At 55.1% G+C, this 51,400-nt stretch overlaps 1 protein-coding gene across 1 annotated transcript; it reads right to left on the bottom strand.

Moving 5' to 3' along the window:
* Positions 1 to 28,118: 28,118 nt before the first annotated feature.
* On the bottom strand, positions 28,119 to 47,170 carry LOC139243280 (mannose-1-phosphate guanylyltransferase regulatory subunit alpha-A-like; the record flags this gene model as incomplete). The annotated part of the gene is made up of 7 exons (XM_070870749.1): positions 28,119 to 28,377; positions 28,980 to 29,148; positions 29,557 to 29,649; positions 30,910 to 30,956; positions 32,712 to 32,809; positions 33,194 to 33,328; positions 46,947 to 47,170. Coding segments are annotated over 7 exons (867 nt in total), but the record flags the coding sequence as incomplete, so codon positions are not given.
* Between the last annotated feature and the right edge of the window lie 4,230 nt (positions 47,171 to 51,400).

Below are 51,400 nucleotides of genomic sequence, written 5' to 3'. Positions count from 1 at the left end.
CGCTGCCCCTGTCGCCCCCCGCTGCCCTGTCGCCCCCGCTGCCCTGGCCCCCGCTGCCCCTGTCGCCCCCCGCTGCCCCTGTCGCCCCCCGCTGCCCCTGTCGCCCCCCGCTGCCCCTGTCGCCCCCCGCTGCCCTCGCCCCGCTGCCCCTGTCGCCCCCCGCTGCCCCTGTCGCCCCCCGCTGCCCCTGTCGCCCCCCGCTGCCCCTGTCGCCCCCCGCTGCCCCTGTCGCCCCCCGCTGCCCCTGTCGCCCCCCGCTGCCCCTGTCGCCCCCCGCTGCCCCTGTCGCCCCCCGCTGCCCCTGTCGCCCCCCGCTGCCCCTGTCGCCCCCCGCTGCCCCTGTCGCCCCCCGCTGCCCCTGTCGCCCCCCGCTGCCCCTGTCGCCCCCCGCTGCCCCTGTCGCCCCCCGCTGCCCCTGTCGCCCCCCGCTGCCCCTGTCGCCCCCCGCTGCCCCTGTCGCCCCCCGCTGCCCCTGTCGCCCCCCGCTGCCCCTGTCGCCCCCCGCTGCCCTGTCGCCCCCCGCTGCCCCTGTCGCCCCCCGCTGCCCCTGTCGCCCCCCGCTGCCCCTGTCGCCCCCCGCTGCCCCTGTCGCCCCCCGCTGCCCCTGTCGCCCCCCGCTGCCCCTGTCGCCCCCCGCTGCCCCTGTCGCCCCCCGCTGCCCCTGTCGCCCCCCGCTGCCCCTGTCGCCCCCCGCTGCCCCTGTCGCCCCCCGCTGCCCCTGTCGCCCCCCGCTGCCCCTGTCGCCCCCCGCTGCCCCTGTCGCCCCCCGCTGCCCCTGTCGCCCCCCGCTGCCCCTGTCGCCCCCCGCTGCCCCTGTCGCCCCCCGCTGCCCCTGTCGCCCCCCGCTGCCCCTGTCGCCCCCCGCTGCCCCTGTCGCCCCCCGCTGCCCCTGTCGCCCCCCGCTGCCCCTGTCGCCCCCCGCTGCCCCTGTCGCCCCCCGCTGCCCCTGTCGCCCCCCGCTGCCCCTGTCGCCCCCCGCTGCCCCTGTCGCCCCCCGCTGCCCCTGTCGCCCCCCGCTGCCCCTGTCGCCCCCCGCTGCCCCTGTCGCCCCCCGCTGCCCCTGTCGCCCCCCGCTGCCCCTGTCGCCCCCCGCTGCCCCTGTCGCCCCCCGCTGCCCCTGTCGCCCCCCGCTGCCCCTGTCGCCCCCCGCTGCCCCTGTCGCCCCCCGCTGCCCCTGTCGCCCCCCGCTGCCCCTGTCGCCCCCCGCTGCCCCTGTCGCCCCCCGCTGCCCCTGTCGCCCCCCGCTGCCCCTGTCGCCCCCCGCTGCCCCTGTCGCCCCCCGCTGCCCCTGTCGCCCCCCGCTGCCCCTGTCGCCCCCCGCTGCCCCTGTCGCCCCCCGCTGCCCCTGTCGCCCCCCGCTGCCCCTGTCGCCCCCCGCTGCCCCTGTCGCCCCCCGCTGCCCCTGTCGCCCCCCGCTGCCCCTGTCGCCCCCCGCTGCCCCTGTCGCCCCCCGCTGCCCCTGTCGCCCCCCGCTGCCCCTGTCGCCCCCCGCTGCCCCTGTCGCCCCCCGCTGCCCCTGTCGCCCCCCGCTGCCCCTGTCGCCCCCCGCTGCCCCTGTCGCCCCCCGCTGCCCCTGTCGCCCCCCGCTGCCCCTGTCGCCCCCCGCTGCCCCTGTCGCCCCCCGCTGCCCCTGTCGCCCCCCGCTGCCCCTGTCGCCCCCCGCTGCCCCTGTCGCCCCCCGCTGCCCCTGTCGCCCCCCGCTGCCCCTGTCGCCCCCCGCTGCCCCTGTCGCCCCCCGCTGCCCCTGTCGCCCCCCGCTGCCCCTGTCGCCCCCCGCTGCCCCTGTCGCCCCCCGCTGCCCCTGTCGCCCCCCGCTGCCCCTGTCGCCCCCCGCTGCCCCTGTCGCCCCCCGCTGCCCCTGTCGCCCCCCGCTGCCCCTGTCGCCCCCCGCTGCCCCTGTCGCCCCCCGCTGCCCCTGTCGCCCCCCGCTGCCCCTGTCGCCCCCCGCTGCCCCTGTCGCCCCCCGCTGCCCCTGTCGCCCCCCGCTGCCCCTGTCGCCCCCCGCTGCCCCTGTCGCCCCCCGCTGCCCCTGTCGCCCCCCGCTGCCCCTGTCGCCCCCCGCTGCCCCTGTCGCCCCCCGCTGCCCCTGTCGCCCCCCGCTGCCCCTGTCGCCCCCCGCTGCCCCTGTCGCCCCCCGCTGCCCCTGTCGCCCCCCGCTGCCCCTGTCGCCCCCCGCTGCCCCTGTCGCCCCCCGCTGCCCCTGTCGCCCCCCGCTGCCCCTGTCGCCCCCCGCTGCCCCTGTCGCCCCCCGCTGCCCCTGTCGCCCCCCGCTGCCCCTGTCGCCCCCCGCTGCCCCTGTCGCCCCCCGCTGCCCCTGTCGCCCCCCGCTGCCCCTGTCGCCCCCCGCTGCCCCTGTCGCCCCCCGCTGCCCCTGTCGCCCCCCGCTGCCCCTGTCGCCCCCCGCTGCCCCTGTCGCCCCCCGCTGCCCCTGTCGCCCCCCGCTGCCCCTGTCGCCCCCCGCTGCCCCTGTCGCCCCCCGCTGCCCCTGTCGCCCCCCGCTGCCCCTGTCGCCCCCCGCTGCCCCTGTCGCCCCCCGCTGCCCCTGTCGCCCCCCGCTGCCCCTGTCGCCCCCCGCTGCCCCTGTCGCCCCCCGCTGCCCCTGTCGCCCCCCGCTGCCCCTGTCGCCCCCCGCTGCCCCTGTCGCCCCCCGCTGCCCCTGTCGCCCCCCGCTGCCCCTGTCGCCCCCCGCTGCCCCTGTCGCCCCCCGCTGCCCCTGTCGCCCCCCGCTGCCCCTGTCGCCCCCCGCTGCCCCTGTCGCCCCCCGCTGCCCCTGTCGCCCCCCGCTGCCCCTGTCGCCCCCCGCTGCCCCTGTCGCCCCCCGCTGCCCCTGTCGCCCCCCGCTGCCCCTGTCGCCCCCCGCTGCCCCTGTCGCCCCCCGCTGCCCCTGTCGCCCCCCGCTGCCCCTGTCGCCCCCCGCTGCCCCTGTCGCCCCCCGCTGCCCCTGTCGCCCCCCGCTGCCCCTGTCGCCCCCCGCTGCCCCTGTCGCCCCCCGCTGCCCCTGTCGCCCCCCGCTGCCCCTGTCGCCCCCCGCTGCCCCTGTCGCCCCCCGCTGCCCCTGTCGCCCCCCGCTGCCCCTGTCGCCCCCCGCTGCCCCTGTCGCCCCCCGCTGCCCCTGTCGCCCCCCGCTGCCCCGTCGCCCCCCGCTGCCCCGTCGCCCCCCGCTGCCCCGTCGCCCCCCGCTGCCCCGTCGCCCCCCGCTGCCCCGTCGCCCCCCGCTGCCCCGTCGCCCCCCGCTGCCCCGTCGCCCCCCGCTGCCCCGTCGCCCCCCGCTGCCCCGTCGCCCCCCGCTGCCCCGTCGCCCCCCGCTGCCCCGTCGCCCCCCGCTGCCCCGTCGCCCCCCGCTGCCCCGTCGCCCCCCGCTGCCCCGTCGCCCCCCCGCTGCCCCGTCGCCCCCCGCTGCCCCGTCGCCCCCCGCTGCCCCGTCGCCCCCCGCTGCCCCTGTCGCCCCCCGCTGCCCCCCGTCGCCCCTCTCGCCTGTGTCCCTCCAGCCCCTGTGGGATGTATTTGAGGTGAATGCGTCATGCCCCGAGGCTGCAGTGGGCAGTGAGGGGGGTTGAATCGCTGGGTCTCGGTACCAATGTACCGATGCCCAGATTGGGCGTTGCCGGTGTTTGAGGCCGTGTCCTGCGGTGACGGTGTGCACAGTTACACGTGTTGGGGGAAGCTCGCTATTGACTTGTCCCTTTGTGTTCCAGAGCCGATTGCTGCTCAGTTCGGCGGTGTGGGGAACCAGCGGGCCCTACTGTCAGCCCCGGCACCTCCAGCAACACCCACACCAAGGCCCCCGTCTCCAGACCCCTTCACCACACCCCGGGACCCGGGACCCACCAGGCCACACGTCTTCGTCTCCAAAACGGTGAGATATCGTCCGACCCTGCTCGGGGTCACGGGGTCAGATAGGGAGCGAACCCTGCTCGGGGTCACGGGGTCAGATAGGGAGTGAACCCTGCTCGGGGTCACTGGGTCAGATAGGGAGTGAACCCTGCTCGGGGTCACTGGATCAGACACCGTGTGAGCCCTGCTCGGGGTCACGGGGTCAGACACCGCGTGAGCCCTGCTCGGGGTCACGGGGTCAGATAGGGAGCGAACCCTGCTCGAGGTCACGGGGTCAGATAGGGAGTGAACCCTGCTCGGGGTCACTGGGTCAGATACAGTGTGAACCCTGCCCGAGGTCACGGGGTCAGATAGGTAGTGAACCCTACTCGGGGTCACGGGGTCAGACACCGTGTGAGCCCTGCTCGGGGTCAGACACCGTGTGAGCCCTGCTCGGGGTCACGGGGTCAGACACCGTGTGAGCCCTGCTCGGGGTCACGGGGTCAGACACCGTGCGAGCCCTGCTCGGGGTCACGGGGTCAGACACCGTGTGAGCCCTGCTCGGGGTCACGGGGTCACATGCAGTGAAAGATGAGCTTGAGAAATGTTTGAAGTTGGATTTTCTTTCCCTTGTCCCTCAGATCATTCGGCCGGAGTCTTGTGTTCCCTGCGGGAAGCGGATCCGCTTCGGGAAGTTGGCCTTGAAGTGTCGCGGCTGCAGCTTGGTGTCCCACCCGGATTGTCGGGCGCGATGCCCCGCCCTCTGTGCCCCCAACTTCGCCACCGCCTCGGTGAGAAACGGAGAGGTACGGGCACAGTCAGTGGGTCAGGTCCCCTCGTCGACCCACCCAACCCTTACACCCAACAACCAGCTGTGTTTATCTAGCGCCTTTAACGTAGCGAGGCGTCCCAAGGCGCTTCACAGGAGCATTATCATCAACATTCGTCACCGAGCAACATGAGATATTGGATCAGGTGACCAAAAGCTTGGGCAAAGAGGGAGGTTTGAAGGAGCATCTTAAAGGGAGAATGGTGGCAAAGTTTAGGGAGGGAGTTCCAGAGCTTGGGGCCCAGGCAGCTGAAGGCACGGCCACCGATGGTTGAGGCATTACAATCAGGGATGGTCAGGAGGGCAGAGTTAGAGGAGAGCAGACAGCTTGGGGAGTTAGGACACAGGTCAGTGAGCACAGGGGGTGATGGGTGAGCAGGACTCGGTGCGAGTTAGGACACGGGGCAGCGAGCACAGGGGGTGATGGGTGAGCGGGACTCGGTGTGAGTTAGGACACGGGGCAGCGAGCACAAGGGGTGATGGGTGAGCGGGACTCGGTGTGAGTTAGGACACGGGGCAGCGAGCACAGGGGGTGATGGGTGAGCGGGACTCGGTGCGAGTTAGGACACGGGGCAGCGAGCACAGGGGGTGATGGGTGAGCGGGACTCGGTGCGAGTTAGGACACGGGGCAGCGAGCACAGGGGGTGATGGGTGAGCGGGACTCGGTGTGAGTTAGGACACGGGGCAGCGAGCACAGGGGGTGATGGGTGAGCGGGACTCGGTGCGTGTTAGGACACAGGGCAGCGAGCACAGGGGGTGATGGGTGAGCGGGACTCGGTGCGAGTTAGGACACGGGGCAGTGAGCACAGGGGGTGATGGGTGAGCGGGACTCGGTGCGAGTTAGGACACGGGGCACAGGGGGTGATGGGTGAGCGGGACTCGGACGAGTTAGGACACAGGGGGCAGCCGAGTTTTGGATCACCTCGAGTTTACGTAGGGTAGAATGTGGGAACCAGCCAGGAGTGCATTGGAATAGTCAAGTCTGGAGGTAACAAAGGCACGGATGAGGGTTTCAGCAGCGGATGAGCTGAGGCAGGGGTGGAGATTGCCGATGTTACGGAGGTGGAAATAGGCGGTCTTGGTGAGCGAGCAGACATGTGGTGGGACAAGATGGCGACGGGCTCCTGTCGCTCCAGTCCGTGCTGTAACTGATCGGGCTCGGGTCAGGAGTTGGAACACGAGCTGGGCGCTGTGCCTATGGAGGTTGGGGGGAGGGGAGGGAGGATTCCTGCTCTGCCCCTGATCCTGTCCTGTTACTCTGGGTGGATGGGGTGTCATTGTGATGCTCCCATGGCTGAATTTCCCTTGCCCTTGGGTCACCAGAGGGTCAGCTGGTGCCCGGGGGTCATGACCCTCCAGCGTGAAGGGAAGACGATGAGAAAGGCCAACTGAGCAACATGGAGTCTGAGGTCAGCAAAGGTCACGGCCACAGTACTGCCGGTCAGTGTGTCTCTCTCTAACCCTGCTTTTCCTCATACAGGGAACGCTGGCAGATTTCGCCCCACGGACTGCTCCCAGGATCCCATCTCTCCTCATCCATTGTATCCACGCAATTGAACAAAGAGGGTTACAGGAGGTAAAGGTCCTCGTGGAATCCAAATTACAGGCTAGAATCTAATCGAGGGGTTTGGGGGGTTTATATATCGAAAAACGGATACCCGGGCGTGAGTTACGGGCTGGAATCTTATCGCAGGTTACAGAGGGTTTATATATAGAATAACAGATACCCGGGAGTGAGTTACAGGCTGGAATCTAATCGAGGGGTTCGGGGGTTTATATATAGAAAAGCAGATACCCGGGAGTGAGTTACAGGCTGGAATTTAATCGAGGGGTTCGGGGGTTTATATATAGAATAACGGATATCCGGGACTGAGTTACAAGCTGGAATCCAATCGAGGGGTTCAGGGGGTTTATATATAGGATAACAGATACCCAGGAGTGAGTTACAGGCTGGAATCTAATTGAGGGGTTCGGAGGGTTTATATATAGAATAACAGATACTCGGGAGTGAGTTACAGGCTGGAATCTAATCGAGGGGTTCAGGGGGTTTATATATAGGATAACAGATACCCAGGAGTGAGTTACAGGCTGGAATCTAATTGAGGGGTTCAGGGAGTTTATATATAGGATAACAGATACCCAGGAGTGAGTTACAGACTGGAATCTAATCGAGAGGTTCGGGGGGTTTATATATAGAATAACAGATACCCAGGAGTGAGTTACAGGCTGGAATCTAATCGAGGGGTTTGGGGGGTTTATATATAGGATAACAGATACCCAGGAGTGAGTTACAGGCTGGAATCTAATTGAGGGGGTGTTATTTGTGGGATTATTTGCTTCTGTGCTGATGAGGCAGGGGGAGTGGGGGTGATTCGAGGGGTATTTATACACCCTAACCTGCCCTCTGTCCCTGTCCCTCCAGCCTGGAATATACAGGGTGCCCGGCTGTGACAGGGCAGTGCGGGAGCTGAGGGAGATGTACGTGAGAGGGAAGGGCCTCCCCGTGCTGAGCCGAGTCTCCAACATCCACGTGGTGTGTGGGCTGCTGAAAGCCTTTCTCCGTAATCTGACCGAGCCCATGCTGACCTTCCGACTCCAGCCCACCTTCCTGGCCGTGGCAGGTACAGCGAGATCTCCCGGCCCCCTCAGTCGCCCGCGCCCTCCTCTAATTCTGCCCTCCTGAGCAAACTGATTATAATCGCTCCACCATTAGCGACCGTGCCTTCAGCTGCCTGGGCCCCAAGCTTTGATACTCCCTCCCTAAACCTCTCCGCCTCTCTACCGCTCTCTCTCCTCCTGCAAAATGCTCCTTAAAACCGACCTCTTTGACCAAGCTTTTGGTCACCTGCCGTAATTTCTCCTTATTCGGCTCGGTGTCTAATTTTTTATCTTGTAACACTCCTGTGAAGCACCTCGAGACGATTCACTGTTAAAGGCGCTATATAAATCCAGGTTGTTGGAGCGAGTTCCACATTCCCAACACTCTCTGGGTAAAGTTTCTCCAGAATACCAGATTGGATTTATTACTATCGTTTATTTATGGCTCCTAGTTCTGGCCTCGCCCACAGATAGAATCACAGAACGATTAGAAACATAGAAAATAGGTGCAGGAGTAGGCCATTCGGTCCTTCGAGCCTGCACCGCCATTCAATAAGATCATGGCTGATCATTCACCTTAGTACCCTTTTCCTGCTTTCTCTCCATACCCCTTGATCCCTTTAGCCGTAAGGGCCATATCTAACTCCCTCTTGAATATATCCAATGAACTGGCATCAACAACTCTCTGTGGTAGGGAATTCCACAGGTTAACAACTCTGAGTGAAGAAGTTTCTCCTCATCTCAGTCCTAAATGGCCTGCCCCTTATCCTAAGACTGTGTCCCCTGGTTCTGGACTTCCCCAACATCGGGAACATTCTTCCCACATCTAACTTGTCCAGTCCCGTCAGAATCTTATATGTTCCTATGAGATCCCCTCTCATCCTTCTAAACTCCAGTGTATAAAGGCCCAGTTGTTCCAGTCTCTCCTCATATATCAGTCCTGCCATCCCTGGAATCAGCCTGGTGAACCTTCGCTGCACTCCCTCAATAGCAAGAACATCCTTCCTCAGATTAGGAGACCAAAGCTGAACACAATATTCCAGGTGGGGCCTCACCAAGGCCCTGTACAACTGCAGTAAGACTTCCCTGCTCCTATACTCAAATCCCCTAGCTATGAAGGCCAATATACCATTTGCCGCCTTCCCCGCCTGCTGTACCTGCGTGCCAACTTTCAATGACTGATGAACCAGAACACCCAGGTCTCGCTGCATCTCCCCTTTTCCTAATCTGCTGCCATTCAGATAATCTACTTTTGTGTTTTTGCCCCCAAAGTGGATAACCTCACATTTATCCACATTATCCTGCATCTGCCATGTCTTTGCCCACTCGCCTAACCTGTCCAAGTTACCCTGAAGCCTCTTAGCGTCCTCCTCACAGCTCACACCACCACCCAGTTTAGTGTCATCTGCAAACTTGGAGATATTACACTCAATTCCTTCATCTAAATCATTAATATATATTGTAAAGAGCTGGGGTCCCAGCACTGAGCCCTGTGGCACTCCACTAGTCACTGCCTGCCATTCTGAAAAGGACCCGTTTATCCCGACTCTCTGCTTCCTGTCTGCCTACCAGTTCTCTGTCCATGTCAGTACATTACCCCCAATACCATGTGCTTTGATTTTGCACACCAATCTTTTGTGTGGGACCTTGTCAAAAGCCTTTTGAAAGTCCAAATACACCACATTCACAGGTTCTCACTGCTCCACTCTACTAGTTACATCAAGAAATTCCAGAATATTTGTCAAGCATGATTTCCCTTTCATAAATCCATGCTGACTTAGACCAATCCTATCACTGCTTTCCAAATGCGTTACTATTTCATCCTTAATGATTGATTCCAACATTTTCCCCACGACTGATGTCAGGCTAACCGGTCTATAATTACACGTTTTCTCTCCCTCCTTTTTAAAAAAGTGGTGTTACATTAGGAACTGATCCAGAGTCGATAAACTGTTGGAAAATTATCACCAATGCATCCACTATTTCTAGGGCCACTTCCTTAAGTACACTGGGATGTAAACTGGGATGGCCCTGGGGATTTATCGGCCTTCAATCCTGTCAATTTCCTGAACACAATTTCCCACCTAATAAGGATATCCTTCAGTTCCTCCTTCTCACTGGACCCTTGGTCCCCTAGTACATCCGGAAGGTTATTTGTGTCTTCCTTTGTGAAGACAGAACCAAAGTATTTGTTTAATAGGTCTGCCATTTCTTTGTTCCCCATTATAAATTCACCCGAATCTGACTGCAAGGGACCTACGTTTGTTTTCACTAATCTATTTCTCTTCACATATTTATAGAAGCTTTTGCAGTCAGTGTTTATGTTTCTGGCAAGCTTCCTCTCGTACTCTATTTTCCCACTCTTAATTAAACCCTTTGTCCTCCTCTGCTGTATTCTAAATTTCTCCAGTTCTCAGGTTTGCTGCTTTTTCTGGCTAATTTGTATGCCTCTTCCTTGGATTTAACACTATCCTTAATTTCCCTTGTTAGCCACGGTTGAGCCACCTTCCCCGTTTTATTTTTACTCCAGACAGGGATGTACAATTGTTGAAGTTCGTCCAAATGATCTTTAAATGTTTGCCATTGCCTATCCACCATCAACCCTTTAAGTATCATTTGTCAGTCTAATCTAGCCAATTCGCGCCTCATACCATCAAAGTTACTTTTCCTTAAGTTGAGGACCCTAGTTTCTCAATTAACTTCGTCACTCTCCATCTTAATAAAGAATTCTACCATATTATGGTTACTCTTCCCCAAGGGGCCTCGCACAACAAGATTGCATTACACATCACCCAGTCTAGGATGGCCAGCTCTCTGGTTGGTTCCTCGATATATTGGTCTAGAAAACCATCCCTCATACACTCCAGGAAATCCTCCTCCACCGCATTGCTACCAGTTAGGTTTGCCCAATCAATATGTAGATTAAAGTTGCCCATGATAACTGCTGTACCTTTATTGCACACATCCCTTATTTCTTGTTTGATGCTGTCCCCAACCTCACTACTACTGTTTGGTGGTCTGTACACAACTCACACTAACGTTTTCTGCCCTTTGGTATTCCGCAGCTCCACCCATACCGATTCCACATCATCCAAGCTTTCCTTACAATTGCATTAATTTTCTCTTTAACCAGCAACGCCACCCTGCCTCCTTTTCCTTTCTGTCTATCCTTCCTAAATGCTGAATACCCCTGGATGTTGAGTTCCCAGCCTTGGTCACCCTGGAGCCATGTCTCTGTGATGCCAATCACATCATATCCGTTAACTGCTATCTGCGCGGTTAATTCGTCCACCTTATTCTGAATACTCCTCGCATTGAGGCACAGAGCCTTCAGACTTGTCTTTTTAACACACTTTGACCCTTTAGAATTTTGCTGTAAAGTGGCCCTTTTTGTTTTTTGCCTTGGGTTTCTCTGCCCTCCACGTTTACTATTCTCCTTTCCATCTTTTGTTTCTGTCCCCATTTTATTTCCCTGTCTCCCTGCATAGGTTCCCATCCCCCTGCCATATTAGTTTAACTCCTCCCCAACAGCACTAGCAAACACTCCCCCTCGGACATTGGTTCCGGTCCTGCCCAGGTGCAGACCGTCCGGTTTGTACTGGTCCCACCTCCCCCAGAAGCGGTTCCCTCCGTGCTGCACCACTGCTCAAGCCACATATTCATCTGAGCTATCCTGCGATTCCTACTCTGACTAGCACGTGGCACTGGTAGCAAACCTGAGATTACTACTTTTGTGCTCCTATTTTTTAATTTAGCTCCTAGCTCGCTGAATTCGTCTCGCAGGACCTCATCCTGTTTTTTTTTTTTTACCTATATCGTTGGTATCGTTTACCTATATGCACCACGGCAATTGGCTCTTCACCCTCCCTTTTTAGAATGTCCTGCACCTGCTCCAAGACATCCTTGACCCTTGCACTAGGGAGGCAACATACCATCCTGGAGGCCGCAGAAATGTCTATCTATTCCCCTTACAATTGAATCCCTTATCACTACAGCTCTCCCACTTATTCCTGCCCTCCTGTGCAGCAGAGCCACCCATGGTGCCATCGACTTAGAAACATAAAAAATAGATGCAGAAGTAGGCCATTCGGCCCTTCTAGCCTGCACCGCCATTCAATGAGTTCATGGCTGAACATGCAACTTCAGTACCCTATTCCTGCTTTCTCACCATACCCCTTAATCCCCCGAGTAGTAAGGACTACATCTAACTCTTTTTTGAATATATTTAGTGAATTGGCCTCAACAACTTTCTGTGGTAGAGAATTCCACAGGTTCACCACTCTCTGGATGAAGAAGTTTCTCCTCATCTCGGTCCTAAATGGCTTACCCCTTATCCTTAAACTGTGACCCCTGGTTCTGGACTTCCCCAACATTGGGAACATTCTTCCTGCATCTAACCTGTCTAAATCCGTCAGAATTTTAAACGTTTATGAGATCCCTCTCATTCTTCTGAACTCCAGTGAATACAAGCCCAGTTGATCCAGTCTTTCTTGACATGTCAGTTCCGCCATCCCAGGAATCAGTCTAGTGAACCTTTGCTGCACTCCCTCAATAGCAAGAATGTCCTTCCTCAGGTTAGGAGACCAAAACTGTACACAATACTCCAGGTGTGGCCTCACCAAGGCCCTGTACAACTGTAGCAACACCTCCCTGCCCCTGTACTCAAATCCCCTCGCTAAGAAGGCCAACATGCCATTTGCTTTCTTAACTGCTTGCTGTACCTGCATGCCAACCTTCAATGACTGATGTACCATGACACCCAGGTCTCGTTGCACCTCCCCTTTTCCTAATCTGTCACCATTCAGATAATAGTCTGTCTCTCTGTTTTTACCACCAAAGTCGATAACCTCACATTTATCCACATTATACTTCATCTGCCACGCATTTGCCCACTCGCCTAACCTATCCAAGTCACTGCAGCCTCATAGCATCCTCCTCGCAGCTCACACTGCCACTCAACTTAGTGTCATCTGCATATTTGGAGATACTACATGTAATCCCCTCGTCTAAATCATTAATGTACAATGTAAACAGCTGGGGCCCCAGCACAGAACCTTGCGGTACCCCACTAGAAACTGCCTGCCATTCTGAAAAGTCCCCATTTACTCCTACTCTTTGCTTCCTGTCTGACAACCAGTTCTCAATCCATGTCAGCACACTACCCCCAATCCCATGTGCTTTAACTTTGCACGTTAATTTCTTGCGTGGGACCTTGTCGAAAGCCTTCTGAAAGTCCAAATATACCACTTCAACTGGTTCTCCCTTGTCCACTCTACTGGAAACATCCTCAAAAAATTCCAGAAGATTTGCCAAGCATGATTTCCCTTTCACAAATCCATGCTGACTTGGACCTATCATGTCACCTCTTTCCAAATGTGCTGCAATGACATCCTTAATAATTGATTCCATCATTTTACCCACTACTGATGTCAGGCTGACCTGTTTTCTCTCTCCCTCCTTTTTTTAAAAGTGGGGTTACATTGGCTACCCTCCACTCCATAGGAACTGATCCAGTGTCTGTGGAATGTTGGAAAATGACTGTCAATGCATCCGCTATTTCCAAGGCCACCTCCTTAAGTACTCTGGGATGCAGTCCATCAGGCCCTGGGGATTTATCAGCCTACATTCCCATCAATTTCCCCAACACAATTTCCTGACTAATAAGGATTTCCTTCAGTTCCTCCTTCTTACTAGACCCTTTGACCCCTTTTATATCCAAAAAGTTATTTGTGTCCTCCTTAGTGAATACCGAATCAAAGTACTTGTTCAATTGGTCTGCCATTTCTTTGTTCCTAGTTATGACTTCCCCTGATTCTGACTGCAGGGGACCTACGTTTGTCTTTACGAACCTTTTTCTCTTTACATATCTATAGAAGCTTTTGCAGTCCGTCTTAATGTTCCCTGCAAGCTTCCTCTCGTACTCTATTTTCCCTGCCCTAATCAAACCCTTTGCTCTCCTCTGCTGAGTTCTAAATTTCTCCCAGTCCCTGGGTTCGCTGCTATTTCTGGCCAATTTGTATGCCACTTCCTTGGTTTTAATACTATCCCTGATTTCCCTTGATAGCCACGGTTGAGCCACCTTCCCTTTTTTATGTTTACACCAGACAGGGATGTACAATTGTTGTAGTTCATCTATGCGGTCTCTAAATATCTGCCATTGCCCATCCACAGTCAAACCCTTAAGTATCATTCGCCAATCTATCCCAGCCAATTAACGCCTCATACCTTCAAAGTTACCCTTCTTTAAGTTCTGGACCATGGTCTTTGAATTAAATGTTTCATTCTCCATCCTAATGCAGAATTCCACCATATTATGGTCACTCTTCCCCAAGGGGCCTCGCACAACGAGATTGCTAATTAATCCTCTCTCATTACACAACACCCAGTCTAAGATGGCCTCCCCCCTAGTTGGTTCCTCGACCTATTGGTCTGGAAAACCATCCCTTATGCACTCCAGGAAATCCTCCTCCACCGTATTGCTTCCAGTTTGGTTAGCCCAATCTATGTGCATATTAAAGTCACCCATGATAACTGCTGCACCTTTATTGCATGCACCCCTAATTTCTTGTTTGATGCCCTCTCCAACATCACTACTACTGTTTGGAGGTCTGCTCGCACTAACGTTTTTTGCCCTTTGGTGTTCTGCAGCTCTACCCATATAGATTCCACATCATCCGAGCTGATGTCCTTCCTAACTATTGCATTAATCTCCTCTTTAACCAGCAATGCTACCCCACCTCCTTTTCCTTTTATTCTATCCTTCCTGAATGTTGAATACCCCTGGATGTTGCGTTCCCAGCCCTGATCATCCTGGAGCCACGTCTCTTTAATCCCAATCACATCATATCTGTTAACATCTATTGGCTGCTGCTGCTCTCCCCTGATGAGTCATCCCGCTCAACAGTACCCAAATCAGTGTATCTGTTTTGCAGGTGGATGACCGCAGGGGACCCCTGCACTACCTACCTTGCACTGCTCTTCCTGTTGGTCTTCCATTCTCTATCTGGCACAGCACAGAAGGAGGCCATTTGGCCCATCGAGCCCGTGCCGACTCTCTGCAAGAGCAGCTCAGCCAGTCCCACTCCTGCCCTTTCCCCGGAGTCCTGCAATTGTTTCCTTCAGGAACTTATCCAATTCCCTTTTGAAAGCCACGGTTGACTCTGCCTCCACCACCCTCTCAGGCAGCGCATTCCAGATCCTAACCACTTGCTGCGTAAAAACGTTTCTCCTCATGTCGCCTTTGGTTCTTCTGCCAATCACCTTAAATCTGTGTCCTCTGGTTCGTGACCCTTCCACCAATGGGAACAGTTTCTCTCTGTCCAGACCCCTCGTGATTTTGAACACCTCGATCAAATCTTCTCTGCTCCAAGAACAACCCCGGCTGCAGGGTCACTTGGACAGATTAGGTGAGTGGGCAAATGCATGGCAGATGCAGTATAATGTGGATAAATGTGAGGTTATCCACTTAGGTGGCAAAACACGAAGGCAGAATATTATCTGAATGGCGGCAGATTAAGAAAAGGGGAGGTGCAACGAGACCTGGGTGTCATGGTACATCAGTCAATGAAAGTTGGCATGCAGGTACAGCAGGTGGTGAAGAAGGCAAATGGTATGTTGGCCTTCATAGCTAGGGGATTTGAGTACAGGAGCAGGGAGGTCTTACTGCACTTGTACAGGGTATTGGTGAGGCCTCACCTGGAATATTGTGTTCAGTTTTGGTCTCCTAATCTGAGGAAGGACATTCTTGCTATTGAGGGAGTGCAGCGAAGGTTCACCAGACTGATTCCCGGGATGGCAGGATAGACATATGAGGAGAGACTGGATCGACTGGGCCTGTATTCACTGGAGTTTAGCAGGATGAGAGGAGATCTCATAGAAACATATAAAATTCTGACAGGACTGGACAGGTTAGAGGCAGGAGGTATGTTCCCGATGTTGGGGAAGTCCAGAACCGGGGACACAATCTAAGGATTTAGGACTGAGATGAGGAGAAACTTCTTCAGAGTTGTTAACCTGTGGAATTCCCTACCGCAGAGAGTTGTTGATGCCAGTTCATTGGATATACTCAAGAGGGAGTTAGATATGGTCCTTATGGCTAAAGGGATCAAGGGGTATGGAGAGAAAGCAGGAGAGGGGTACTGAGGTGAATGATCAGCCATGATCTTATTGAATGGTGGTGCAGGCTCGAAGGGCCGAATGGCCTACTCCTGCATCTATTTTCTATGTTTCTCCAGTCTATCCACGGAACGGAAGTCCCTCATCCCTGGAACCATTCTCGTAAATCTTTTTTGCGCCCTCTCTAAGGCCTTCACATCCTTCCTAAAGTATGGTGCCCAGAATTGTACATAATACTTCAGCTGGGTCTGAACCCATGTTTTAAAAAGGTTCATCATAACTTCATTGCTTTTGTACTCTATACCTCTATTTATGAAGCCCAGGATTCTGTAAGCTTTTTTTAAACCGCTTTCTCAACCTGCCCTGCCACCTTCAATGATTTGTGCCCATATACCCCCAGGTCTCTGTTCAGAAAAGATTTGTAAATGCCGTGTTCTTCTGTTGTTCAACTCTGGTTTTTCTATGCTTAAAAAAACATGTAATTATCATTTTATTAAACACAGTGAATAAAAGCAAAGTGGGAGTTCTCAAGTTTAAAATCCAACTTTCAAGTAATGTGATTGGAGCCACTTTGCGTTGAGCAGGCTGTGACCCAGTGACCAGTCTCCCACCGGTGCTGGAGTCGATGTGATCGAGTACGCTTCGTGTTGTGTGTCTGTGCAAGAGGCTCAAGCTGATTGGCCCAGACTCAACCAGCGGCAGTGTAAGGGTTCAATGCAATCCCTCATGTTCCAGTCTGTGTTTCTTCTATTCGTTCCTGGGATGTGGGCGTCGCTGGCCAGGCCGGCATTTATTGCCCATCCCTAACTGCCCCTTGAGAAGGTGGTGGTGAGCCGCTGCAGTCCGTGTGGTGAAGGTGCTCCCACAGTGCTGTTAGGGAGGGAGTTCCAGGATTGGTGCGTGGGATCCCGATGGATCTGTGCAGTTCCGCTCGCTCTGTGAAGCCCCGTTCCATGTATGCGTACACTCTCTCTCTCTCTCTCTCTCTCTCTCTCGGGCTTTGTGTAGATCTCCCAGATGACGAGAGCAAGGGAGACCTGTGTCGAGCTGTGTACACCCTGCCTCAGGCTAACCGAGAGACCCTGGCCTTTCTGATCATCCATCTCCAGAGGTAAGGTTAGCGGCCCTGACATCGCCCGAGTCCCCGGGATGTCCTGGGACCTCGGAGTGCCCTCGGCCTTGACCCAACCACACACTCGTACCCCACACAGGCCTTTCTACATCACCTTCTGACGTCTGAGAAACATCTCTGTCCAAACACCGTCAACAGCACAGCAAGATCCCAGACTCAGCGGTGTGACAAACAACCATTTGAGCCAATCGTGCTGTGGGATCCATAACATACCCCCAAACAGGGCCTCTGTTCAACCTCCCATCTGAGACAGTGCGGTGCTCCCTCGGTACTGCCCCTCCGACAGTGCGGCGCTCCCTCGGTGCCGCCCCTCCGACAGTGCGCCGCTCCCTCGGTACTGCCCCTCCGACAGTGCGGCGCTCCCTCGGTGCCGCCCCTCCGACAGTGCGGCGCTCCCTCGGTATCGCCCCTCCGACAGTGCGGCGCTCCCTCGGTGCCGCCCCTCCGACAGTGCGGCGCTCCCTCAGTACCGCCCCTCCGACAGTGCGGCGCTCCCTCAGTACCGCCCCTCCGACAGTGCGGCGCTCCCTCGGTACTGCCCCTCCGACAGTGCGGCGCTCCCTCGGTACTGCCCCTCCGACAGTGCGGCGCTCCCTCAGTACCGCCCCTCCGACAGTGCGGCGCTGAAGTGACAGCCTACACGTGCGATGGCAACACGCCCGGGGTCTGCGGTTCGGGGCGGGTTTGGGGGTGGAGGATAGTCGGTCCCCCTCGCGGGCCTAGTCCAAAGGATGGAGCCAGAGCCTGGATTTGTGTTTGAACCCATGAGGCGAGGGAGCTGCTGGGGTCCCAGGGTGTCGATCGGATGTGTTATTGAGTGAGGTGGGGAGGCTGTGGTGCGCGGTGTGTGGGGGAACGGTCGGTGACCATTTCTGTCTCCTGCCCAGGGTCATGGGGAGCCCGGAATGTCGAATGGATAAATGCAACCTTGCCCGAGTGTTTGGGCCAACAATGGTGGGACACTCCGACCCAAACCCTCACCCACTGCAGGTGTTGGAGGACACGAAACGTCAGCCCCAGGTCAGTGCCTGATCCCCGGGACTCTGTCTGTCAGTAAGGTGTGTGTGCACGGGCCCTGGGTACAAGGCCGATGTGATACGGATCGGTGCAGGGGCCTGCTCTCGGGTTTAGGAGCCTGGGCACCATCCTGCAGGGTCATTCGCAGGTTCAGGATCGATCGAGGCCTTGGAGGGAGCATGGAGTAACCAAGAAACGTTCCAGCAACTGAACTTTGTCTCACTGCCGAGGGGAGGGGTGAGGGCGGGGTCATCGGCCGATACAACACAGAATGGGGCCATTGGGCCCATCGAGCCCGTGCTGTACTGGCTCTGTGACAGAGCGATCCAATCAGTCCCACTCCCCCAGCTCTTCCCCCACATCCCGGCACGTTCCCCCTTCCAGTATTGATCCAATTCCCGTTTGAAAGTTACTATTGAATCTGCTCCCACCGCCCTTTCAGGCAGCGCGTTCCCGATCACAACAACTCGCTGCGTAAACACATTCTCCCCATCTCCCCCTCTGGTTCCATCGCCAATTATCATCAATCCGTGTCCCTGGGGTTACCCACCCTCCTGCCCCTGGGGGACCGTTTCTCCGTATTTACTCTGTCAAAACACTAACACCTTTTATTAAATCTCCCCCTTAACCTTCTCTGCTCCTGGAAGACCAATCCCAGCTTCTCCAGTCTCCCTGTAACTGAAGTCCCTCACCCCCCCGGGACCATTCTGGCCAATCCCCCCCCCCCCCCACACCCTCTCAGACGCTGGGGATGTAATCCCGGTCTGTGAGTGACGGGAGGCCCCAGGCAAGGCGAGGTGTAACCAGTTATTGAACTGGGACAGCGAGGCCACAATATAACATTGGGCATTACGATAAACCTCCCTCCCCAGGGTAGTGTGTGGTACAGGCCGAGATGGGAATTCCAGGACCACTGGGAGCTTCCAACACTGCCTGAGGGGTGTTCGCACCCCTTCGAGAGGGAGTGTAGAGGGGGTGGCGGTTTAGTCCACATGGGGTTCGGGACAGAGCACACCGGATCGGGGGGGTGGGGTAGGAACACAGGGAGGGAGCTGGTTAATCTCCTTTGACCGCTGGTTGTTTTTGAACAGTTGGTATTTTTCTATCCAATCCGGTGGCTGTATTGGCAGATACAGAATTACATATAAAATGATCAGGGGCTTGGATAGAGTGGATAGGAAGGGCCTATTCCCTTAGCAGAGGGGTCGACAACCAGGGGGCATAGATTTAAAGTAATTGGGGGGAGGTTTAGAGGGGATTTGAGGGGAAATATCTTCACCCAGAGGGTGGTGGGGGTCTGGAACTCACGGCCTGAAAGGGTGGTAGAGGCAGAAACCCTCACCACATTTAAAAAGTACTTGGATGTGCTCCTGAAGTGTAACCTACAGGGCTACGGACCCAGAGCGGGAAAGTGGGATTAGGCTGGGTAGTTCTTGGTCGGCCGGTGCAGACACGATGGGCCGAATGGCCTCCTCCCGCGCTGTAAATTTCTGAGATTCTGTGATATTTACAGCCCAGAAACAGGCCATTCGGCCCATCGGGTCCCTGCCGGTGTTTATGCTCCACACCACCCCTCTCCATCTCCCTCCATTCCTTTCTCCCCCATGTCTTTATCCAGCGCCCCCTGAAATGCCGCTCCGTGATTCGCTCCCACTGTGCTGGGTCTGCAGTTCCACTGGGAACCTGCAGGGGGCACCAGACATTGTGAAATGGCTCTCCGCTGCCCCCAGGAGTAAAGTGGTGGGACTGCAGCGCCTAGTAAATCTGGGATTTGATCAATAATCTCACGGCACTGTCCACATTTACAATGGAGATTGGCTCCGTAAACCGTGTAATTCATCCTTCCTCTCATTGATGGTGCTGCCATCGACTGACAGGGACGGTATTGGACTATTCAGCCACCTAAGGACTCATTCTAAGAGTGGAAGCAAGTCTTCCTCGATTCTGAGGGACTGCCTCTGATGATGGTGCCAGTGTGTAATGACTGCGTGACATGTTGACATAGACCATTTCCATTATAAATGTGGATACAGGAATTTGTTAATGGAACTATAAAACTAATGATGGAATGTATGATGTAAACACAGGGGTTGAGTTAAACCCACCTGCTGTACTGCAATGATTGCCAGCCCTCTAACCCCATTCACCTGAACGCTGCTCCTGGCCTTCACAATGACCCGCAACGCCTCTTTATAAAATCTCCTTTTCAAATCCCTCCATGGCCCTCGCCCCTCCCTATCTCTGTAACCCCCTCCAGCCCCACAACCCCCCGAGATCTCTGCGCTCCCCCAATTCAGGCCTCTACTGCATCCCCCGATTTCCATCGTCCCACCATCGGTGGCCGTGCCTTCAGCTGCCTGGGCCCCAAGCTCTGGAACTCCCTCCCTAAACCTCTCTGCGCCTCTCTCCTCTTATGCTGCTCCTCTCTCTCTCCGAGCTTTTGGTCACCTGTCCCAATATCGGTCCCCTTATGCGGCTCGGTGTCAAACTGTGTTTGATCGCTCCTGTGAATCGCCTTGGGGTGTTTTACTACATTAAAAACGCTATATAAATGCAAGTTCTTGTTGTGTATAACACCTTGAGACTGACCTACGTTGTAAATATGAAGATATAAAAGTCTCTGAGCGCCCACAGAGCAAGTGTACGGACTGAACTTGCAGGGACCAGGACTGAGCTCGCTGGATGTTGGCAGAAAGTTGGTGCCGTGTGCCACCTGGTGGGTGAGAGCAGGAACTGCAGGAGGCTCAGTGTAGAGGGAGCTTTACTCTGTATCTAACCCCTTGCTGTACCTGCCCTGGGAGTGTTTGATGGGACAGTGTAGAGGGAGCTTTACTCTGTATCTAACCCCGTGCTGTACCTGCCCTGGGAGTGTTTGATGGGACAGTGTAGAGGGAGCTTTACTCTATCTAACCCCCTGTACCCGCCCTGAGTGTTTGATGGGACAGTGTAGAGGCAGCTTTACTCTAATGCAGATTGAGGGTGAGGATGCAGTGTCTCAAATGAGCGTACTATGCTTAAACAAAGGGGACTACAGTGGGATGAGGGCAGAGTTGGCTAAAGTAGATTGGGAACACAGACTAAACGGTGGCACAATTGAGGAACAGTGGAGGACTTTTAAGGAGCTCTTTCATAGTGCTCAACAAAAATATATTCCAGTGAAAAAGAAGGGCGGTAAGAGAAGGGATAACCAGCCGTGGATAACCAAGGAAATAAAGGAGAGTATCAAATTAAAAACCAATGCATATAAGGTGGCCAAGGTTAGTGGGAAACTAGAAGATTGGAAAAATTTTAAACGACAGCAAAGAATGACTAAGAAAGCAATTAAAGGAAAGATAGATTACAAAAGTAAACTTGCGCAAAACATAAAAACAGATAGTAAAAGCTTTTACAGATATAAAACGGAAGATAGTGACTAAAGTAAATGTTGGTCCTTTAGAAGATGAGAAGGGGGATTTAGTAATGGGAAATGTGGAAATGGCTGAGACCTTAAACGATTATTTTGCTTCGGTCTTCAGTGGAAGACACAAAAACCATGCCAGAAATTGCTGATCACGGGAATGTGAGAAGGGAGGACCTTGAGACAATCACTATCACTCGGGAGGTAGTGCTGGACAGGCGAATGGGACTCGAGATAGACAAGTCCCCTGGTCCTGATGAAATGCATCCCAGGGTATTAAAAGAAATGGCGGAAGTTATAGCAGATGCATTCGTTATAATCTACCAAAATTATTTGGACTCTGGGGTGGTACCAGCGGATTAGAAAGCAGCTAATGTAACGCCTCTGTTTAAAAAAGGGGGCAGACAAAAGGCAGGTAACTATAGGCCGGTTAGTTTAACATCTGTAGTGGGGAAAATGCTTGAAACTATCATTAAGGAAGAAATAGTGGGACATCTAGATAGGAATAGTGCAATCAAGCAGACGCATCATGGATTCATGAAGGGGAAATCATGTTTAACTAATTTACTGGAATTCTTGAAGGATATAACGAGCATGGTAGATAGAGGTGTACCGATGGATGTGGTGTATTTAGATTTCCAAAAGGCATTCGATAAGGTGCCACACAAAAGGTTACTGCAGAAGATAAAGGTTTGCAGAGTCAGAGGAAATGTATTAGCATGGATAGAGAATTGGCTGGTGAACAGAAAGAGAGTCGGGATAAATGGGTCCTTTTCGGGTTGGAAATCGGTGGTTAGTGGTGTGCCACAGGGATCGGTGCTGGGACCACAACTGTTTACAATATACATAGATAACCTGGAAGAGGGGACAGAGTGTATTGTAACAAAATTTGCAGATGACACAAAGATTAGTGGGAAAGCGGGTTGTGTAGAGGACATAGAGAGGCTGCAAAGAGATTTAGATAGGTTAAGCGAATGGGCTAAGGTTTGACAGATGGAATACAATGTCGGAAAATGTGAGGTCATCCATCTTGGGGGAAAAAAAACAGTAAAAGGGAATATTATTTGAATGGGGAGAAATTACAACATGCTGCGATGCAGAGGGATCTGGGGGTCCTTGTGCATGAATCCCAAAAAGTTAGTTTGCAGGTGCAGCAGGTAATCAGGAAGGCGAATGGAATGTTGGTCTTCATTGCGAGAGGGATGGAGTACAAAAGCAGGGAGGTCCTGCTGCAAATGTATAGGGTATTGGTGAGGCCGCACCTGGAGTACTGCGTGCAGTTTTGCTCACCTTACTTAAGGAAGGATATACTAGCTTTGGAGGGGGTACAGAGACGATTCACTCGGCTGATTCTGGAGATGAGGGGGTTACCTTATGATGATAGATTGAGTAGACTGGGTCTTTACTCGTTGGAGTTCAGAAGGATGAGGGGTGATCTTATAGAAACATTTAAAATCATGAAAGGGATAGACAAGATAGAGGCAGAGAGGTTGTTTCCACTGGTCGGGAAGACTAGAACTAGGGGGCACAGCCTCAAAATACGGGGGAGCCAATTTAAAACCGAGTTGAGAAGGAATTTCTTCTCCCAGAGGGTTGTGAATCTGTGGAATTCTCTGCCCAAGGAAGCAGTTAAGGCTAGCTCATTGAATGTATTCAAATCACAGATGGATAGATTTTTAACCAATAAGGGAATTAAGGGTTATGGGGAGCGGGCGGGTAAGTGGAGCTGAGTCCACGGCCAGATCAGCCATGATCTTGTTGAATGGCAGAGCAGGCTCGAGGGGCTAGATGGCCTACTCCTGTTCCTAATTCTTCTGTTATGTTCTTATGTATCTAACCCGTGCTGTACCTGCCCTGGGAATATTTGATGGGACAGTGTAGAGAGAGCTTTACTCTGTATCTAACTCTACACAACTGAAGCATCACTTTGTCACTTTGATATTCCAGCCCCTGAGATAAAGAACACTGTTTTGATGTGTTTTCTTTAACTGTCTCCAAGCTTTGAGATTTCTGTCTTGGGCACTCAATATTTCTGCCCCTCCCCAGTCCCGAGCTTCTCTCCTGTCAGAAGATGCTCTGATGGATGTGTCTTAGGTCCAATGTAGGTGACCTTACACTTGCCCATCAAACTGTTTTTGCCACAGCTCTGCCCGCTCTCTCAATCTGTCCATGCTCCTTTGCAACTTCCTGCTGCGACCCCGCGATTTCCTGGTCCCCGGATTGGGTGTAAATGTGATATTGAGGAGCAGTGTGACTAGATTGGGCCCTGAACCCTCCCCGTGTCCCTGCTCCCAATCCCGGTGCTGCTGTAGCCTGTTCTTCGCTCCTTCAGGTTGTGCAAAGGCTCCTGTCGTTGCCCCGTGACTATTGGACGCAGATTGTGCCGGTGGGACAGGACCCGGCCCAGCCAGGACCCAGCATCAGCCCAGGGACCGGCACATCTGGTGAGAAGCTGCTGCCGGTTTATGTCGGGGGGAAATCTGGGGCGGGGGGGGCCGAGGCCCTGGGGTAGGGGTGTGGAGGGAATGGGGGATAGAGTGGCTGGGACTCCCAGCTAGTGGTTTGTCGAGCATCGGGGAAGGGGCTGGGGGCTGTGTACAGGTTAGTCATATAGGGGAGGGAGGACCATAGAGACTGGGAGGGTAGGTGAGGGGAGCAATGAGTGTTTGTGAGAGTGCAAAGGGACCTCCCCAGTTACAGGGGTGTTAGATGGTCCTCCCCAGGTACAGAAGTGAGATAAATTACCAGACAATAAGAACATAAGATCTAGGAGCAGGAGTAGGCCATTCGGCCCCTCAAGCCTGCTCCACCATTCAATAAGACCTGGCAGATCTTTGAGCTCAATTCCACTTTCCTGCCCTGAGAGGGGCCTCCCCAGATACAGGAGTGTGATGGAGGGGTCAGAGGGACCTCCCCAGATACAGCAGTGTGATGGAGGGGTCAGAGGGACCTCCCCAGATACAGCAGTGTGATGGAGGGGTCAGAGGGACCTCCCCAGATACAGCAGTGTGATGGAGGGGTCAGAGGGACCTCCCCAGATACAGCAGTGTGATGAAGGGGTCAGGGGAACTCCCCAGATACAGCAGTGTGATGAAGGGGTCAGGGGAACTCCCCAGATACAGGAGTGTGATAGAGATCGGGAACGTCACCCTAACCCCTCCATCTCCCTTGCTTTCTCTTGAGTCCAACAATGTATCTACCTTCACCTTAAATATACACAATAACTCAGCATCCACAGCCCTTTAGGTTAGAGGATTGAGTGAAGAAATTCCTCCTCTCGGTCTGAGTGAAGTATCGGATGTGTCTCCATTGGCAGCTTCTGATTGGTCACATTTCCGACTCGAGGAGCAGCGTTTGGTTTGAAGCGAGATGTTCCCATTGGTCGATCCAAGTCCGCGCAACTTCCCCGAGCTCGGTGTCTGACGCTGGGCGCCATGATGGGGGGGGGGGGGCGTGATACGGGGGGGCCCGGACCGCGGGAGGGTTGCTCAGGGACCTCTCGATGGGGGGTGTCGCTGGGCTCTAACCCCCTCCTCCCTGCTCCCCCTCAGGCCGCATATTTAAGCCGCTGACGTCTCCCGATGTGACCGCGATGAACCGATCGCCCACCTGCTGCCTCCCGCCCGGCATGCTGGGAATGTGAGTACCGTGGGGGGGGGGGGGGGCAGGGGGATGATGGGGCGGGGGATCCGTTACTAACCTCCCTCCCCTTGTATTCCCGCAGGTCTGGGAACGTTCAGTCCGGGAAGATTTTCCCGTTGCCGACACTGAATTAAACCAAAAGCAACTGGGAGAGAAACCCGGCAGAACCTCCATCGGGAACGATCACCACCCCGCCCCGGTGGAAAATCATCAGCCCGGAGACAAACTGGTCGCACCCCCTGGGGCCCCCAGGGGTGGGGGGGGGGGCAAGTGTCTGATGGGCTGAAGCGGTACTGAGCCTAGGGTGGGGGGGCATTGGATACTGGAGAGACGGGAGTTGCTGTTTAGGGAAATGGACAATGTGGGGGGGAGACTGAAGTTGCACAGCACGAGTCCATGTCATGTACAATAAAATATCTGCATTCACCCAATGACTGTTCCTGTTTTCAAATCCCTGGGCGCTCTGGTCTGGGCGGGGAGAGGGAGACTGGTTTGTGGAGGGGGGAGGGGGGTTGAACTCTGGTTTACGAGAGGGGAGGCCCTCTGGTTTACAAGGGGGTGGGGGCAGAGTTTGGGTCTCGGAGAACACTGCCCCTCGATAACTAACACTGATGTTTCTGGGATCGCTGATGGTCCGAGTGGGTCACAGACTCACCCGGTAAGGGGCTGAGCCCCAGACACGGGCAGGACAGGCCCAGGCTCCATCCCCGGCCTGTACCCGGGGAGCCCCAGTGCCAATTCCACACCCGCTCACTGGTCTGGGATTGATGGCCTGCATCGTAGGGTCTTAAAAGAAGTGGATGCATTGGTTATAATTTACCAGAATTCCCTGGATTGTTGGGAGGTCCCAGAAAAATAGGAAAACCGCAAATGTAACATCCCTATTTTAAAAAAAGGAGGCAGACAGAAAGCAGGAAACTATAGACCAGTTAGCCTAACATCTGCGGTTGGGAAAATGCTGGAGTCAATTATTAAGGAAGCAGTAGTGGGACATTTGGAAAAGCATGATTCAACCAAGCAGAGTCAGCATGGTTTTATGAAAGGGAAATCATGTTTGACAAATTTGCTGGAGTTCTTTGAGGATGTAACGAGCAGGGTGGATAAGGGGGAACCAGTGGATGTGGTGTATTTGGATTTCCAGCACGCATTCGATAAGGTGCCACATAAAAGGTTACTGCACAAGATAAAAGTTCACAATTTGGGGGTAATATATTAGCATGGATAGAGGATTGGCTAACTAACAGGAAACAGAGAGTTGGGATAAATTTTCTGGTTGGCAAACAGTGACTTGGGGGTGCCACAGGGATCGGTGCTGGGGCCTCAACTATTTACAATCTATATTAATGACTTGGATGAAGGGACCAAGTGTAATGTAGTCAAATTTGCTGATTGGGAAAGCAAATTGTGAGGAAAATGCAAAAAATCTGCCAAGAGATATAGACGGGATAAGTGAGTGGGCAAAAATTTGGCAGATGGAATAAAATGTGAGGTTATCCACTTTGGTTGGAAATTTTTTTTAAAATTATTTAAATGGAGAGAAATTACAAAATGCTGCGGTACAGAGGGATCTGGGGGTCCTTGTACATGAAACAGTTAGTATGCAGGTACAGCAAGTGATCAGGAAGGCAAATGGAATATTGGCCTTTACTGCAAGAGGGATTGAGTATAAAAGCAGAGGAGTCCTGCTACAACTGTACAGGGTATTGGTGAGGCCACACCTGGAATACCGTGCATAGTTTTGGTCTCTGTATTTAAGTAAGGATATACTTGCATTGGAGGCTGTTCAGGGAAGGTTCACTCGGTTGATTCTGGAGATAAGGGGGTTGTCATATGAAGAAAGGTTGGGCCTGTACTCATTGGAGTTTAGAAGAATGAGAGGTGATCTTAGACGTTGCAATAAGATACTGAGAGGGCTCAACAAGGTAGATGCAGAGAGGATATTTCCCCTCGTGGGGTAATCTAGAACTAGGGGGCATAGTTTCAGAATAAGGGGTCGCCCATTTAAGATGGAGATAAAGAATTTCTTCTCCGAGGGTTGTGAATCTGTGGATGTGCTCCACCAATCTGCAACAAGCTTATATTTCTGCATCCCACTGAACTCCCTCCTCTCTTTCTCTCCCTCCTTCCCCCCTTGCCCCACCAAACCACGGGGACCTGACAACTGGGTAGAGCTCTTGTAGAAGGAGGTGGGTGGGTTGGGTCCGTGGTAGGGGAGTGTGTCCATGGGTTGTGGAAGGGGATTAAATGGGTGGGTTGAGTCTGCGATGCTCCACGACGACATGCAGGCTGTAATCCTTACCAACGGATCCATCACAGATGCAGTTCATGTCCAGTCTGGGGTCAAACAGGGCTGTGTCATCGCCCCCAACCCTCTCAATCTTCCTCGCTGCTATGCTTCACCTCACAGTCAACAAGCTTCCCCACTGGAGTGGAGCTAAACTACAGAACCAGTCGGAAGCTGTTCAACCTTCACCATCTCCAGGCCAGGTCCAAGACCACCCCAACCTCTGTCGTCGAGGTACAGTACGCGGATGACGCCTGCATCTGCGCACACACAGAGGCTGAACTCCAGGATATAGTCGACGTATTTACCGAGCGTATGAAAGCATCAGCCTTACGTTATAAACATTATTAAGACAGAGGTCCTACACCAGCCTGTCCTCTCCACACAGCACTGCCCCCCCCAAACATCAAGATCCATGGCATAGCCCTGGACAACGTGGACCACTTCCCCTATCTTGGGAGCCTCTTTTCAACAAGAGCAGGCATTGATGATGACATCCAACACCGCCTCCAGTGCGGCCTATGGCCGTCTGAGGAAAAGAATATTTGAAGACCAGGCCCTCAAAACTGTCCCCAAGCTCATGGTCTACAGGGCTGTAGTAATACCCACCCTCCTGTGCAGCTCAGAGATATGGACCATGTACAGTAGACACCTCAAGTCGCTGGAGAAATACCGCCAGCAATGTCTTCATAAGATCCTGCAAATCCCCTGGGAGGACAGACGCACAAACATTAGCGTCGTCGTCCAGGCCAACATCCCCAGCATCGAAGCACTGACCACACTCGACCAGCTCTGCTGGGCAGGCCACATTGTCCGCATGCCAGACACGAGACTCCCAAAGCAAGCGCTCTACTCAGAACTCCTTCACGGCAAACGAGCCAAAGGTGGGCAGCGGAAACGTTACAGGGACACCCTCAAAGCCTCCCTGATAAAGTGCAACATCCCCACCGACAGCTGGGAGTCCCTGGCCAAAGACCAGTCCGCCCTAAGTGGAGGAAGTGCATCCGGGAGGGCGCTGAGCACCTCGAGTCTCGTCGCCGAGAGCGTGCAGAAACCAAGCGCAGGCAGCGGAAGGAGCGTGCGGCAAACCTGTCCCACCCACCCCTTCCCTCAACCACTGTCTGTCCCACCTGTGACAGGCACTGTGGCTCTCGTATTGGACTGTTCAGCCACCTAAGAACTTATGCTAAGAGTGGAAGCAAGTCTTCCTCGGTTCCGAGGGACTTCCTATGATGATGATGAGGGTCTGTGATAGGGGAGAGTGTACATGGGCTGATTGTCCCAAAAACCATTTCCAGTCGTTGTACTTTAATATCCTGTGAATAGATTTATAGATATCTCGAAAATAGCGCAATGAAAATAAAGAACTTAATCTCCGTGGTGAGGAAAGACCTGAGAAGGAGAGCGGCCCTCGGCCAGCAGGGTGAGCGATGAGCCAGGACTCCAGGACTACAGGATGATCTGGTTCTTGAAGCTCCGGTTCAGCTCCTTGTGAGGAAGGACGATGGAGTTGAGGATGATGACCTCGGCAGGAATACTAACGTTGCAGCCTGCAGAGAGGACACAGCGTCACAACTGGAATGTATTTGCTTCAGAGTTTATTGCAACACTTTGCTATTAAGAACTAGTTGGTTTATTATCAAAGGTTTAACAATCACATGACGTATTACCGGTTCGCCCACCAGACTCTCAACCACCCGCCCCATCGTGGATCCCCCGAACCCAACTGGCTGCGGATTGATTGAGTCTTGTGAGCATCACGTGACTGGCTAAGCCACTCCCATCTCAGCACCTCGACCAACCGGTGAGCTGCTCACAGGTGCCTACATTACTGTCTTAAACTCTGTTCCACTGCGAGCCGAGGCACAGAGTAGTGTCAGCCCTGGGCTCGGGGGGGGGGAGGGACAGCACTCATCCCCGAGGACAAAGGTCATGGATTTCAAGGCCCACTCCAGAGACCGAGGCTGTAATCCAGGCCGACACTCCAGGGGGCAGTGCTGAGGGAGTGTGTGAGGAAACCCTCCGTTGCTGTCGCCCTCACCCTCCGTCGCCCTCGCTCTCGCCCACACTCCCCCCCCCCCCCCCTCCGTTTCACACATTTGCCCTCGCCCTCTTCCCCCTCCGATCTCTCACTCACACGGCCCGGTCTTACCGAGGATGGTTATGGAGGGATTGAGTTTCCCGTCACTGAAGAGTGTTTCGCTGTCGATCTTGGCGTGCGGGTCGTTGGGATTGGGGTCACTGGGAGTTCCCTCGACTCGCGACCATTTCCCGATGGAGCTGTCCCAGCCCACAATGCAGTTCAGCACACAGCTGTGATCCTGTAAACAAGGGAAGGTGAGTGAATGCGCCAGGGCCGGGACCCGGCGACACCCGCCCCCAAGCCGTGTCCCCACCGCCCCTCTCCCCCACCCCCAGCACCCCCTCCCCCCGCTTCATGCCCACCTCCCCCTCCCCCGTGCCCCCCCTCCCCTCCTCCAACTCCCCGCGGACCATGCACCCCCCCCTCCCTCAGAGACCCCCTCGCAGTGTGGCCCTCCCCCCTCTCTCCCCAGACTGTGCCCCCCCCCCCCTTCCACTCCTTCATCACCGTGCCTCCGCCCCCTCCCTCCGAGACCCCCTCGCAGCGTGCCCCTCCCCCTCTCTCCCCGCACCATGCCCCCCCTCCCCACCGATGTGGCCGGTGGAACGCGTGCTCGGTGCTGCCGACGTTTTGAGCTCGGCGCTACCTGCAGTGAGGCTCCGTGTAAGATGATGGACTCTCGGACGCGGACTCCAGCTCCGATTGTCACCCCCATACTGATGGTGACGTTGGGACCCAGCTGTGGACAGATGTGAGAAACTTGGGTGTAATGTATTTGCTTCATAGGTTCTTTACTTAATAGCAATGTGTTGCTGTGAATTCTTAAGAACTTGTTGGTTTGTTAGCAAAAGGTTTAACAATCACACGACACATTACCAGTTCATCCACCAGGCTCACAACCACCTGCCCCATCGTGGATCCCCTGAACCCAACTGGCCGGGGTTTTATTGAGTCTAGTGAACATCACGTGACTGGCTCAGCCACTCCCAACTCTACAACTATTTTTTTTTGCAAAACTTTTAAATCAAGTTCTCCTTTTTTGAGGACACACTGAAACCTGACAATTAACTGACAAAATTAACTGTTGACCAACAATTTAAATCAAATTAAAATTTGGTTGCCGGGGGTGATGATGCACTCCAGTCCCTCCGGCGCCCACCTCTCGCGGAAGGCCGCGAGCGTACCGGTGGACACCGCGTGCTCCATCTCCAGAGAGGCAGGCAGTCGGGCTGAACGACCCCCTCGACCGCCCGCTGCCTGGACCGGCTGACGGCCCCCTTGGCCGTGCCCAGGAGCAGTCCCACGAGGAGGCCTTCCGACCTGCCCGCTCCCCTCCGCACAGGGTGCCCAAAGATCAGGAGTGTGGGACTAAAGTGCGGGCAGAAATTAAGGAGCAGCCCCTTCAAATAATGGAAAAGGGGCTGCAACCTCGCACACTCTACGTAAACACGGATTCCTCCAGACCGCAGAAATTACAGGCGGCCTGTGAGTCCGTGAACCAACTTAAAAACCTATTGCACGGGACTGCTCCGTGCAACACCCTCCAGGCCAAGTCCCCAATAAATGGAGGGAGGACTCCGGCGTAGAGAGCACTCACAGGTGCATACGTTACAACAGGCAACATCAGCCTGGACAACAGGGGCCTGAGATGGAGGGACTGTGGCGGGGGGAGGGGGGGTGGTAACCAGAGGGACACAGATTGACGATAATCGGCGATGGAACCAGAGGGGGAGATGGGGAGAATGTGTTTACGCAGCGAGTTGTTGTGATCGGGAACGTGCTGCCTGAAAGGGCGGTGGGAGCAGATTCAATAGTAACTTTCAAACGGGAATTGGATCAGTACTGGAAGGGGAAATGTGCCGGGCTGTGGGGGAAGGGTGGGGGGAGTGGGACTGATTGGATCGCTCTGTCACAGAGCCGGCACAGCACTGGCCCCCCCGCCTTGCCCTGGGCTGTATCGTTCCGTGATCGCCAAACATGTCTGTCGAAGAATACTCACCACGGCTGTGGGGTCGATGGTTGCTGTTGGGTGGATATAAACATTACCTGTTCACAAAGGGACCAGAGACGGAATTACAATCAAGTATCACGCTCCCGAGCACCCCCCACACCCTGTCCCAGCCCCCCCCACCCCACACACCCCCCCCCCCCCACACCCTGTCCCAGCCCAACCCCCCACACCCTGTCCCAGCCCACCCCCCCCACACCCTGTCCCAGCCCAACCCCCCACACCCTGTCCCAGCCCAACCCCCCACACACCCTGTCCCAGCCCCCCCCCCCACACCCTGTCCCAGCCCAACCCCCCACACCTGTCCCAGCCCCCCCCCACACACCCTGTCCCAGCCCCCCCACACCCTGTCCCAGCCCAACCCCCCACACCCTGTCCCAGCCCAACCCCCCACACCCTGTCCCAGCCCAACCCCCCACACCCTGTCCCAGCCCCCCCCCACCCTGTCCCAGCCCAACCCCCCACACCCTGTCCCAGCCCAACCCCCCACACCCTGTCCCAGCCCAACCCCCCCCCACCCTGTCCCAGCCCAACCCCCCACACCCTGTCCCAGCCCAACCCCCCACACCCTGTCCCAGCCCCCCCACACCCTGTCCCAGCCCAACCCCCCACACACCCTGTCCCAGCCCCCACACACCCTGTCCCAGCCCAACCCCCCACACACCCTGTCCCAGCCCCCCCACACCCTGTCCCAGCCCCCCCACACCCTGTCCCAGCCCAACCCCCCACACACCCTGTCCCAGCCCCCCCACACACCCTGTCCCAGCCCCCCCACACACCCTGTCCCAGCCCCCCCACACCCTGTCCCAGCCCAACCCCCCACACACCCTGTCCCAGCTCACCCCCCCCCACACCATGTCCCAGCACCCCCCCACCCTGTCCCAGCTCACCCCCCCCCCCACACCATGTCCCAGCTCCCCACACCCTGTCCAAGACGCCTCCCTCACACACCCTGTCCCAGCTCCCCCCCCTCCATACCACACCCTGTCCCAGCTACCCCCCACACACCCTGTCCCAGCTCCCCCTCCCCCCTTCCCACACACCCTGTCCAAGACCCCCCCCCCTCACACACCCTGTCCCAGGCCCTGAGCCCCCCCCCCCACACACCCTGTCCCAGCTCCCCCCCCACACACCCTGTCCAAACCCCCCCCCCCCCCCCACACACCCTGTCCCAGCACACCCCCCCACACACCCTGTCCCAGCTGTCCCCCCCACACACCCTGTCCCAGCACACCCCCCCACACACCCTGTCCCAGGCCCTGAGCCCCCCCCCCCCCACACACCCTGTCCCAGCTCCCCCCCCCACACACCCTGTCCAAGCCCCCCCCCCCCCACACACCCTGTCCCAGCTCCCCCCCCCACACACCCTGTCCAAGCCCCCCTCCCCACACACACCCTGTCCCAGCCTCCACATTATTTCTCATAGGCATCGATTCATGTTGTCCTTGTGTTCAAATCCCTCCACAGCCTCACCCCTCCCTCTCTCTGTAACCCCCACCGCCCTGCCGAGATCTCTGCACTCCCCCAATTCTGGCCTCTTGTGCATCCCTGATTTCCATCACTCCACCATTGGCTGGGCCCTATGTCCTGGAAATCCCCCCTAAACCTCTCCGCCTCTCGAACTCTCCTCCTTTAAGGTGCTCCTTAAAACCGACGTTTGACCAACCCTTTTGATCAACTGTCCTAATATGGCAGGTGGCTCGGTGATAATCACTCTAGTGGAGCGCCCTGGGACCTTTCACTACGTTAAGGGTGTTATATGAAGGCAAGTTGCCGTTGCTGAAGACACATACCTAGGATTCTGGGCCCCCCTTGCCCATCAATGGCTAGCCTGTCTGGGTGGGTCGTTCGGTATTGGTTCAGGTACAATCGGTTGGCATAGATGGCAGACCTGCGGACCGAGAAAGCTTTACTGTGACATGAGCTTCTGTGACTCTTCCTGCTTACCGGCCCGGCTGTCCAGGAGCGGCGCTCCCCCTCACCCCACCCCACCCCCCCACCCCCCGAACCCTCTCCACCTCACCCCCTGATCGACTCCACCCCACCCCACCCCCACCGACCCCCCTCCCCCGCTGCCCAGCGTCCCCCGCCCCCCCAACATTCCCTCCCCCCCCAGCGCCCCCTCCCCCCGCGCGTCCCCTCCCTCCTCCCCCAGCACCCCCTCCCCCCAGCGCCCCCTTCCCCCCAGCACCCCCTCCCCCCAGCGCCCCCTTCCCTCCCCCCAGCGCCCCCTTCCCCCCCCCCAGCGCCCCCTTCCCCCCCAGCCCCTGCTCACCCAGCTGACTTGATCTGACTCCAGAAGCCGTCGGTTCTGTAGATGTAGAGGGAGCCGTGCCCAGCCAGGGTGGTGAAGATGTCTTGCTCCAGGCGGATAACCTCGGCCCGCTGCCAGCCATTGGAGCTCTCCTCTCTGCAAGAGCAGGAATCTGTCAAGACGCCACACCCTCTCCTGGGGTCACACTTGTGCAGCCAGGCCTCAGAGATACGACTCTCTGACCAGTTGCACTGACTTGTGATTGGAAACCACAATAGGGCCTTCACCCCCTCCTGGCACTCCCCTTCCCCGCCCACCCCTCCCGAGCCAGCCTTCGGTGGCCTTGCATTGCTCACATACCCCCGATTACGAGTCGGGGTAAGGGAGGTGGAGGATGTGGATCGCCTGTATCGGGAGAGCACCACAGTCCCGCAGTACGGAGGGCCCCTGGCCCGAACGCTGACCTCTGACCCGGGTCAAGGACATTACATGCACGAGGCACTGAGCTCCCGCAGACTGTGTGGGGAGGGAGGGGATGTCCGTTTCATGAACCTGGGGGGCTTAGGTCACCCAAAAGCGACGATGCAGAGCGACCCAGAGTCTGAAACTCCGGGCTTCCAGCCACCCTGCGGGAGGGATCAGAGGTGACTAGGGAAAAGAACGAGGGTGAGCGAGAGGCAAATGAAGAACCGGTGACCCTCTCACACGCACTCATAGCAAGATGCACTGGGGGCACAAGCGTGGTAACATCGACAGCAACAAACACGGGCGTGAGCCCCAGTGTAGGGACCCCAGTAACAATCTGCCCCCCCCACACTGGGCCCAGTATCACTCACCAGGTCACCCCCCCCTCCCCCTCAGTATCTCCCTCCCTCCCTCCCCCCCCCGCCCCCACACTGGGCCCAGTTATCTCAGCCCCGCTCACACTGCTGCCGTCAGCTCTCAGACACAAAGCTTGGATCGAATTACAGGTGCCCTCGGACGATGTAATGATGTTACTGATCTTGGGCTTTGCCCACATTTGTTGGTATTCTGTTCCCGGATTTCAATATCCCGCCTACTTGCTGCAAGGCATTGCATGCCAAACTACAACTATTCCATTCAACCAGGCAGAGCATGCAACAACTACAGGTCTCAACAGCTTCCCATCCAGGCACGGCCACGGGGCAGGTAGTCACACATAGGCGGGAAAGGGAATGATAGCGAGAGAGAAAGGGGCGCAGAGAGAGAGAGACAGACAGCGAGAGAGAGACAGACTGAGAGACAGAGAGAGAGAGAGACAGACTATGTGAGAGAGAGAGAGAGAGAGAGAGACAGAGAGAGGGAGACATACAGCGAGGGGGGAGACATAGAGAGAGACAGACTTAGATAGACAGACAGACAGAGACAGACACACAGAGAGAGGCAGAGACAGAAATAGACAGAGAGAGAGAGAGAGAGAGAGAGAGAGACAGAGACAGAGAGAGAGAGACAGAGACAGAGAGAGAGAGAGAGAGACAGACAGGCAGATCGAGAGAGACAGACAGACTGAGAGAGAAAGAGACAGAGAGAGAGGAGAGAGAGAGAGAGAGAGAGAGAGAGAGAGGAGAGAGAGAGAGAGAGACAGAGAGAGAGGACAGAGAGAGGAGAGACAGAGAGAGACAGAGAGAGGAAGACAGAACATACTCATTTACTGCAGTAAAACATCCCGAGGCACTTCAGACAGAGCTCAACATCGAGCCACTTAAGAAGATATTAAGACAGATGAAGTAGGTTTTAACGAGCATCTTAAAGGAGGAGAGGTTTACGGGGGGAATTCTAGAGATTAGGGCCCAGGCCGCCGATGGTGGAGCGAAGGAAGAGATACAGTCAGAGAGAGGTAGAGTCAGAGAGAAATGAAAACATTGAGAATCAGAACAAAGGTGAGAGAAAACAACAAGACTGAATGAGAGAGAAAGCCCCGCCCAACCTATATTAACGACTTGGAAGAAGGGACTGAGTGTAATGTAGCCAAGTTTGCTGACGATACAAAGATGGGAGGAAGCACAAAAAATCTGCAAAAGGATATAGACAGACTAAGTGAGTGGGCAAAAATTTGGCAGAAAAAAATCAAAGAGCAAGTTATTATTTAAATGGAGAAAGATTGCAAAGTGCCGCAGTACAGCGGGACCTGGGGGTACTTGTACATGAAACACAAAAGGTTAGTATGCAGGTACAGCAAGTGATCAGGAAGGCCAATGGTATCTTGGCCTTTATTGCAAAGGGGATGGAGTATAAAAGCAGGGAAGTCTTGCTACAGTTACACGGGGTATTGGTGAGGCCACACCTGGAATACTGTGTGCAGTTTTGGTTTCCATATTTACGATCGGATATACATTTTTGGAGGCAGTTCAAAGAAAATTCACTCGGTTGATTCCAGAGATGAGGGAGTTGACTTATGAGGAAAGGTTGAGTAGGTTGGGCTTCTTCTCATTGGAATTCAGAGAATGAGCGGTGATCTTATCGAAACATATAAGATTATGAGGGGGCTTGACAAGGTGGATGCAGAGAGGATGTTTCCACTGATAGGGGAGACTAGAACTAGGGGGCATGGTCTTAGAATAAAGGGGCCGCCCATTTAAAACTGAGATGAGGAGGAATTTTTTCTCTGAGGGTTGTAAATCTGTGGAATTCGCTGCCTCAGAGAGCTGTGGAATCAGGGACATTGAATAAATTTAAGACAGAAATAGACAGTTTCTTAAACGATAAGGGGATAAGGGGTTATGAGGAGTGGGCGGGGAAGTGGAGCCGAGTCCATGATCAGATCAGCCATGATCGTATTAAATGGTGGAGCAGACTCGAGGGGCCGTATGGCCGACTCCTGCTCCTACTTCTTATGTTCTTTTGAAAACAGGATGGAGTAAGCAATAGAGAGAGACTGACATACACACACATAAAAGAAAAATACACATACAGTTCAGAGAGACAGACACACAGAGCAAGGGAGTCAGAAAAGGAGACAGGTTAGCTGAGGAGACGGGTGAGTACGGTGGGCAGACAAGGATCTCGGAGGAACAGAGACTGGATGCGAGTGTCATCAGGTCCATGATCTGCCCCTGGGACAGCAGAACAGCTAGCCTGAAGGACTAAGGCCTGCTGCTTGATGGAACACGGGAGGCCATTCTGCCCCTCAAGCCAGTTCCGTCATTTAATCAGATCGTGGCTGATCGATATCTTAACTCCATCTACCCGCCTTGGTTCCATATTCCAGATTCCCACTGCCCTTTGTGTGAAGAAGTGCTTTGTGATTTCACCCCTGAACGGCCTGGCTCTAATTTTAAGGTTCTGCCCCCACACTGTCCTGGGGGCAATGGCTTTTATCTACCCTATCAATCAAATCCTTTAATCATCCTATACACCTCGATTAGATCACTCCCTAATCTTCCACACTCGAGGGAATACAAGCCCAGTCTGTGCAGCCTGGCCTCGGAATCGAAGAACCGAAATGGGAGCAGGAGTAGGCCATTTGGATCCAAAGCAAGTTGCAATCAATATTGGCTCAGAGGCAGGAAGCAAAGGGTAATGGTTGATGGGTGTCTTTGTGACTGGAAGGCTGTATCCAGTGGGGTTCCGCAGGGCTCAGTGCTGGGTCCCTTGTTTTTTGTGGTATAGATCAATGACTTGGACTTGAATGTCGGGGGTATGATTAAGAAGTTTGCAGATGAAACTAAAATAGGCCGAGTGGTTGATATTGAAGAAGAAAGCTGCGGACTGCAGGAAGATATCGATGTACTGGTCAGGTGGGCAGAACAGTGGCAAATAGAATTCAATCCGGATAAGTGTGAGGTAATGCATTTGGGGAGGTCTAACAAGGCAAGGGAATACACATTAAACGGTAGGGCACTGAAGTGTAGATGAACAAAGGGACCTTGGAGTGCAGGTCCACAGATCCCTGAAAGTAGCAGGCCAGGTAGATAAGGTGGTTAAGAAGGCATATGGAACACTTGCCTTCATTGGTCGACGCATAGAATACAAGAGCAGGGGGGTTATGCTTGAACTGTATAAAACACTGGTTAGGCCACAGCTGGAGTACTGCGTGCAGTTCTGGTCACCACATTACAGGAAAGATGTGATTGCACCGGAGAGAGTAAAGAGGAGATTTACAAGAATGTTGCCTGGACTGGAGAATTTTGGCTGTGAGGAAAGATTGGAGATGCTGGGTCTGTTTTCTTTGGAACAGAGGAGGCTGAGGGGAGACCTGATTGAGATGTATAAAATTATAAGGGGCCTGGATAGAGTGGATAGGAAGGACCTGTTTCCTTTGGCAGAAGGGTCAACAACCAGGGGGCATAGGGGAGGTTTAGAGGGGATTTGAGGGGAAATATCTTCACCAGGGGTCACAGTCTGAGGATAAGGGGGAAGCCATTTAGGACCGAGATGAGGAGAAACTTCTTCACCCAGAGAGTGGTGAACCTGTGGAATTCTCTACCACAGAAAGTTGTTGAGGCCAATTCACTAAATATATTCAAAAAGGAGTTAGATGAAGTCCTTACTACTCGGGGAATCAAGGGGTATGGTGAGAAAGCAGGAATGGGGTACTGAAGTTGCATGTTCAGCCATGAACTTATTGAATGGCGGTGCAGGCTCGAAGGGCCGAATGGCCTACTCCTGCACCTATTTTCTATGTTTCTATGTTTCACCCAGAGGTTGGTGGGGGTCTGGAACTCACTGCCTGAAAGGGTGGTAGAGGCAGAAACCCTCACCACATTTAAAAAGTACTTGGATTTGCACCTGAAGTGCCGTAACCCACAAGGCTACGGACCCAGAGCTGGAAAGTGGGATTAGGTTGGATAGCTCTTGGTCGGCCGGCGCGGACACAATGGGCTGAAATGGCCTCCTTCCGTGCTGTAAATTTCTATGATTCTATGATACAGCCCCTCGAGCCTGCTCCGCCATTTAATAAGATCATGGCTGATCTGATCATGGACTCAGCTCCACTTCCCTGCCCGCTCCCCATAACCCTTGACTCCCTTATCACTCAAAAATCTGTCTATCTCCACCTTAAATATATTCAATGCCCCAGCCTCCACAGCTCTCTGGGGCAGAGAATTCCACGGCTTTACAACCCTCAGGGAAGAAATTTCTCCTCATCTCAGTTTTAAATCGGCGACCCCTTATTCTGAAACAATGAGTGGAAATATCCTCTCTGCATCCACCTTGTCAAGCCCCCTTATTGTCTTATATATTTCAGTAAGATCACCTCTCATTCTTCTGAACTCCAATGAGTAGAGGCCCAACCTGCTCAACCTTTCCTCATAAGTCAACCCCCTCATCCCCGGAATCAACCGAGTGAACCTTCTCTGAACAGCCTCCAATGTAAGTATATCCTTCCTTAAGTACGGAGACCAAAACTGTACGCAGTACTCCAGGTGTGGCCTCACCAATACCCTGTACTGGACTTCTCTGCTTTTATACTCCATCCCCCTTGCAATAAAGGCCAACATTCCATTGGCCTTCCTGATCACTTGCTGTGCCTGCGTACTAACGTTTCATGCACAAGGACCCCCAGGTCCCTCTGTACTGCAGCACTTTGCAATTTTTCTCCATTAAAATTATAATTTGCTTTTCTATTTTTTCTGCCAAAGGGGATAACCTCACACTTTCCCACATTATACTCCATCTGCCAAATTTTTGCCCACTCACTTAGCCTGTCTATATCCCTTTGCAGATTTTTTGTGTCGTCCTCATAAATTGCTTTCCCATCTTTGTAAGAGCAAACTTGGGATATTTATCCCGACGCTGTTTTCTGTTCGTTAGCCAATCCTCTATCCATGCTAATATATTACCCCCGACCCCGTGAACTTTTATCTTGTACAGTAACCTTTTATGTGGCACCTTATCGAATGCCTTCTGGAAATCCAAATACACCACATCCACTGGTTCCCCTGTATCCACCCTGCTCATTACATCCTCAAAGAACTCCAGAAAATTTTTCAAACATGATTTCCCTTTCATAAATCCATGCGGACTCTGCTTGATTGAATTATGCTTTTCCAAATGTCCCACTACTGCTTCCTTAATAATGGACTCCAACATTTTCCCAACCACAGATATTAGGCTAACTGGTCTATAGTTTCCTGCTTTTTGTCTGCCTCCTTTTTTAAATAGGGGCGTTACATTTGCCTATCTGCTGGGACCACTCCAGAATCCAGGGAATTTTGGTAGATTACAACCAATGCATCCACTATCTCTGCAGCCAGTTCTTTTAAGACCCTAGGATGCAAGCCATCAGCTCCAGGGGACTTGTCCACCTTTAGTCCCATTATTTTACCAAGTACTACTTCATTAGTGATAGTGATTGTATTAAGTTCCTCCCTCCCTATAGCCCCTTGATTATCCACTATTGGGATGCTTTTAGTGTCTTCTACAGTGGAGATCGATACAAAATATTTGTTCAACGTCTCTGCCATTTCCCTGTTCCCCATTATTAAATCCCCAGTCTCATCCTCTAAGGGACCAACATTTACTTTAGCCACTCTTTTCCTTTTTATATACCTGTAGAAGCTGTCTGTTTCTATATTTCTTGCCTTTTAGGCCCGGGTATCAGTCTGGTGAATCTGTCCCCCCACCCCTCCGAGGCTGATACACCCTCCCCGAGGGGCGGGGGCCAGAACTGGAAGCAGTGACCCCAGATGGGGTCTGACCCGAGCTCGGTATAAGCTGTAACATCACTTCCACCTCTTTGTATTTCAGCCCTCTTGTGATAAAGGCCAACATCCCATTAGCCTTTTTAATTATTTTTTGTACCCATCCACTAGTTTGTACTTGGACCCTTAAATCTATCTGCTCTTCCAAAGCCAAGATATCTTTCCACCGAATCCCACTCACCCATCACCCCGTGCTCACTGCCTCGTGTCCTAACTCGCACGAAATCCCACTCACCCATCACCCCGTGCTCACTGCCCCGTGTCCTAACTCGCACCAAATCCCACTCACCCATCACCCCGTGCTCACTGCCTCGTGTCCTAACTCGCACGAAATCCCACTCACCTATCACCCCGTACTCACTGCCCCGTATCCTAACTCGCACCGAGTCCCACTCACCCATTACCCCGTACTCACTGCCCCGTGTCCTAACTCGCCCCGAGTCCCGCTCACTGATCATCCCCTGTGCTCACTGACGCGTGTCCTAACTCGCACCAAGTCCCGCTCACCCATCACCAACTGTGCCCCGTGTCCTAACGCGCACCAAGTCCCGCTCACCCATCACCAACTGTGCCCCGTGTCCTAACTCACACCGAGTCTCGCTCACTGATCATCCCCTGTGCTCACTGACGCGTGTCCTAACTTGTACCAAGTCCCACTCACCCATCAACCCCTGTGCCCCGTGTCCTAACTTGCACCAAGTCCCTCTCACCCATCACCAACTGTGCCCCGTGTCCTAACGCGCACCAAGTCCCGCTCACCCATCACCAACTGTGCCCCGTGTCCTAACTCGCACCAAGTCCCGTTCACCCATCGCCCCGTGATCGCTGACCTACATTGGCTCCCGGTTAAGCAACGCCTCGATCTCAAAATTCTCATCCTTGTTTACAAATCCCTTCATGGCCCTCGCCCCTCCCTATCTCTGTAATCTCCTCCAGCCCCACAAGCCCCCGAGATATCTGCGCTCCTCTAATTCTGCCCCTCTGAACATCCCTGATTATAATCGCTCCACCATCGGTGGCTGTGCCTTCAGCTGCCTGGGTTCCAAGCTCTGGAACTCCCTCCCTAAACCTCTCCACCTCTCTTTCCTCCTTCAAGACGCTCCTTAAAACCGACTTCTTTGACCAAGCTTTTGGTCACCTGCCCTAATTGCTACTCATACGCCTCGGGTGTCAAATTTTTATCACATAATACTTCTTTGAAGCGCCTTGGGACGTTTCACTACGTTAAAGGCGCTATATAAATCAAAGTTCTCGTTGTTGTTAATGGGAGTTCTGATGAATGATGTACATTCTTTCAGTTACGCAGTAAAAGGGAGGCTTGTCCTGGATGGGAAGGTATTCGGATTAGCAAGACCTAAAGAGCACACTACACTACCACAGTCAAACTTACCCAACATAGGAATACCTGAGAGTGGGGCAGACGGAAGTAAAGAAGGCACAACCGGGAAAGAAAGAAAAGAGATGAGTAACGAGAGATAGCCATGGTAAAATACAGACATGCCTCCTGTACACAGATGTCGGGGGGGAAGGCGGGAGTGATGATCAGAGCTGCTGATGCACGGAGCAGGCATAACAAACTGGGGCAAGGGGAGGTGATTGTTTCTGTAGCTTCCCTCTGCCCTTGGGGAACAGCAGTGGAAGGATGGGCTGACAGTCGGACAGGCAGCGATGTGAACTCTCCTTCCGTGAACGTAACCTGCTTTCTCCCAGTTCGTAGAGGCGGGGGGGGGGGGGGTTAGTCCCATTCGGGGGGCTCCATTTTATGGGCTCACACAACCCGTACGATGCGGGATGGGAGTGTGGAAGGTGGCAGACATGCCCACCGGACACGAGGATCCCGCCGGACGTCACCACGGAATTCTGCATCGAAGTTGCAGTTTCCACCAGTGCTGTGCTCATGGTACTGGACTAGTGATCCACCGGCCTGGACCGGTGATCCACCGGCCACGGACCGGTGATCCACAGACCCCGGACTAGTGATCCACCGGCCACGGACCGGTGATCCACAGACCCCGGACCGGTGATCCACAGACCCCGGACTGGTGATCCACAGACCCTGGACTGGTGATCCACAGACCCTGGACCGGTGATCCACAGACCCTGGACCGGTGATCCACAGACCCCGGACCGGTGATCCACAGACCCCGGACCGGTGATCCACAGACCCTGGACCGGTGATCCACAGACCCCGGACTGGTGATCCACAGACCCCGGACTGGTGATCCACAGACCCTGGACCGGTGATCCACAGACCCCGGACCGGTGATCCACAGGCCCCGGACTGGTGATCCACCGGCCCCGGACCGGTGATCCACAGACCCCGGACCGGTGATCCACAGACCCCGGACTGGTGATCCACAGGCCCCGGACCGGTGATCCACAGACCCCGGACCGGTGATCCACAGACCCCGGACTGGTGATCCACAGACCCCGGACCGGTGATCCACCGGCCACGGACCGGTGATCCACCGGCCACGGACCGGTGATCCACAGACCCTGGACCGGTGATCCACAGACCCCGGACCGGTGATCCACAGACCCCGGACTGGTGATCCACAGACCCCGGACCGGTGATCCACAGACCCCGGACCGGTGATCCACAGACCCCGGACCGGTGATCCACAGACCCTGGACCGGTGATCCACAGACCCCGGACCGGTGATCCACAGACCCCGGACCGGTGATCCACAGACCCCGGACCGGTGATCCACAGACCCCGGACTAGTGATCCACAGACCCCGGACTAGTGATCCACAGACCCCGGACTGGTGATCCACAGACCCCGGACTAGTGATCCACAGACCCTGGACTAGTGATCCACAGACCCTGGACTAGTGATCCACAGACCCTGGACTAGTGATCCACAGACCCTGGACTGGTGATCCACAGACCTGGACTAGTGATCCACAGACCCTGGACTAGTGATCCACAGACCCTGGACTAGTGATCCACAGACCCTGGACTAGTGATCCACAGACCCCGGACTGGTGATCCACAGACCTGGACTAGTGATCCACAGACCCTGGACTAGTGATCCACAGACCCTGGACTAGTGATCCACAGACCCTGGACTAGTGATCCACAGACCCTGGACTAGTGATCCACAGACCCTGGACTAGTGATCCACAGACCCTGGACTAGTGATCCACAGACCCTGGACTGGTGATCCACAGACCTGGACTAGTGATCCACAGACCCTGGACTGGTGATCCACAGACCTGGACTGGTGATCCACAGACCCTGGACTGGTGATCCACAGACCCTGGACTGGTGATCCACAGACCCTGGACTAGTGATCCACAGACCTGGACTGGTGATCCACAGACCTGTACTGGTGATCCACAGACCCTGGACTGGTGATCCACAGACCTGGACTGGTGATCCACAGACCCTGGACTAGTGATCCACAGACCTGGACTGGTGATCCACAGACCCTGGACTAGTGATCCACAGACCTGGACTGGTGATCCACAGACCTGGACTGGTGATCCACAGACCTGGACTGGTGATCCACAGACCTGGACTGGTGATCCACAGACCTGGACTGGTGATCCACAGACCCTGGACTAGTGATCCACAGACCCTGGACTAGTGATCCACAGACCTGGACTGGTGATCCACAGACCTGGACTGGTGATCCACAGACCTGGACTGGTGATCCACAGACCTGGACTGGTGATCCACAGACCCTGGACTAGTGATCCACAGACCTGGACTAGTGATCCACAGACCCTGGACTGGTGATCCACAGACCCTGGACTGGTGATCCACAGACCCCGGACTGGTGATCCACAGACCCTGGACTAGTGATCCACAGACCTGGACTAGTGATCCACAGACCTGGACTGGTGATCCACAGACCTGGACTAGTGATCCACAGACCTGGACTAGTGATCCACAGACCTGGACTGGTGATCCACAGACCTGGACTGGTGATCCACAGACCCTGGACTAGTGATCCACAGACCTGGACTGGTGATCCACAGACCTGGACTGGTGATCCACAGACCCTGGACTGGTGATCCACAGACCTGGACTGGTGATCCACAGACCCTGGACTAGTGATCCACAGACCTGGACTGGTGATCCACAGACCCTGGACTGGTGATCCACAGACCTGGACTGGTGATCCACAGACCTGGACTAGTGATCCACAGACCTGGACTAGTGATCCACAGACCCTGGACTAGTGATCCACAGACCTGGACTAGTGATCCACAGACCTGGACTAGTGATCCACAGACCTGGACTAGTGATCCACAGACCCTGGACTGGTGATCCACAGACCTGGACTGGTGATCCACAGACCTGGACTGGTGATCCACAGACCTGGACTGGTGATCCACAGACCCGGACTAGTGATCCACAGACCCTGGACTAGTGATCCACAGACCTGGACTGGTGATCCAGAGACCTGGACTGGTGATCCAGAGAACGTGAGTTCAAATCCCACCAAGACAGTTTGAGAACTTAAATTCTGTTCAAAAAATTCTAAAACTAAAAATCCGGTCTCAGTAAAAGTGACCATGAAGCTGTCGGATTGTCGTAAAAAACCCAACGGGTTCACCAATGTTCCTTTGTTCCAACGTATAGCAGACAGCTCGTCACTGGAGAGATACCACCAACGATGTCTCCGCAAGATCCTGCAAATCCCCTGGGAGGACAGATGCACCAACGTTAGCGTCCTCGACCAGGCCAACATCCCCAGCATTGAAGCACTGACCACACTCGATCAGCTCCGCTGGGCAGGGCCACATTGTTCGCATGCCAGACACGAGACCCCCAAAGCAAGCGCTCTATTCGGAACTCCTTCACAGCAAACGAGCCAAAGGTCAGCAGAGGAAACGTTACAAGGACACCCTCAAAGCCTCCCTGATAAAAGTGCAACATCCCCACTGACACCTGGGAGTCCCTGGCCAAAGACCGCCCTAAGTGGAGGAAGAGCATCTGGGAGGGCGCTGAGCTCCTCGAGTCTCATCGCCGAGAGCATGCAGAAACCAAGCGCAGGCAGCGGAAGGAGCGTGCGGCAAACCAGTCCCACCCACCCCTTCCCTCAACGTCTGTCTGTCCCACCTGTAACAGGGACTGTGGTTCTCGTAATGGACTGTTCAGCCACCTAAGGACTCATTTTAAGAGTGGAAACAAGTCTTCCTTGATTCCGAGGGACTGCCTATGATGATGATTTAGGGTAGGAAACCTGCATCCTTACCCGGTCTGGGCCTATAGCTGACTCCAGTCCCAAACCAGCGTGGTTGGCTCCTAACTGCCCTGTGAGGTGGCAGAGCAAACTCCTGAGTTGTATCAAAGCACTAACTCCTTCTCCAGGCAGAATCTCGGAGCTCAATCGATTTATAATGGGGTATACACCCTGTTTTAGGGGCTGGCGGTGAAGTATTACTCTGTGACAGACCCTTTATATGAGTGCAGTTGATCTGTACCATGAGCAAGGTTTGCAATACAAAGAAAGATGTGCATTTGTATAGCACCATACACCACCTCAGGACATCCCAAAGCGCTTTACAGCCAATGACGTACATTTGAAGTGCACTCAATGTTCTAACATGGGAAACGCGGCAGCCAATTTGCACACAGCAAGCTCCCACAAACAGCAATGTGATAATTGACCTGATAATCTGTTTTTTTTAGTGATGTTGATTAAGGGATAAATATTGGCCCAGGACAACGGGGAGAACGCCCCTGCTCTTCTTCCAATGGTCCTATGGGATCTTTTACATCCACCCGAGAGGACATCAGGGGTCTCAGTTTAACATCTCATCTGAAAGACGTCGCCTCCAACAGTCCGGCTCTCCCTCAGTACTGCCCCTCTGACAGTGTGGCACTCCCTCAGTACTGCCCCTCCGACAGTGCGGCTCTCCCTCAGTACTGCCCCTCCGACAGTGCGGCTCTCCCTCAGTACTGCCCCTCCGACAGTGCGGCTCTCCCTCAGTACTGCCCCTCCGACAGTGCGGCACTCCCTCAGTACTGCCCCTCCGACAGTGCGGCTCTCCCTCAGTACTGCCCCTCCGACAGTGCGGCACTCCCTCAGTACTGCCCCTCCGACAGTGCGGCACTCCCTCAGTACTGCCCCTCCGACAGTGTGGCACTCCCTCAGTACTGCCCCTCCGACAGTGCGGCACTCCCTCAGTACTGCCCCTCCGACAGTGTGGCTCTCCCTCAGTACTGCCCCTCTGACAGTGCAGCACTCCCTCAGTACTGCCCCTCCGACAGTGCGGCGCTCCCTCAGTACTGCCCCTCCGACAGTGCAGCACTCCCTCAGTACTGCCCCTGCGACAGTGCGGCACTCCCTCAGTACTGCCCCTCCGACAGTGCAGCACTCCCTCAGTACTGCCCCTCCCACAGTGCGGCGCTCCCTCAGTACTACCCCTCCAACAGGGAATTGAATAAATACTAGAAAGGGAATTTTGTGTTTATTCATTCAGAGAATGTGGGCAAGGCCGGCATTTATTGCCCATCCCTAATTGCCCCTTGAGAAGGTGGTGGTGAGCCGCCTTCTTGAACTGCTGCAGTCCGTGTGGTGATACTCAGAGGGTAGTGGGTCTGGAATCACACTGAGTGAGACATACATCGGCCAGATTTCCCTCCTTAAAAGGACATTAGTGAACAAGACGGGTTTTTACGACAATCCGGTAGTTTCCTGGTCACCATTACTGACACTAACTTTTTATTCCAGATTTATTTAATTAACTGAATTTAAATTCCCCAGCTGCCGTGGTGGGATTTGAACTGGTGTCTCCGGATCATTAGCCCAGGCCCCTGGTAACTGGCCCGGTAATATAACCACTGAGCTACCATTCCCGTCCACGCAGCTTAAAGGGCCAGTTAAATCGGACCAATTGGATCGCTCTGTCAATCAGTGCGATGGGCTGAATGGTCACCTCTTCTATTTCTCAGTCTCTGGAGTGGGGCTTGAACCTACGCCACCCCCTCCCTCTCCCTCTCCCTCTCCCCACCCCATCCCACCTCCTCCCCCAACCCCCATCCCACCCCCTCCCAACACACCCCCGAGCACGTTGTTGCTGACGGGCAGGGTACGAATGGTGAAACGGTTTATACGACGGGCAAACTCCTTGTACCTTCGATGTACTCACATGGAGAAGTCCTGCTGATTTTTCCTGAAGACTTCCCCAATGTGCTGGAAAATGTCCGGCGTGAACAGGTAAATCCCACAGTTGATGATGTCACTGACAAAGGTGCTGGGCTTTTCCACATAATGAAGAACCTGGGAAGTGGAAGAGGAAGAGTTATTATCGGGATCGTGAAACCACGGGTGGGGGAGGGGGCACCCGAAATTCACCCTGCTCTGGGCTCCTGCCTATCAGGATCTCGAGAAGCTCGACACCATCCAGGACAAAGCAGCCCCGCTTGATGGGCACGCTACCCACCACCTTCAACATTCACTCCCTCCACCACCGGCGCCCCCTGGCTGCAGTGTGCACCATCTACAAGATGCACTGCAGCAACTCGCCAAGGCTTCTTCGGCAGCACCTCCCAAACCCGCCACCTCTACCACCTAGAAGGACAAGGGCAGCAGGTCCATGGGAACACCACCACCTCCACGTTCCCCTCCCAGTCACACACCATCCCGACTTGGGAATATATCGGCCGTTCCTTCATCGTCGCTGGGTCACAATCCTGGAACTCCCTCCCTAACAGCACTGTGGGAGCACCTTCACCACACGGACTGCAGCGGTTCAAGAAGGCGGCTCACCACCACCTTCTCAAGGGGCAATTAGGGATGGGCAATAAATGCCGGCCTGGCCAGCGACGCTCACATCCCGAGAATTAAAAGATGCACTGAGCATTCACCCCACTCTCAGTGATGGACGGCACAGATGAAATGGGAGAGAAAATTAAACATAGAAACATAGAAAATAGGTGCAGGAGTAGGCCATTCGGCCCTTCGAGTCTGCACCGCCATTCAATAAGATCATGGCTGATCATTCACCTCAGTACCCCTTTCCTGCTTTCCTTCCATCTCTTTAGCCGTAAGGGCCATATCTAACTCCCTCTTGAATATATCCAATGAACTGGCATCAACAACTTTCTGCGGCAGGGAATTCCACAGGTTAACAACTCTCCGAGTGAAGAAGTTTCTCCTCATCTCAGCCCTAAATGGCGTACCCCTTATCCTTAGACTGTGTCTCCTGGTTCTGGACTTCCCCAACATCAAGAACATTCTTCCTGCATCTAACCTGTCCAGTCCCGTCAAAATTTTATATGTTTCTATGAGATCCCCCCTCATCCTTCTAAACTCCAGTGAATAAAGGCCCAGTCGATCCAGTCTCTCCTCATATGTCAGTTCTGCCATCCCGGGAATCAGTCTGGTGAACCTTCGCTGCACTCCCTCAAGAGCAAGAATGTCCTTCCTCAGATTCGGAGAACAAAACTGAACACAATATTCCAGGTGAGGCCAACGGAAGTAGAATAACCCACTCCCATGGTACCGAGTCAGAGGGTGCTGAGGGAGTGCTGTACTGCCGCAGGTACTGTCCTTCTCTGGTGGGTGTTAAAAGCTGTATGGCAACAGTTGGGTGGGATTGTGTAAGAATGAGATCAGGTGGTGGCTATAAGTGTGACCTTTCTTGTGGAACAGACTGAGACCGATACAGCTCAGGAGTCATCGAGCCCGTGCTGTGCCGGTTCTGTGACAGAGCGATCCAATCAGTCCCACTCCCCCCGCTCTTCCCCAACATTCTGCACATATTTCCCCCTTAAAGTATTGATCCAATTCCCGTTTGAAAGTCACTATTGAATCTGCTCCCGCCGCCCTTTCAGGCAGCGCGTTCCCGATCACAACAACTCGCTGGGTAAACACATTCTCCCCATCTCCCCCTCTGGTTCCATCGCCGATTATCGTCAATCCGTGTCGCTCGGGTTACCCACCCTCCTGCCCCCTGGGGACTGTTTCTCCTTGTTTACTCTGTCAAAACCCCTGATAACTTTGAACTCCTCAATTAAACTTCCCTAGGAAGATGTGAACAGGAGGAGGCCGTTCAGTCGCTTGTGCCTGCTCTGCCATTCCATCAGACCATGGCTGATCTGCACCTCAAACTCCATTTACCCGCCGTGACTCCATGCCCCTCGGTCCCCTTACCCAGCAAAATTCTACGTGGGAGAAATTGGCCTGGTGTGCGCCTCCCGTTAGCATCTGCGGGCGGTCGGTAAGGGGTTACCGACTGGACGCGGTGTATACACCAACGCCCGTGAACTTATGGCCTCACTCTCTAGCGCCCCGTGATGTAAAGTGCGCAGTGCCCTGGATGTGATATTCGATCCCAGCAGCATCGTTCGGCGTCAACAACGGCAGCTGCAGGAGGCATTGTCGCCTCGACTGGCCTCGCAGGGAGCGATATTTAAAGGCAGCGGTGGTCAGGTTGGGCAAAATGTATTCATCTCTACAGTCTGCTGCCTCCCGCTTTCTTTTGCCACCCCCACAACTGCTCAGCCCCGCACTCTCTCAGAGCGCTTGGGGTTGCTGAGCGAGTAGCAGAGGACCCGAGGCACCAACAGAAACAGTCCGAGGATTCAATCACCCCCAACACTGGCCCTTCCCTGTAAGGGAGGGGAGCAGCCTGTACCGAAGGCAGCGCTTGCCCTGCCCATACCCCCCCGAACATTGCCTGCCCATACCCTCCCCCCATCGCCCTGCCCATACCCCCCTGAACATCGCTCCGAGCCCTTCCCATACCCCCCCGTACATCGCCCTGCCCATACCCCCCCAACATCGCCCTGCCCATACACCCCCAAACATCGCCCTGCCCATACCCCCCCCCAACATCGCCCTGCCCATACCCCCCCAACATCGCCCTGCCCATACCCCCCCCCCCAACATCGCCCTGCCCATACCCCCCCCCCCAACATCGCCCTGCCCATACCCCCCCCCCCAACATCGCCCTGCCCATACCCCCCCAACATCGCCCTGCCCATACCCCCCCGAACATCGCCCTGCCCATACCCCCCCCGAACATCGCCCTGCCCATACCCCCCCAACATCGCCCTGCCCATACCCCCCCAACATCGCCCTGCCCATACCCCACGAACATCGCTCCGCGCCCCACCCCCTCACTCCCTTCAGCGCTCGAAGGGAAGTGGTTAGCGCTTGATTTAACGCTCCATCATCATAGGCGGTCCCTCGAACGAGGATGACTTGCTTCCACGAGAGTTCACAGATGTTTCAATGAAGGACCCGATGTTCCAGTCCTGAACTCCAATTGAGGGGGTGGAAGATGCCTGTGCGTGGATTGTTTTAACGTGGGGTGACCGTTGCACACCAGCCACCACACGGGCTTGACAGAGCGAGGTCTTTATCCAGTGGCAAGGGTTAACCAGGATGATTGGAGACCTGCTCTGCTGCACTGACCTAGTACGCACACATATCGCAGTGTGGGCTCGCCTCTTCTGGGCCCCATACCCTCATTTGCCTCACCTCCGCCACGATCTCTCGCCGCTCCTCCGCCACGATCTCTCGCCGCTCCTCCGCCACGATCTCTCGCCGCTCCTCCGCCACGATCTCTCGCCGCTCATCATCGCTCCGCTTCCCTCTTGGAGCGCTAAAACTGAATTTCCCGGCAGAATCAAATCGTTTACCGTCTGCCGATACTCTTGAGCTCCCTGGAAAGTTATCGCCCCGACGCAATTTCTGCCCTATGGATCACGGTCTTCAAAACTCCAACTGACCCCCAACATTCACAGCTTTTTGGGGGAAAGAGAGAGTCCCAGATTCCCACTGCCCTTTGTGTTTCCTGACATCACCCCTGAACGGCCGGGCTATAATTTTAAGGTCCTGCCCCTTGTTCTGGACTCCTCCCCCCCCCCACCAGAGGGAATGGTTTCTCTCGATCCCCCCGCCCCCCATCGATTTCTTTAATCATCGTAAACCCCTCGATCAGATCGCCCATAATCTTCTACACTCGAGGGAACACAGGCCCAGTCTGTGCAACCTGCCCTCGGGATTTAACCCTCTCAGCCCCGGGTATCAGTCTGGGGAATCTGCCCCCACCCTCCGAGGCTGATACACCCTCCCCGAGGGGCGGGGGCCCAGAGAGTGAAATGTGGAACTCGCTGCCACGGGATGTGATTGAGGTGAATAGCAGATACATTTAAGATGAAGCTAGGTAAGTACATGAGGGAGAAAGCAATAGGGGGAGATGGTGATGGGGTGAGATGAAGAGGGGTGGGAGGAGGCTGGTGTGGAATGTAAACACTGGCACGGAGCGGTGGGGCCCAATGGCGTGTTTGTGCTGTGAGTCCTGTGTGATCGAGGCTGACCGTAGCAGATGATGTGAGGCCAGTGATCCCGGAGCAGGCTAATAACCACTCGCGCTGCGGTCTATAGGACGGGTTTAGCGACTGGTCTGGCTGCCGAGACGGGGGAGGGGGGGGGGGGGGGGGGAAGAGGAGAGGGGGGGGGGGGGGGGGAGAGGAGAGGGAGGGGGGGGGGGTGGGAGAGGAGAGGGGGGGGGGGGGGGAGGGGAGGGGGGGGGGGGAGAGGAGAGGGGGGGGGGGGGAGAGGAGAAGGGGGGGGGGGGGGGGGGGGGGGGGG

Source organism: Pristiophorus japonicus, unplaced genomic scaffold (assembly GCF_044704955.1).
Source record: "Pristiophorus japonicus isolate sPriJap1 unplaced genomic scaffold, sPriJap1.hap1 HAP1_SCAFFOLD_1675, whole genome shotgun sequence".
Lineage (NCBI taxonomy): Eukaryota > Metazoa > Chordata > Chondrichthyes > Pristiophoridae > Pristiophorus > Pristiophorus japonicus.
Note: the sequence above shows the minus strand (reverse complement) of the source record. Positions and strands in the feature narration are given on the sequence as shown.